Genomic DNA, 72,089 nt, shown 5'->3' with positions numbered 1-72,089 from the left:
TTAAACAATGAGTAACATGGACTAAAGAATAAGGAAAAATGGTTCACACAACGAGTCACAAGGACTACTGAACAAGGACAAATATTTCACACAACGAGTGACAAGGACTAAAGAACAAGGACAAATGGTTCACACAAGGACTAAAGAACAACGATTCACTAGGAGTAATGAACAAGGACAAATGGTTCACACATCGAGTCACAAGGATAAATGAACAAGGACAAATGGTTCATAAAACGAGTCACAAGGACTAAAGATTAAGGAGAAATGGTTTAAACAACGAGTCACATGGACTAAAGAACAAGGACAAATGGTTCACACAACGAGTCACAAGGACTAAAGATTAAGGAGAAATGGTTTAAAGAATGAGTCACATGGACTAAAGAATAAGGAAAAATGGTTCACACAACGAGTCACAAGGACTAATGAACAAGGACAAATATTTTACACAACGAGTGACAAGGACTAAAGAACAAGGACAAATGGTTCACACAAGGACTAAAGAACAACGATGCACTAGGAGTAATAAACAAGGACTAATTGTTCAATACATCAAGTCACAAGGACAAATGAACAAGGACAAATGGTTCACACAACGAGTCACAAGGACTAAAGATTTAGGACAAATGGTTTAAACAACGAGTCACTTGGACGAAAGAACAAGGAAAAATGGTTCACACAACGAGTCACAAGGACTAATGAACAAGGACAAATATTTCACGTAAGCGAGTCACAAGGACTAAACAACAAGGACAAATGGTTCACACAAGGACTAAAGAACAACGATTCACTAGGAGTAATGAACAATGACAAATGGTTCACACATCGAGTCACAAGGACAAATGAACAAGGACAAATGGTTCACACAACGAGCCACAAGGACTATAGATTAAGGACAAATGGTTTAAACAACGAGTCACATGGACTAAAGAACAAGGACAAATGGTTCACACAACGAGTTACAAGGACTAATGAACAAGGACAAATATTTCACGTAACGAGTCATAAGGACTAAAGAACTAGGACAAATGGTTCACACAACGAGTCACAAGGACTAAAGATTAAGGACAAATGGTTTAAACAACGAGTCACATGGACTAAAGAACAAGGACAAATGGTTCACACAACGAGTCACAAGGACTAAAGATTAAGGAGAAATGGTTTAAACAATGAGTCACATGGACAAAAGAATAAGGAAAAATGGTTCACACAACGAGTCACAAGGACTAATGAACCAGGACAAATATTTCACACAACGAGTGACAAGTACTAAAGAACAAGATGAAATGGTTCACACAAGGAGTCACAAGGACTAATGAACAAGGACAAATATTTCACACGAGTCACAAGGACTAAAGAACAAGGACAAATGGTTCACACAAGGACTAAAGAATAACGATTCACTTGGAGTAATGAACAAGGACAAATGGTTCACACATCGAGTCACAAGGACAAATGAACAAGGACTAATGGTTCACACAACGAGTCACAAGGACTAAAGATTAAGGACAAATGGTTTAAAAAACGAGTCACATGGACTAAAGAACAAGGACAAATGGTTCACACAACGAGTCACAAGGACTAAAGATTAAGGACAAATGGTTTAAAGAATGAGTCACATGGACTAAAGAATAAGGAAAAATGGTTCACACAACGAGTCACAAGGACTAATTAACAAGGACAAATATTTTACACAACGAGTGACAAGGACTAAAGAACAAGGACAAATGGTTCACACAAGGACTAAAGAACAACGATTCACTAGGAGTAATAAACAAGGACTAATGGTTCAATACATTGAGTCACAAGGACAAATGAACAAGGACAAATGGTTCACACAACGAGTCACAAGGACTAAAGATTAAGGACAAATGGTTTAAAAAACGAGTCACATGGACTAAAGAACAAGGACAAATGGTTCACACAACGAGTCACAAGGACTAAAGATTAAGGAGAAATGGTTTAAACAACGAGTCACATGAACTAAAGAACAAGGACAAATGGTTCACACAACGAGTCACAAGGACTAATGAACAAGGACAAATATTTCACACAACGAGTCACAAGGATTAAAGAACAAGGACAAATGGTTTACACAAGGACTAAAGAACAACGATTCACTAGGAGTAATGGAAAAGGACAAATGGTTCACACATCGAGTCACAAGGACAAATGAACAAGGACAAATGGTTCACACAACGAGTCACAAGGACTAAAGATTAAGGACAAATGGTTTAAACAACGAGTCACATGGACTAAAGAACAAGGACAAATGGTTCACACAACGAGTCCCAAGGACTAATGAACAAGGACAAATCTCTCAGACAACGAGTCACAAGGAAAAATGAACATGGACAAATGTTTCACACAACGAGTCACAAGGACAAATGGTTTTCACAACGAGTCACAAGGACTAAAGATTAAGGACAAATGGTTTAAACAACAAGTCACATGGACTAAAGAACAAGGACAAATGGTTCACACAACAAGTCAGAAGGACAAAAGATTAAGGAGAATTGGTTTAAACAATGAGTCACATGGACTAAAGAATAAGGAAAAATGGTTCACACAACGAGTCACAAGGACTACTGAACGAGGACAAATATTTCTTACAACGAGTGACAAGGACTAAAGAACAAGGACAAATGGTTCACACAAGGACTAAAGAACAACGATTCACTAGGAGTAATAAACAAGGACTAATGGTTCAATACATCGAGTCACAAGGACAAATGAACAAGGACAAATGGTTCACACAACGAGTCACAAGGACTAAAGATTTAGGACAAATGGTTTAAACAACGAGTCACTTGGACAAAAGAACAAGGAAAAATGGTTCACACAACGAGTCACAAGGACTAATGAACAAGGACAAATATTTCACAGAACGAGTCACAAGGACTAAACAACAAGGACAAATGGTTCACACAAGGACTAAAGAACAACGATTCACTAGGAGTAATGAACAATGACAAATGATTCACACATCGAGTCACAAGGACAAATGAACAAGGACAAATGGTTCACACAACGAGTCACAAGGACTAAAGATTAAGGACAAATGGTTTAAACAACGAGTCACATGGACTAAAGAACAAGGACAAATGGTTCACACAACGAGTCACAAGGACTAAAGATTAAGGAGAAATGGTTTAAACAATGAATAACATGGACTAAAGAATAATGAAAAATGGTTCACACAACGAGTCACAAGGACTACTGAACAAGGACAAATATTTCACACAACGAGTGACAAGGACTAAAGAACAAGGACAAATGGTTCACACAAGGACTAAAGAACAACGATTCACTAGGAGTAATGAACAAGGACAAATGGTTCACACATCGAGTCACAAGGATAAATGAACAAGGACAAATGGTTCATAAAACGAGTCACAAGGACTAAAGAAAAAAGGAGAAATGGTTTAAACAACGAGTCACATGGACTAAAGAACAAGGACAAATGGTTCACACAACGAGTCACAAGGACTAAAGATTAAGGAGAAATGGTTTAAAGAATGAGTCACATGGACTAAAGAATAAGGAAAAATGGTTCACACAACGAGTCACAAGGACTAATGAACAAGGACAAATATTTTACACAACGAGTGACAAGGACTAAAGAACAAGGACAAATGGTTCACACAAGGACTAAAGAATAACGATTCACTAGGAGTAATAAACAAGGACTAATGGTTCAATACATCGAGTCACAAGGACAAATGAACAAGGACAAATGGTTCACACAACGAGTCACAAGGACTAAAGATTAAGGACAAATGGTTTAAACAACGAGTCACATGGACTAAAGAACAAGGACAAATGGTTCACACAACGAGTCCCAAGGACTAATGAACAAGTACAAATCTCTCAGACAACGAGTCACAAGGAAAAATGAACATGGACAAATGTTTCACACAACGAGTCACAAGGACAAATGGTTTTCACAACGAGTCACAAGGACTAAAGATTAAGGACAAATGGTTTAAACAACAAGTCACATGGACTAAAGAACAAGGACAAATGGTTCACACAACGAGTCACAAGGACTAAAGATTAAGGAGAAATGGTTTAAAGAATGAGTCACATGGACTAAAGAATAAGGAAAAATGGTTCACACAACGAGTCACAAGGACTAATGAACAAGGACAAATATTTTACACAACGAGTGACAAGGACTAAAGAACAAGGACAAATGGTTCACACAAGGACTAAAGAACAACGATGCACTAGGAGTAATAAACAAGGACTAATTGTTCAATACATCAAGTCACAAGGACAAATGAACAAGGGCAAATGGTTCACACAACGAGTCACAAGGACTAAAGATTTAGGACAAATGGTTTAAACAACGAGTCACTTGGACGAAAGAACAAGGAAAAATGGTTCACACAACGAGTCACAAGGACTAATGAACAAGGACAAATATTTCACAGAACGAGTCACAAGGACTAAACAACAAGGACAAATGGTTCACACAAGGACTAAAGAACAACGATTCACTAGGAGTAATGAACAATGACAAATGGTTCACACATCGAGTCACAAAGACAAATGAACAAGGACAAATGGTTCACACAACGAGCCACAAGGACTATAGATTAAGGACAAATGGTTTAAACAACGAGTCACATGGACTAAAGAACAAGGACAAATGGTTCACACAACGAGTCCCAAGGACTAATGAACAAGGACAAATCTCTCAGACAACGAGTCACAAGGAAAAATGAACATGGACAAATGTTTCACACAACGAGTCACAAGGACAAATGGTTTTCACAACGAGTCACAAGGACTAAAGATTAAGGACAAATGGTTTAAACAACAAGTCACATGGACTAAAGAACAAGGACAAATGGTTCACACAACAAGTCAGAAGGACAAAAGATTAAGGAGAATTGGTTTAAACAATGAGTCACATGGACTAAAGAATAAGGAAAAATGGTTCACACAACGAGTCACAAGGACTACTGAACGAGGACAAATATTTCTTACAACGAGTGACAAGGACTAAAGAACAAGGACAAATGGTTCACACAAGGACTAAAGAACAACGATTCACTAGGAGTAATAAACAAGGACTAATGGTTCAATACATCGAGTCACAAGGACAAATGAACAAGGACAAATGGTTCACACAACGAGTCACAAGGACTAAAGATTTAGGACAAATGGTTTAAACAACGAGTCACTTGGACAAAAGAACAAGGAAAAATGGTTCACACAACGAGTCACAAGGACTAATGAACAAGGACAAATATTTCACAGAACGAGTCACAAGGACTAAACAACAAGGACAAAGGGTTCACACAAGGACTAAAGAACAACGATTCACTAGGAGTAATGAACAATGACAAATGATTCACACATCGAGTCACAAGGACAAATGAACAAGGACAAATGGTTCACACAACGAGTCACAAGGACTAAAGATTAAGGACAAATGGTTTAAACAACGAGTCACATGGACTAAAGAACAAGGACAAATGGTTCACACAACGAGTCACAAGGACTAAAGATTAAGGAGAAATGGTTTAAACAATGAATAACATGGACTAAAGAATAATGAAAAATGGTTCACACAACGAGTCACAAGGACTACTGAACAAGGACAAATATTTCACACAACGAGTGACAAGGACTAAAGAACAAGGACAAATGGTTCACACAAGGACTAAAGAACAACGATTCACTAGGAGTAATGAACAAGGACAAATGGTTCACACATCGAGTCACAAGGATAAATGAACAAGGACAAATGGTTCATAAAACGAGTCACAAGGACTAAAGAAAAAAGGAGAAATGGTTTAAACAACGAGTCACATGGACTAAAGAACAAGGACAAATGGTTCACACAACGAGTCACAAGGACTAAAGATTAAGGAGAAATGGTTTAAAGAATGAGTCACATGGACTAAAGAATAAGGAAAAATGGTTCACACAACGAGTCACAAGGACTAATGAACAAGGACAAATATTTTACACAACGAGTGACAAGGACTAAAGAACAAGGACAAATGGTTCACACAAGGACTAAAGAACAACGATTCACTAGGAGTAATAAACAAGGACTAATGGTTCAATACATCGAGTCACAAGGACAAATGAACAAGGACAAATGGTTCACACAACGAGTCACAAGGACTAAAGATTAAGGACAAATGGTTTAAACAACGAGTCACATGGACTAAAGAACAAGGACAAATGGTTCACACAACGAGTCCCAAGGACTAATGAACAAGTACAAATCTCTCAGACAACGAGTCACAAGGAAAAATGAACATGGACAAATGTTTCACACAACGAGTCACAAGGACAAATGGTTTTCACAACGAGTCACAAGGACTAAAGATTAAGGACAAATGGTTTAAACAACAAGTCACATGGACTAAAGAACAAGGACAAATGGTTCACACAACGAGTCACAAGGACTAAAGATTAAGGAGAAATGGTTTAAAGAATGAGTCACATGGACTAAAGAATAAGGAAAAATGGTTCACACAACGAGTCACAAGGAATAATGAACAAGGACAAATATTTTACACAACGAGTGACAAGGACTAAAGAACAAGGACAAATGGTTCACACAAGGACTAAAGAACAACGATGCACTAGGAGTAATAAACAAGGACTAATTGTTCAATACATCAAGTCACAAGGACAAATGAACAAGGGCAAATGGTTCACACAACGAGTCACAAGGACTAAAGATTTAGGACAAATGGTTTAAACAACGAGTCACTTGGACGAAAGAACAAGGAAAAATGGTTCACACAACGAGTCACAAGGACTAATGAACAAGGACAAATATTTCACAGAACGAGTCACAAGGACTAAACAACAAGGACAAATGGTTCACACAAGGACTAAAGAACAACGATTCACTAGGAGTAATGAACAATGACAAATGGTTCACACATCGAGTCACAAGGACAAATGAACAAGGACAAATGGTTCACACAACGAGCCACAAGGACTATAGATTAAGGACAAATGGTTTAAACAACGAGTCACATGGACTAAAGAACAAGGACAAATGGTTCACACAACGAGTTACAAGGACTAATGAACAAGGACAAATATTTCACAGAACGAGTCATAAGGACTAAAGAACTAGGACAAATGGTTCACACAACGAGTCACAAGGACTAAAGATTAAGGACAAATGGTTTAAACAACGAGTCACATGGACTAAAGAACAAGGACAAATGGTTCACACAACGAGTCACAAGGACTAAAGATTAAGGAGAAATGGTTTAAACAATGAGTCACATGGACAAAAGAATAAGGAAAAATGGTTCACACAACGAGTCACAAGGACTAATGAACCAGGACAAATATTTCACACAACGAGTGACAAGTACTAAAGAACAAGATGAAATGGTTCACACAAGGAGTCACAAGGACTAATGAACAAGGACAAATATTTCACACGAGTCACAAGGACTAAAGAACAAGGACAAATGGTTCACACAAGGACTAAAGAATAACGATTCACTTGGAGTAATGAACAAGGACAAATGGTTCACACATCGAGTCACAAGGACAAATGAACAAGGACTAATGGTTCACACAACGAGTCACAAGGACTAAAGATTAAGGACAAATGGTTTAAAAAACGAGTCACATGGACTAAAGAACAAGGACAAATGGTTCACACAACGAGTCACAAGGACTAAAGATTAAGGAGAAATGGTTTAAAGAATGAGTCACATGGACTAAAGAATAAGGAAAAATGGTTCACACAACGAGTCACAAGGACTAATTAACAAGGACAAATATTTTACACAACGAGTGACAAGGACTAAAGAACAAGGACAAATGGTTCACACAAGGACTAAAGAACAACGATTCACTAGGAGTAATAAACAAGGACTAATGGTTCAATACATTGAGTCACAAGGACAAATGAACAAGGACAAATGGTTCACACAACGAGTCACAAGGACTAAAGATTAAGGACAAATGGTTTAAAAAACGAGTCACATGGACTAAAGAACAAGGACAAATGGTTCACACAACGAGTCACAAGGCCTAAAGATTAAGGAGAAATGGTTTAAACAACGAGTCACATGAACTAAAGAACAAGGACAAATGGTTCACACAACGAGTCACAAGGACTAATGAACAAGGACAAATATTTCACACAACGAGTCACAAGGATTAAAGAACAAGGACAAATGGTTTACACAAGGACTAAAGAACAACGATTCACTAGGAGTAATGGAAAAGGACAAATGGTTCACACATCGAGTCACAAGGACAAATGAACAAGGACAAATGGTTCACACAACGAGTCTGGAATAAAACTCTAAGAACACGAAAATGGACAGAAAACAAGCTAAAAACCGTGACTCAAATGCTAAGGATCGAGTGAATTGGATATGAAATAAACCAAGCACAAAGCCAAGGTTTAAGACTAAGAGCTTGTTCAAGCACCTAGCAAAGAACTCACTCAACCCCTAGCACTAAGCATAGGAGGATCTTCTAGCACAAAGCAAAGAATTTAAGAGGAAAAACTAGGTTTTCACTTGTATTAATGTTCATTCAAATCTGAAGTTCTCAAGTGTTTAGCTTGGTTTATATAGACCAAGGCTTACAATCTTGACCCTTGATTACTAGTTACATCTAAGGGCCACAAAAATAGCAGCTAAAGACCAAAAAAACGGCAGCCAAGGACTATGACAAATCTGAAATGAAAAGGACATAAAGCAAAGAAAGTAAACTAATAGTCCAAACTTCCTTGTTTGTAGCTCAACTTCTTATTTATGATTATATGGACTGAAATGGGGCTTGAGGAACCGTGTAAGAGTCCTTGTTGCAGCCATAAAGTCCCTTGAGCTTTGTTGGTTCAAAAGAGGAAGGTTGATAGCGACATAATGCACAAAAAACTAAGCTTGTTCCAGCCATGGTCCTGATTCTTGCGCAGTTCAAAAAGCTTGGCAAACTCTATGATAGGCTCGGCTTTGGGATATAAGTTCCTACACAAAAACGTCCCAAACTCACCAAAGATTAATCCCATGCTGGAAAATGGCACGACTTCTTAGACGGAATTCATGTTAGACCTCAATCTAGTGCAAGGTCCAAAACCGGGTGAAATGTTGCTTTTCTCGGTTTGCTTTGTTTCAATCTCCCCTTCTTGAAAAGGATTTGCCCTCAAATCCTCGAGCTTATCCTCCTCAATCTCTTCATAATAAGGACTTAAATCTCCAACATTGAAAGTTCCATGGACTCCATATTCTCCGGGAAGGTTTATCTTGTATGCATTGGACCCGAACTTCTCAAGTACTTCGAATGGACCATCAGCTCTAGGCATGAGCTTATTCTTCCTTTTTTCTGGAAATCTTTCCTTCCTCAAGTGTATCCAAACAAGATCTCCGGGTTCAAAGCTTTTGGTTCCCTTAACACCCTTGGATTTGGCCTTGTGAGCCTCATTAGCCTTCTCAATTTGCTTCTTGACTTGTTCATGGACATGGAGCATTTGTTCAACCCTTTTCTTAGCATCATAATCAATGGTATTTCTTTTGATGGGTGCCAAATCAGTAGGCATCATGGGATTCACGCCATATACTACCTCAAATGGAGACTTGCCCGTGGTTGTGGAAGGGGCTCGGTTGAAGGCAAACTCGGCTTGAGCTAGTTTGAGGTCCCAATCTTTCAATGATCTTGCAACCGTGCACCTAAGGATCCTCCCCAAGGTCTTGTTGGTAACTTCCGTTTGCCCATCAGTTTGGGGGTGATGGGAGGTGCTAAACAAGAGCCTTGTTTTGAGTAGCTTCCATAAGGTTCTCCAAAAATGACTCATGAACTTGGAATCCCTATCCGAGACAATGGACTTAGGAATACCATGTATCTTGACCACTTCTTTGAAATAGAGCTCGGCCACACTAGTTGCATCTTCGGTTTTCTTGCAAGCAATGAAATGAGCCATTTTGCTGAATCTATCCACAACCACCATGATTGAATCCTTCCCTCTTTGAGTTCTTGGTAAAGCAACAATGAAATCCATGCTTATGTCTTCCCATGGCTGGTTTGGAACCGGCAAAGGAGTGTAGGGGCCTGTTTGGAAATAGGACTTTGATTGTTGACAAGGAGCACACCTCTTGATCACATCTTGGACATCCCCAAGCATCTTAGGCCAATAGAATTGCTCTTGGAGTATGTCATAGGTCTTTTGAATGCCAAAGTGCCCGGCAAGACCATTGGAGTGAACTTCCCTTATCAATAAGTTTCTATAAGGTCCCCTAGGCACACACAACTTGTTCCCAAAGAATAAGAACCCATTTTGAACCAAGTACTTGCTCTTGAGCTTGATTTGGCCAGATTGAAGAAGCTCCCATTCTCCTTTAAAATCCGGGTCTTCCACATATAATTCCTTCATGTACTCAAACCCAAGGACCCTTTGCTCCATAAAACTCAACATAATGAACCTCCTTGACAATGCATCAGCCACTATGTTATCTTTCCCCTCTATGTACTTGCTTGAGAAGTTGAAGGATTGTAAGAACTCCACCCATTTAGCATGCCGATGATTGAGCTTGTGTTGACCATTAATGTATTTGAGAGCCTCATGATCAGAATGTAGGACGAATGGTCGTGGTTTCAAGTAGTGACTCCAATGGTTTAAGGCTTGAACAATAGCATAGAACTCCTTATCATAAGTTGAGTAATTGAGCTTGGCACCACTCAATTTCTCACTAAAGTAAGCAATTGGCTTGTGCTCTTGAACAAGGACAGCCCCAATGCCAATGCCACTAGCATCACACTCAACTTCAAATAACTTATTGAAATTTGGCAAAGTAAGAATAGGAGACTCACAAAGCTTCTCTTTGATGATATTGAAGGATGATTCAGCCTTGTCTCCCCATTTGAACTCCCCTTTCTTCATACATTCGGTTATAGGAGCCATAAGTGTGCTAAAATCTTTGATGAACCTCCTATAGAATGACGCCAACCCATGGAAACTCCTTACATCCGTGATATTCTTAGGTATAGGCCATGATTTGATTGCCTTAACCTTCTCTTGATCAACCAATATGCCACGGTCAGAAATGATAAAGCCCAAGAATTGGACTTCACTTTGCATAAAAGAACACTTCTCTAGCTTGCCATACAACTTGTGTTCCCTAAGAGTTTCAAACAACACTTGCAAATGCTTGAGGTGCTCTTCCTTGGAAGGACTATAAACCAAGATATCATCAAAGTAAACAACCACAAATCTGCCCAAATAAGGTCTAAGTACCTCGGTCATGAGCCTCATGAAGGTACTTGGTGCATTAGAAAGACCAAATGGCATGACAAGCCATTCATACAACCCATGCTTTGTTTTGAATGCGGTTTTCCACTCATCTCCTTCTTTGATTCTTACTTGGTGATAGCCTTGCCTTAAATCAATCTTTGAAAACAATTGAGCTCCACTAAGCTCATCTAAGATGTCATCAAGCCTAGGTATGGGAAACCTATACTTGATGGTAATGTTGTTGATAGCTCTACTATCCGTACACATCCTCCAAGACCCATCTTTCTTTGGCACTAATAGGGCCGGGACAGCACACGGACTAAGGGACTCTCTCACAAAGCCTTTGCTTACAAGTTCTCCAATTTGTTGTTGTAATTCTTGAGTAGCTTTAGGATCACTTCTATAGGCAGCCTTGTTTGGTAATGTAGCTCCCGGAATGAAATCAATTTGATGCTCAATGCCCCTAAGAGGAGGCAAGCCACTTGGGAGCTCATTTGGGAACACATCTTCATAGGATTGGAGGAGCTCTTGGACCTCCTTAGGAAGTGAAACATTCTGCCCAAAAACCACATCTTTGGCAATAAGAGCATAGACATCTTCATCACCCTTTAACTCTTGGAGCATCTCGGCCTCATTGATCAATAATACCTCTTTTGAAGGTTCAAGCATGGATGGTGGTGTAGTATGCTTAAGGACGGGTGGAAGTGGTGTTAGAATGACCTTTCTTGAGCCAAACTTGAAGGTGTAAGTGTTGTCTCTCCCATGGTGTACCGAATCCCTATCAAACTCCCAAGGTCTCCCAAGAAGAAGATGACAAGCATCCATAGGTAGAACATCACAAAGGGCCTCATCCGAATAGTTCTTGCCAATGGAGAAGGTTACAAGGCATTGCTTATCCACCCTAACTTCTGCCCCCTTGTTAAGCCACCTTAATTTATAAGGACTAGGGTGGTCTTGTGTGGGTAAAGATAGCTTTTCAATGAGAGTACTAGAGGCTACATTGGTACAACTCCCTCCATCAATGATAAGATTGCAAACTCTTCCCTTAATGGTTCACCTAGACCTAAAGATTTGTTGTCTTTGGTCCATTTCCAAGGGTTGGGGTTGGGTATGCATCACTCTCCAAGTAACCAAGCTAAGACCCGCATCCGGCATAACCACATCATCCTCTTCATGGTCCGTTCCCTCCATTTCCTCATCACACACAAGAATCTCATCATCTCCCCAATGAACCACTTCAAAGCTACTAAGGGCTCTCTTGGTTGGGCATTCTTTGGCAAAGTGACCATAACCTTGGCATTGGTAACATTTTTTGAGAGGCATGGTCTTTTTTGTGAGGTTTCGGCTGCTTTTCCTTTGTCAAGTATGGTGGTTTTGTTTTGAGAGGGTGGTTCATTAATTTTGAAACTGGTTGGGGGTCTAAAGGTGGCGGTTTTGGTGGTTGGTTTGGTGGTTGTAGCCTTCCCTTTACCCATTTTCTCAACCCTTAAAGCCAAATTAACGGCTTCATCAAAGGACCATACTTGTTGCATTCTAACCCTATGAGCAATCTTAGTGTCTAACCCTTCAACAAATCTAGCAATTTTCTGTTCGGGCTTCTCATTGAGTTCACATTGCAAAGTAAGTTGTTCAAAGTCTCTAAGATATGACTCAAGTGGTTGTTGGTCTTGTTTAAGTTGTGTAAGCTTAATGAAAATGTCTTGAGTGTACTCTTTAGGTATAAACTTCTCATTAAGCTTCTTTTTCAGTTTTAACCAAGACTTAATAGGTTCCTTACCATCCCTTCTTCTCTGATTTTTAAGTTCTCATACCAAAGGGAGGCATAGCCTTTGAGTTTCAAGATTGCAACTTTAAAAGCTTTGCCATCAGAATAACCTTTAAACTCAAAGACTCTTTCAATGGTCCTAAACCAATCTAACAAATCCTCGGGGTTTAAACTACCATGAAAATCAGGAATTTCTACCTTTAAGTCTTTGTTGGGCTCTCCATGAAAGGTCTCGGCCATGGACTCCTCCGAATCAGAATGCTCCTCTTCCTCATGGCCACCATGAGCTCGCCCTCTCCCCATGAGGCCACGGCCTCTACCCCTGCCTCTAGGTGGTCGTCCTCCTCTTGGTGGTGGTGTTGGAATATTAGCCATGATAACATTGAGAGATTCTAGCAACAAATCACATTTTTCAGAAAGTTGAGTAACTTGTGTTTCAATTCCAGCAATCCTTTCTTCACTCATGGTTGTTTTTTGTGTTTTTAATGTAGTTAGGGTATAATGAACTCACAAAGAAAGGATTTTTGTTGTTAACCAAAGCTCTGATAACCAATTTGGAATAAAACTCTAAGAACACGAAAATGGACAGAAAACAAGCTAAAAACCGTGACTCAAATGCTAAGGATCGAGTGAATTGGATATGAAATAAACCAAGCATAAAGCCAAGGTTTAAGACTAAGAGCTTGTTCAAGCACCTAGCAAAGAACTCACTCAACCCCTAGCACTAAGCATAGGAGGATCTTCTAGCACAAAGCAAAGAATTTAAGAGGAAAAACTAGGTTTTCACTTGTATTAATGTTCATTCAAATCTGAAGTTCTCAAGTGTTTAGCTTGGTTTATATAGACCAAGGCTTACAATCTTGACCCTTGATTACTAGTTACATCTAAGGGCCACAAAAATAGCAGCTAAAGACCAAAAAAACGGCAGCCAAGGACTATGACAAATCTGAAATGAAAAGGACATAAAGCAAAGAAAGTAAACTAATAGTCCAAACTTCCTTGTTTGTAGCTCAACTTCTTATTTATGATTATATGGACTGAAATGGGGCTTGAGGAACCGTGTAAGAGTCCTTGTTGCAGCCATAAAGTCCCTTGAGCTTTGTTGGTTCAAAAGAGGAAGGTTGATAGCGACATAATGCACAAAAAACTAAGCTTGTTCCAGCCATGGTCCTGATTGCGCGCGGTTCAAAAAGCTTGGCAAACTCTATGATAGGCTCGGCTTTGGGATATAAGTTCCTACACAAAAACGTCCCAAACTCACCAAAGATTAATCCCATGCTGGAAAATGGCACGACTTCTTAGACGGAATTCATGTTAGACCTCAATCTAGTGCAAGGTCCAAAACCGGGTGAAATGTTGCTTTTCTCGGTTTGCTTTGTTTCAGAGTCACAAGGACTAAAGATTAAGGACAAATGGTTTAAACAACGAGTCACATGGACTAAAGAACAAGGACAAATGGTTCACACAACGAGTCCCAAGGACTAATGAACAAGGACAAATCTCTCAGACAACGAGTCACAAGGAAAAATGAACATGGACAAATGTTTCACACAACGAGTCACAAGGACAAATGGTTTTCACAACGAGTCACAAGGACTAAAGATTAAGGACAAATGGTTTAAACAACAAGTCACATGGACTAAAGAACAAGGACAAATGGTTCACACAACAAGTCAGAAGGACAAAAGATTAAGGAGAATTGGTTTAAACAATGAGTCACATGGACTAAAGAATAAGGAAAAATGGTTCACACAACGAGTCACAAGGACTACTGAACGAGGACAAATATTTCACACAACGAGTGACAAGGACTAAAGAACAAGGACAAATGGTTCACACAAGGACTAAAGAACAACGATTCACTAGGAGTAATAAACAAGGACTAATGGTTCAATACATCGAGTCACAAGGACAAATGAACAAGGACAAATGGTTCACACAACGAGTCACAAGGACTAAAGATTTAGGACAAATGGTTTAAACAACGAGTCACTTGGACAAAAGAACAAGGAAAAATGGTTCACACAACGAGTCACAAGGACTAATGAACAAGGACAAATATTTCACAGAACGAGTCACAAGGACTAAAGAACAAGGACAAATGGTTCACACAAGGACTAAAGAACAACGATTCACTAGGAGTAATGAACAATGACAAATGATTCACACATCGAGTCACAAGGACAAATGAACAAGGACAAATGGTTCACACAACGAGTCACAAGGACTAAAGATTAAGGACAAATGGTTTAAACAACGAGTCACATGGACTAAAGAACAAGGACAAATGGTTCACACAACGAGTCACAAGGACTAAAGATTAAGGAGAAATGGTTTAAACAATGAATAACATGGACTAAAGAATAATGAAAAATGGTTCACACAACGAGTCACAAGGACTACTGAACAAGGACAAATATTTCACACAACGAGTGACAAGGACTAAAGAACAAGGACAAATGGTTCACACAAGGACTAAAGAACAACGATTCACTAGGAGTAATGAACAAGGACAAATGGTTCACACATCGAGTCACAAGGATAAATGAACAAGGACAAATGGTTCATAAAACGAGTCACAAGGACTAAAGAAAAAAGGAGAAATGGTTTAAACAACGAGTCACATGGACTAAAGAACAAGGACAAATGGTTCACACAACGAGTCACAAGGACTAAAGATTAAGGAGAAATGGTTTAAAGAATGAGTCACATGGACTAAAGAATAAGGAAAAATGGTTCACACAACGAGTCACAAGGACTAATGAACAAGGACAAATATTTTACACAACGAGTGACAAGGACTAAAGAACAAGGACAAATGGTTCACACAAGGACTAAAGAACAACGATTCACTAGGAGTAATAAACAAGGACTAATGGTTCAATACATCGAGTCACAAGGACAAATGAATAAGGACAAATGGTTCACACAACGAGTCACAAGGACTAAAGATTAAGGACAAATGGTTTAAACAACGAGTCACATGGACTAAAGAACAAGGACAAATGGTTCACACAACGAGTCCCAAGGACTAATGAACAAGTACAAATCTCTCAGACAACGAGTCACAAGGAAAAATGAACATGGACAAATGTTTCACACAACGAGTCACAAGGACAAATGGTTTTCACAACGAGTCACAAGGACTAAAGATTAAGGACAAATGGTTTAAACAACAAGTCACATGGACTAAAGAACAAGGACAAATGGTTCACACAACGAGTCACAAGGACTAAAGATTAAGGAGAAATGGTTTAAAGAATGAGTCACATGGACTAAAGAATAAGGAAAAATGGTTCACACAACGAGTCACAAGGACTAATGAACAAGGACAAATATTTTACAACAAAGTGACAAGGACTAAAGAACAAGGACAAATGGTTCACACAAGGACTAAAGAACAACGATTCACTAGGAGTAATAAACAAGGACTAATGGTTCAATACATTGAGTCACAAGGACAAATGAACAAGGACAAATGGTTCACACAACGAGTCACAAGGACTAAAGATTAAGGACAAATGGTTTAAAAAACGAGTCACATGGACTAAAGAACAAGGACAAATGGTTCACACAACGAGTCACAAGGACTAAAGATTAAGGAGAAATGGTTTAAACAACGAGTCACATGAACTAAAGAACAAGGACAAATGGTTCACACAACGAGTCACAAGGACTAATGAACAAGGACAAATATTTCACACAACGAGTCACAAGGATTAAAGAACAAGGACAAATGGTTTACACAAGGACTAAAGAACAACGATTCACTAGGAGTAATGGAAAAGGACAAATGGTTCACACATCGAGTCACAAGGACAAATGAACAAGGACAAATGGTTCACACAACGAGTCACAAGGACTAAAGATTAAGGACAAATGGTTTAAACAACGAGTCACATGGACTAAAGAACAAGGACAAATGGTTCACACAACGAGTCCCGAGGACTAATGAACAAGGACAAATCTCTCAGACAACGAGTCACAAGGAAAAATGAACATGGGCAAATGTTTCACACAACGAGTCACAAGGACAAATGGTTTTCACAACGAGTCACAAGGACTAAAGATTAAGGACAAATGGTTTAAACAACAAGTCACATGGACTAAAGAACAAGGACAAATGGTTCACACAACAAGTCAGAAGGACAAAAGATTAAGGAGAATTGGTTTAAACAATGAGTCACATGGACTAAAGAATAAGGAAAAATGGTTCACACAACGAGTCACAAGGACTGCGAACGAGGACAAATATTTCACACAACGAGTGACAAGGACTAAAGAACAAGGACAAATGGTTCACACAAGGACTAAAGAACAACGATTCACTAGGAGTAATAAACAAGGACTAATGGTTCAATACATCGAGTCACAAGGACAAATGAACAAGGACAAATGGTTCACACAACGAGTCACAAGGACTAAAGATTTAGGACAAATGGTTTAAACAACGAGTCACTTGGACAAAAGAACAAGGAAAAATGGTTCACACAACGAGTCACAAGGACTAATGATCAAGGACAAATATTTCACAGAACGAGTCACAAGGACTAAACAACAAGGACAAATGGTTCACACAAGGACTAAAGAACAACAATTCACTAGGAGTAATGAACAATGACAAATGGTTCACACATCGAGTCACAAGGACAAATGAACAAGGACAAATGGTTCACACAACGAGTCACAAGGACTAAAGATTAAGGATAAATGGTTTAAACAACGAGTCACATGGACTAAAGAACAAGGACAAATGGTTCACACAACGAGTCACAAGGACTAAAGATTAAGGAGAAATGGTTTAAACAATGAATAACATGGACTAAAGAATAAGGAAAAATGGTTCACACAACGAGTCACAAGGACTACTGAACAAGGACAAATATTTCACACAACGAGTGACAAGGACTAAAGAACAAGGACAAATGGTTCACACAAGGACTAAAGAAAAACGATTCACTAGGAGTAATGAACAAGGACAAATGGTTCACACATCGAGTCACAAGGATAAATGAACAAGGACAAATGGTTCATAAAACGAGTCACAAGGACTAAAGAAAAAAGGAGAAATGGTTTAAACAACGAGTCACATGGACTAAAGAACAAGGACAAATGGTTCACACAACGAGTCACAAGGACTAAAGATTAAGGAGAAATGGTTTAAAGAATGAGTCACATGGACTAAAGAATAAGGAAAAATGGTTCACACAACGAGTCACAAGGACTAATGAACAAGGACAAATATTTTACACAACGAGTGACAAGGACTAAAGAACAAGGACAAATGGTTCACACAAGGACTAAAGAACAACGATTCACTAGGAGTAATAAACAAGGACTAATGGTTCAATACATCAAGTCACAAGGACAAATGAACAAGGACAAATGGTTCACACAACGAGTCACAAGGACTAAAGATTAAGGACAAATGGTTTAAACAACGAGTCACATGGACTAAAGAACAAGGACAAATGGTTCACACAACGAGTCCCAAGGACTAATGAACAAGTACAAATCTCTCAGACAACGAGTCACAAGGAAAAATGAACATGGACAAATGTTTCACACAACGAGTCACAAGGACAAATGGTTTTCACAACGAGTCACAAGGACTAAAGATTAAGGACAAATGGTTTAAACAACAAGTCACATGGACTAAAGAACAAGGACAAATGGTTCACACAACAAGTCACAAGGACAAAAGATTAAGGAGAATTGGTTTAAACAATGAGTCACATGGACTAAAGAATAAGGAAAAATGGTTCACACAACGAGTCACAAGGACTGCGAACGAGGACAAATATTTCACACAACGAGTGACAAGGAGAACAAGGACAAATGGTTCACACAAGGACTAAAGAACAACGATTCACTAGGAGTAATAAACAAGGACTAATGGTTCAATACATCGAGTCACAAGGACAAATGAACAAGGACAAATGGTTCACACAACGAGCCACAAGGACTAAAGATTTAGGACAAATGGTTTAAACAACGAGTCACTTGGACAAAAGAACAAGGAAAAATGGTTCACACAACGAGTCACAAGGACTAATGAACAAGGACAAATATTTCACAGAACGAGTCACAAAGACTAAACAACAAGGACAAATGGTTCACACAAGGACTAAAGAACAACGATTCACTAGGAGTAATGAACAATGACAAATGGTTCACACATCGAGTCACAAGGACAAATGAACAAGGACAAATGGTTCACACAACGAGTCACAAGGACTAAAGATTAAGGACAAATGGTTTAAACAACGAGTCACATGGACTAAAGAACCAGGACAAATGGTTCACACAACGAGTCAGAAGGACTAAAGATTAAGGAGAAATGGTTTAAACAATGAGTAACATGGACTAAAGAATAAGGAAAAATGGTTCACACAACGAGTCACAAGGACTACTGAACAAGGACAAATACTTCACACAACGAGTGACAAGGACTAAAGAACAAGGACAAATGGTTCACACAAGGACTAAAGAACAACGATTCACTAGGAGTAATGAACAAGGACAAATGGTTCACACATCGAGTCACAAGGATAAATGAACAAGGACAAATGGTTCATAAAACGAGTCACAAGGACTAAAGAAAAAAGGAGAAATGGTTTAAACAACGAGTCACATGGACTAAAGAACAAGGACAAATGGTTCACACAACGAGTCACAAGGACTAAAGATTAAGGAGAAATGGTTTAAAGAATGAGTCACATGGACTAAAGAATAAGGAAAAATGGTTCACACAACGAGTCACAAGGACTAATGAACAAGGACAAATATTTTACACAACGAGTGACAAGGACTAAAGAACAAGGACAAATGGTTCACACAAGGACTAAAGAACAACGATTCACTAGGAGTAATAAACAAGGACTAATGGTTCAATACATCAAGTCACAAGGACAAATGAACAAGGACAAATGGTTCACACAACGAGTCACAAGGACTAAAGATTTAGGACAAATGGTTTAAACAACGAGTCACTTGGACGAAAGAACAAGGAAAAATGGTTCACACAACGAGTCACAAGGACTAATGAACAAGGACAAATATTTCACAGAACGAGTCACAAGGACTAAACAACAAGGACAAATGGTTCACACAAGGACTAAAGAACAACGATTCACTAGGAGTAATGAACAATGACAAATGGTTCACACATCGAGTCACAAGGACAAATGAACAAGGACAAATGGTTCACACAACGAGTCACAAGGACTAAAGATTAAGGACAAATGGTTTAAACAACGAGTCACATGGACTAAAGAACAAGGACAAATGGTTCACACAACGAGTCACAAGGACTAAAGATTAAGGAGAAATGGTTTAAACAATGAGTTACATGGACTAAAGAATAAGGAAAAATGGTTCACACAACGAGTCACAAGGACTGCGAACGAGGACAAATATTTCACACAACGAGTGACAAGGACTAAAGAACAAGGACAAATGGTTCACACAAGGACTAAAGAACAACGATTCACTAGGAGTAATAAACAAGGACTAATGGTTCAATACATCGAGTCACAAGGACAAATGAACAAGGACAAATGGTTCACACAACGAGTCACAAGGACTAAAGATTTAGGACAAATGGTTTAAACAACGAGTCACTTGGACAAAAGAACAAGGAAAAATGGTTCACACAACGAGTCACAAGGACTAATGAACAAGGACAAATATTTCACAGAACGAGTCACAAGGACTAAACAACAAGGACAAATGGTTCACACAAGGACTAAAGAACAACGATTCACTAGGAGTAATGAACAATGACAAATGATTCACACATCGAGTCACAAGGACAAATGAACAAGGACAAATGGTTCACACAACGAGTCACAAGGACTAAAGATTAAGGACAAATGGTTTAAACAACGAGTCACATGGACTAAAGAACAAGGACAAATGGTTCACACAACGAGTCACAAGGACTAAAGATTAAGGAGAAATGGTTTAAACAATGAATAACATGGACTAAAGAATAATGAAAAATGGTTCACACAACGAGTCACAAGGACTACTGAACAAGGACAAATATTTCACACAACGAGTGACAAGGACTAAAGAACAAGGACAAATGGTTCACACAAGGACTAAAGAACAACGATTCACTAGGAGTAATGAACAAGGACAAATGGTTCACACATCGAGTCACAAGGATAAATGAACAAGGACAAATGGTTCATAAAACGAGTCACAAGGACTAAAGAAAAAAGGAGAAATGGTTTAAACAACGAGTCACATGGACTAAAGAACAAGGACAAATGGTTCACACAACGAGTCACAAGGACTAAAGATTAAGGAGAAATGGTTTAAAGAATGAGTCACATGGACTAAAGAATAAGGAAAAATGGTTCACACAACGAGTCACAAGGACTAATGAACAAGGACAAATATTTTACACAACGAGTGACAAGGACTAAAGAACAAGGACAAATGGTTCACACAAGGACTAAAGAACAACGATTCACTAGGAGTAATAAACAAGGACTAATGGTTCAATACATCGAGTCACAAGGACAAATGAATAAGGACAAATGGTTCACACAACGAGTCACAAGGACTAAAGATTAAGGACAAATGGTTTAAACAACGAGTCACATGGACTAAAGAACAAGGACAAATGGTTCACACAACGAGTCCCAAGGACTAATGAACAAGTACAAATCTCTCAGACAACGAGTCACAAGGAAAAATGAACATGGACAAATGTTTCACACAACGAGTCACAAGGACAAATGGTTTTCACAACGAGTCACAAGGACTAAAGATTAAGGACAAATGGTTTAAACAACAAGTCACATGGACTAAAGAACAAGGACAAATGGTTCACACAACGAGTCACAAGGACTAAAGATTAAGGAGAAATGGTTTAAAGAATGAGTCACATGGACTAAAGAATAAGGAAAAATGGTTCACACAACGAGTCACAAGGACTAATGAACAAGGACAAATATTTTACACAACGAGTGACAAGGACTAAAGAACAAGGACAAATGGTTCACACAAGGACTAAAGAACAACGATTCACTAGGAGTAATAAACAAGGACTAATGGTTCAATACATCAAGTCACAAGGACAAATGAACAAGGACAAATGGTTCACACAACGAGTCACAAGGACTAAAGATTAAGGACAAATGGTTTAAACAACGAGTCACATGGACTAAAGAACAAGGACAAATGGTTCACACAACGAGTCCCAAGGACTAATGAACAAGTACAAATCTCTCAGACAACGAGTCACAAGGAAAAATGAACATGGACAAATGTTTCACACAACGAGTCACAAGGACAAATGGTTTTCACAACGAGTCACAAGGACTAAAGATTAAGGACAAATGGTTTAAACAACAAGTCACATGGACTAAAGAACAAGGACAAATGGTTCACACAACAAGTCACAAGGACAAAAGATTAAGGAGAATTGGTTTAAACAATGAGTCACATGGACTAAAGAATAAGGAAAAATGGTTCACACAACGAGTCACAAGGACTACTGAACGAGGACAAATATTTCACACAACGAGTGACAAGGAGAACAAGGACAAATGGTTCACACAAGGACTAAAGAACAACGATTCACTAGGAGTAATTAACAAGGACTAATGGTTCAATACATCGAGTCACAAGGACAAATGAACAAGGACAAATGGTTCACACAACGAGCCACAAGGACTAAAGATTTAGGACAAATGGTTTAAACAACGAGTCACTTGGACAAAAGAACAAGGAAAAATGGTTCACACAACGAGTCACAAGGACTAATGAACAAGGACAAATATTTCACAGAACGAGTCACAAGGACTAAACAACAAGGACAAATGGTTCACACAAGGACTAAAGAACAACGATTCACTAGGAGTAATGAACAATGACAAATGGTTCACACATCGAGTCACAAGGACAAATGAACAAGGACAAATGGTTCACACAACGAGTCACAAGGACTAAAGATTAAGGACAAATGGTTTAAACAACGAGTCACATGGACTAAAGAACCAGGACAAATGGTTCACACAACGAGTCAGAAGGACTAAAGATTAAGGAGAAATGGTTTAAACAATGAGTAACATGGACTAAAGAATAAGGAAAAATGGTTCACACAACGAGTCACAAGGACTCATGAACAAGGACAAATATTTCACACAACGAGTGACAAGGACTAAAGAACAAGGACAAATGGTTCACACAAGGACTAAAGAACAACGATTCACTAGGAGTAATGAACAAGGACAAATGGTTCACACATCGAGTCACAAGGATAAATGAACAAGGACAAATGGTTCATAAAACGAGTCACAAGGACTAAAGAAAAAAGGAGAAATGGTTTAAACAACGAGTCACATGGACTAAAGAACAAGGACAAATGGTTCACACAACGAGTCACAAGGACTAAAGATTAAGGAGAAATGGTTTAAAGAATGAGTCACATGGACTAAAGAATAAGGAAAAATGGTTCACACAACGAGTCACAAGGACTAATGAACAAGGACAAATATTTTACACAACGAGTGACAAGGACTAAAGAACAAGGACAAATGGTTCACACAAGGACTAAAGAACAACGATTCACTAGGAGTAATAAACAAGGACTAATGGTTCAATACATCGAGTCACAAGGACAAATGAACAAGGACAAATGGTTCACACAACGAGTCACAAGGACTAAAGATTTAGGACAAATGGTTTAAACAACGAGTCACTTGGACAAAAGAACAAGGAAAAATGGTTCACACAACGAGTCACAAGGACTAATGAACAAGGACAAATATTTCACAGAACGAGTCACAAGGACTAAACAACAAGGACAAATGGTTCACACAAGGACTAAAGAACAACGATTCACTAGGAGTAATGAACAATGACAAATGATTCACACATCGAGTCACAAGGACAAATGAACAAGGACAAATGGTTCACACAACGAGTCACAAGGACTAAAGATTAAGGACAAATGGTTTAAACAACGAGTCACATGGACTAAAGAACAAGGACAAATGGTTCACACAACGAGTCACAAGGACTAAAGATTAAGGAGAAATGGTTTAAACAATGAATAACATGGACTAAAGAATAATGAAAAATGGTTCACACAACGAGTCACAAGGACTACTGAACAAGGACAAATATTTCACACAACGAGTGACAAGGACTAAAGAACAAGGAAAAATGGTTCACACAAGGACTAAAGAACAACGATTCACTAGGAGTAATGAACAAGGACAAATGGTTCACACATCGAGTCACAAGGATAAATGAACAAGGACAAATGGTTCATAAAACGAGTCACAAGGACTAAAGAAAAAAGGAGAAATGGTTTAAACAACGAGTCACATGGACTAAAGAACAAGGACAAATGGTTCACACAACGAGTCACAAGGACTAAAGATTAAGGAGAAATGGTTTAAAGAATGAGTCACATGGACTAAAGAATAAGGAAAAATGGTTCACACAACGAGTCACAAGGACTAATGAACAAGGACAAATATTTTACACAACGAGTGACAAGGACTAAAGAACAAGGACAAATGGTTCACACAAGGACTAAAGAACAACGATTCACTAGGAGTAATAAACAAGGACTAATGGTTCAATACATCGAGTCACAAGGACAAATGAATAAGGACAAATGGTTCACACAACGAGTCACAAGGACTAAAGATTAAGGACAAATGGTTTAAACAACGAGTCACATGGACTAAAGAACAAGGACAAATGGTTCACAAAACGAGTCCCAAGGACTAATGAACAAGTACAAATCTCTCAGACAACGAGTCACAAGGAAAAATGAACATGGACAAATGTTTCACACAACGAGTCACAAGGACAAATGGTTTTCACAACGAGTCACAAGGACTAAAGATTAAGGACAAATGGTTTAAACAACAAGTCACATGGACTAAAGAACAAGGACAAATGGTTCACACAACGAGTCACAAGGACTAAAGATTAAGGAGAAATGGTTTAAAGAATGAGTCACATGGACTAAAGAATAAGGAAAAATGGTTCACACAACGAGTCACAAGGACTAATGAACAAGGACAAATATTTTACACAACGAGTGACAAGGACTAAAGAACAAGGACAAATGGTTCACACAAGGACTAAAGAACAACGATTCACTAGGAGTAATAAACAAGGACTAATGGTTCAATACATTGAGTCACAAGGACAAATGAACAAGGACAAATGGTTCACACAACGAGTCACAAGGACTAAAGATTAAGGACAAATGGTTTAAAAAACGAGTCACATGGACTAAAGAACAAGGACAAATGGTTCACACAACGAGTCACAAGGACTAAAGATTAAGGAGAAATGGTTTAAACAACGAGTCACATGAACTAAAGAACAAGGACAAATGGTTCACACAACGAGTCACAAGGACTAATGAACAAGGACAAATATTTCACACAACGAGTCACAAGGATTAAAGAACAAGGACAAATGGTTTACACAAGGACTAAAGAACAACGATTCACTAGGAGTAATGGAAAAGAACAAATGGTTCACACATCGAGTCACAAGGACAAATGAACAAGGACAAATGGTTCACACAACGAGTCACAAGGACTAAAGATTAAGGACAAATGGTTTAAACAACGAGTCACATGGACTAAAGAACAAGGACAAATGGTTCACACAACGAGTCCCAAGGACTAATGAACAAGGACAAATCTCTCAGACAACGAGTCACAAGGAAAAATGAACATGGACAAATGTTTCACACAACGAGTCACAAGGACAAATGGTTTTCACAACGAGTCACAAGGACTAAAGATTAAGGACAAATGGTTTAAACAACAAGTCACATGGACTAAAGAACAAGGACAAATGGTTCACACAACAAGTCAGAAGGACAAAAGATTAAGGAGAATTGGTTTAAACAATGAGTCACATGGACTAAAGAATAAGGAAAAATGGTTCACACAACGAGTCACAAGGACTACTGAACGAGGACAAATATTTCACACAACGAGTGACAAGGACTAAAGAACAAGGACAAATGGTTCACACAAGGACTAAAGAACAACGATTCACTAGGAGTAATAAACAAGGACTAATGGTTCAATACATCGAGTCACAAGGACAAATGAACAAGGACAAATGGTTCACACAACGAGTCACAAGGACTAAAGATTTAGGACAAATGGTTTAAACAACGAGTCACTTGGACAAAAGAACAAGGAAAAATGGTTCACACAACGAGTCACAAGGACTAATGATCAAGGACAAATATTTCGTAACGAGTCACAAGGACTAAACAACAAGGACAAATGGTTCACACAAGGACTAAAGAACAACGATTCACTAGGAGTAATGAACAATGACAAATGGTTCACACATCGAGTCACAAGGACAAATGAACAAGGACAAATGGTTCACACAACGAGTCACAAGGACTAAAGATTAAGGACAAATGGTTTAAACAACGAGTCACATGGACTAAAGAACAAGGACAAATGGTTCACACAACGAGTCACAAGGACTAAAGATTAAGGAGAAATGGTTTAAACAATGAATAACATGGACTAAAGAATAAGGAAAAATGGTTCACACAACGAGTCACAAGGACTACTGAACAAGGACAAATATTTCACACAACGAGTGACAAGGACTAAAGAACAAGGACAAATGGTTCACACAAGGACTAAAGAACAACGATTCACTAGGAGTAATGAACAAGGACAAATGGTTCACACATCGAGTCACAAGGATAAATGAACAAGGACAAATGGTTCATAAAACGAGTCACAAGGACTAAAGAAAAAAGGAGAAATGGTTTAAACAACGAGTCACATGGACTAAAGAACAAGGACAAATGGTTCACACAACGAGTCACAAGGACTAAAGATTAAGGAGAAATGGTTTAAAGAATGAGTCACATGGACTAAAGAATAAGGAAAAATGGTTCACACAACGAGTCACAAGGACTAATGAACAAGGACAAATATTTTACACAACGAGTGACAAGGACTAAAGAACAAGGACAAATGGTTCACACAAGGACTAAAGAACAACGATTCACTAGGAGTAATAAACAAGGACTAATGGTTCAATACATCAAGTCACAAGGACAAATGAACAAGGACAAATGGTTCACACAACGAGTCACAAGGACTAAAGATTAAGGACAAATGGTTTAAACAACGAGTCACATGGACTAAAGAACAAGGACAAATGGTTCACACAACGAGTCCCAAGGACTAATGAACAAGTACAAATCTCTCAGACAACGAGTCACAAGGAAAAATGAACATGGACAAATGTTTCACACAACGAGTCACAAGGACAAATGGTTTTCACAACGAGTCACAAGGACTAAAGATTAAGGACAAATGGTTTAAAAACAAGTCACATGGACTAAAGAACAAGGACAAATGGTTCACACAACAAGTCACAAGGACAAAAGATTAAGGAGAATTGGTTTAAACAATGAGTCACATGGACTAAAGAATAAGGAAAAATGGTTCACACAACGAGTCACAAGGACTACTGAACGAGGACAAATATTTCACACAACGAGTGACAAGGAGAACAAGGACAAATGGTTCACACAAGGACTAAAGAACAACGATTCACTAGGAGTAATAAACAAGGACTAATGGTTCAATACATCGAGTCACAAGGACAAATGAACAAGGACAAATGGTTCACACAACGAGCCACAAGGACTAAAGATTTAGGACAAATGGTTTAAACAACGAGTCACTTGGACAAAAGAACAAGGAAAAATGGTTCACACAACGAGTCACAAGGACTAATGAACAAGGACAAATATTTCACAGAACGAGTCACAAGGACTAAACAACAAGGACAAATGGTTCACACAAGGACTAAAGAACAACGATTCACTAGGAGTAATGAACAATGACAAATGGTTCACACATCGAGTCACAAGGACAAATGAACAAGGACAAATGGTTCACACAACGAGTCACAAGGACTAAAGATTAAGGACAAATGGTTTAAACAACGAGTCACATGGACTAAAGAACCAGGACAAATGGTTCACACAACGAGTCAGAAGGACTAAAGATTAAGGAGAAATGGTTTAAACAATGAGTAACATGGACTAAAGAATAAGGAAAAATGGTTCACACAACGAGTCACAAGGACTACTGAACAAGGACAAATACTTCACACAACGAGTGACAAGGACTAAAGAACAAGGACAAATGGTTCACACAAGGACTAAAGAACAACGATTCACTAGGAGTAATGAACAAGGACAAATGGTTCACACATCGAGTCACAAGGATAAATGAACAAGGACAAATGGTTCATAAAACGAGTCACAAGTACTAAAGAAAAAAGGAGAAATGGTTTAAACAACGAGTCACATGGACTAAAGAACAAGGACAAATGGTTCACACAACGAGTCACAAGGACTAAAGATTAAGGAGAAATGGTTTAAAGAATGAGTCACATGGACTAAAGAATAAGGAAAAATGGTTCACACAACGAGTCACAAGGACTAATGAACAAGGACAAATATTTTACACAACGAGTGACAAGGACTAAAGAACAAGGACAAATGGTTCACACAAGGACTAAAGAACAACGATTCACTAGGAGTAATAAACAAGGACTAATGGTTCAATACATCAAGTCACAAGGACAAATGAACAAGGACAAATGGTTCACACAACGAGTCACAAGGACTAAAGATTTAGGACAAATGGTTTAAACAACGAGTCACTTGGACGAAAGAACAAGGAAAAATGGTTCACACAACGAGTCACAAGGACTAATGAACAAGGACAAATATTTTCACGAACGAGTCACAAGGACTAAACAACAAGGACAAATGGTTCACACAAGGACTAAAGAACAACGATTCACTAGGAGTAATGAACAATGACAAATGGTTCACACATCGAGTCACAAGGACAAATGAACAAGGACAAATGGTTCACACAACGAGTCACAAGGACTAAAGATTAAGGACAAATGGTTTAAACAACGAGTCACATGGACTAAAGAACAAGGACAAATGGTTCACACAACGAGTCACAAGGACTAAAGATTAAGGAGAAATGGTTTAAACAATGAGTTACATGGACTAAAGAATAAGGAAAAATGGTTCACACAACGAGTCACAAGGACTACTGAACAAGGACAAATATTTCACACAACGAGTGACAAGGACTAAAGAACAAGGACAAATGGTTCACACAAGGACTAAAGAACAACGATTCACTAGGAGTAATGAACAAGGACTAATGGTTCAATACATCGAGTCACAAGGACAAATGAACAAGGACAAAAGGTTCACACAACGAGTCACAAGGACTAAAGATTTAGGACAAATGGTTTAAACAACGAGTCACTTGGACGAAAGAACAAAGAAAAATGGTTCACACAACGAGTCACAAGGACTAATGAAAAAGGACAAATATTTCACACAACGAGTCACAAGGACTAAAGAACAAGGACAAATGGTTCACACAAGGACTAAAGAACAACGATTCACTAGGAGTAATGAACAAGGACAAATGGTTCACACATCGAGTCACAAGGACAAATGAACAAGGACAAATGGTTTACACAACGAGTCACAAGGACTAAAGATTTAGGACAAATGGTTTAAACAACGAGTCACTTGGACAAAAGAACAAGGAAAAATGGTTCACACAACGAGTCACAAGGACTAATGAACAAGGACAAATATTTCACAGTACGAGTCACAAGGACTAAAGAACAAGGACAAATGGTTCACACAAGGACTAAAGAACAACGATTCACTAGGAGTAATGAACAATGAGAAATGGTTCACACATCGAGTCACAAGGACAAATGAACAAGGACAAATGGTTCACACAACGAGTCACAAGGACTAAAGATTAAGGACAAATGGTTTAAACAACGAGTCACATGGACTAAAGAACAAGGACAAATGGTTCACACAACGAGTCACAAGGACTAATGAACAAGGACAAATATTTCACAGAACGAGTCACAAGGACTAAACAACAAGGACAAATGGTTCACACAAGGACTAAAGAACAACGATTCACTAGGAGTAATGAACAATGACAAATGGTTCACACATCGAGTCACAAGGACAAATGAACAAGGACAAATAGTTCACACAACGAGTCACAAGGACTAAAGATTAAGGACAAATGGTTTAAACAACGAGTCACATGGACTAAAGAACAAGGACAAATGGTTCACACAACGAGTCACAAGGACTAAAGATTAAGGAGAAATGGTTTAAACAATGAGTAACAGGGACTAAAGAATAAGGAAAAATGGTTCACACAACGAGTCACAAGGACTAACGAACAAGGACAAATATTTCACACAACGAGTGACAAGGACTAAAGAACAAGGACAAATGGTTCACACATCGAGTCACAAGGATAAATGAACAAGGACAAATGGTTCATAAAACGAGTCACAAGGACTAAAGATTAAGGAGAAATGGCTTAAACAACGAGTCACATGGACTAAAGAACAAGGACAAATGGTTCACACAACGAGTCACAAGGACTAAAGATTAAGGAGAAATGGTTTAAAGAATGAGTCACATGGACTAAAGAATAAGGAAAAATGGTTCACACAACGAGTCACAAGGACTAATGAACAAGGACAAATATTTTACACAACGAGTGACAAGGACTAAAGAACAAGGACAAATGGTTCACACAAGGACTAAAGAACAACGATTCACTAGGAGTAATAAACAAGGACTAATGGTTCAATACATCAAGTCACAAGGACAAATGAACAAGGACAAATGGTTCACACAACGAGTCACAAGGACTAAAGATTTAGGACAAATGGTTTAAACAACGAGTCACTTGGACGAAAGAACAAGGAAAAATGGTTCACACAACGAGTCACAAGGACTAATGAACAAGGACAAATATTTCACAGAACGAGTCACAAGGACTAAACAACAAGGACAAATGGTTCACACAAGGACTAAAGAACAACGATTCACTAGGAGTAATGAACAATGACAAATGGTTCACACATCGAGTCACAAGGACAAATGAACAAGGACAAATGGTTCACACAACGAGTCACAAGGACTAAAGATTAAGGACAAATGGTTTAAACAACGAGTCACATGGACTAAAGAACAAGGACAAATGGTTCACACAACGAGTCACAAGGACTAAAGATTAAGGAGAAATGGTTTAAACAATGAGTTACATGGACTAAAGAATAAGGAAAAATGGTTCACACAACGAGTCACAAGGACTACTGAACAAGGACAAATATTTCACACAACGAGTGACAAGGACTAAAGAACAAGGACAAATGGTTCACACAAGGACTAAAGAACAACGATTCACTAGGAGTAATGAACAAGGACTAATGGTTCAATACATCGAGTCACAAGGACAAATGAACAAGGACAAAAGGTTCACACAACGAGTCACAAGGACTAAAGATTTAGGACAAATGGTTTAAACAACGAGTCACTTGGACGAAAGAACAAGGAAAAATGGTTCACACAACGAGTCACAAGGACTAATGAAAAAGGACAAATATTTCACACAACGAGTCACAAGGACTAAAGAACAAGGACAAATGGTTCACACAAGGACTAAAGAACAACGATTCACTAGGAGTAATGAACAAGGACAAATGGTTCACACATCGAGTCACAAGGACAAATGAACAAGGACAAATGGTTCACACAACGAGTCACAAGGACTAAAGATTTAGGACAAATGGTTTAAACAACGAGTCACTTGGACAAAAGAACAAGGAAAAATGGTTCACACAACGAGTCACAAGGACTAATGAACAAGGACAAATATTTCACAGAACGAGTCACAAGGACTAAACAACAAGGACAAATGGTTCACACAAGGGCTAAAGAACAACGATTCACTAGGAGTAATGAACAATGACAAATGGTTCACACATCGAGTCACAAGGACAAATGAACAAGGACAAATGGTTCACACAACGAGTCACAAGGACTAAAGATTAAGGACAAATGGTTTAAACAACGAGTCACATGGACTAAAGAACAAGGACAAATGGTTCACACAACGAGTCACAAGGACTAATGAACAAGGACAAATATTTCACAGAACGAGTCACAAGGACTAAACAACAAGGACAAATGGTTCACACAAGGACTAAAGAACAACGATTCACTAGGAGTAATGAACAATGACAAATGGTTCACACATCGAGTCACAAGGACAAATGAACAAGGACAAATAGTTCACACAACGAGTCACAAGGACTAAAGATTAAGGACAAATGGTTTAAACAACGAGTCACATGGACTAAAGAACAAGGACAAATGGTTCACACAACGAGTCACAAGGACTAAAGATTAAGGAGAAATGGTTTAAACAATGAGTAACATGGACTAAAGAATAAGGAAAAATGGTTCACACAACGAGTCACAAGGACTACTGAACAAGGACAAATATTTCACACAACGAGTGACAAGGACTAAAGAACAAGGACAAATGGTTCACACATCGAGTCACAAGGATAAATGAACAAGGACAAATGGTTCATAAAACGAGTCACAAGGACTAAAGATTAAGGAGAAATGGTTTAAACAACGAGTCACATGGACTAAAGAACAAGGACAAATGGTTCACACAACGAGTCACAAGGACTAAAGATTAAGGAGAAATGGTTTAAAGAATGAGTCACATGGACTAAAGAATAAGGAAAAATGGTTCACACAACGAGTCACAAGGACTAATGAACAAGGACAAATATTTTACACAACGAGTGACAAGGACTAAAGAACAAGGACAAATGGTTCACACAAGGACTAAAGAACAACGATTCACTAGGAGTAATAAACAAGGACTAATGGTTCAATACATCAAGTCACAAGGACAAATGAACAAGGACTAATGGTTCACACAACGAGTCACAAGGACTAAAGATTTAGGACAAATGGTTTAAACAACGAGTCACTTGGACGAAAGAACAAGGAAAAATGGTTCACACAACGAGTCACAAGGACTAATGAACAAGGACAAATATTTCACAGAACGAGTCACAAGGACTAAACAACAAGGACAAATGGTTCACACAAGGACTAAAGAACAACGATTCACTAGGAGTAATGAACAATGACAAATGGTTCACACATCGAGTCACAAGGACAAATGAACAAGGACAAATGGTTCACACAACGAGTCACAAGGACTAAAGATTAAGGACAAATGGTTTAAACAACGAGTCACATGGACTAAAGAACAAGGACAAATGGTTCACACAACGAGTCACAAGGACTAAAGATTAAGGAGAAATGGTTTAAACAACAAGTCACATGGACTAAAGAACAAGGACAAATGGTTCACACAACGAGTCACAAGGACTAAAGATTAAGGAGAAATGGTTTAAAGAATGAGTCACATGGACTAAAGAATAAGGAAAAATGGTTCACACAACGAGTCACAAGGACTAATGAACAAGGACAAATATTTTACACAACGAGTGACAAGGACTAAAGAACAAGGACAAATGGTTCACACAAGGACTAAAGAACAACGATTCACTAGGAGTAATAAACAAGGACTAATGGTTCAATACATTGAGTCACAAGGACAAATGAACAAGGACAAATGGTTCACACAACGAGTCACAAGGACTAAAGATTAAGGACAAATGGTTTAAAAAACGAGTCACATGGACTAAAGAACAAGGACAAATGGTTCACACAACGAGTCACAAGGACTAAAGATTAAGGAGAAATGGTTTAAACAACGAGTCACATGAACTAAAGAACAAGGACAAATGGTTCACACAACGAGTCACAAGGACTAATGAACAAGGACAAATATTTCACACAACGAGTCACAAGGATTAAAGAACAAGGACAAATGGTTTACACAAGGACTAAAGAACAACGATTCACTAGGAGTAATGGAAAAGGACAAATGGTTCACACATCGAGTCACAAGGACAAATGAACAAGGACAAATGGTTCACACAACGAGTCACAAGGACTAAAGATTAAGGACAAATGGTTTAAACAACGAGTCACATGGACTAAAGAACAAGGACAAATGGTTCACACAACGAGTCCCAAGGACTAATGAACAAGGACAAATCTCTCAAACAACGAGTCACAAGGAAAAATGAACATGGACAAATGTTTCACACAACGAGTCACAAGGACAAATGGTTTTCACAACGAGTCACAAGGACTAAAGATTAAGGACAAATGGTTTAAACAACAAGTCACATGGACTAAAGAACAAGGACAAATGGTTCACACAACAAGTCAGAAGGACAAAAGATTAAGGAGAATTGGTTTAAACAATGAGTCACATGGACTAAAGAATAAGGAAAACTGGTTCACACAACGAGTCACAAGGACTACTGAACGAGGACAAATATTTCACACAACGAGTGACAAGGACTAAAGAACAAGGACAAATGGTTCACACAAGGACTAAAGAACAACGATTCACTAGGAGTAATAAACAAGGACTAATGGTTCAATACATCGAGTCACAAGGACAAATGAACAAGGACAAATGGTTCACACAACGAGTCACAAGGACTAAAGATTTAGGACAAATGGTTTAAACAACGAGTCACTTGGACAAAAGAACAAGGAAAAATGGTTCACACAACGAGTCACAAGGACTAATGATCAAGGACAAATATTTCACAGAACGAGTCACAAGGACTAAACAACAAGGACAAATGGTTCACACAAGGACTAAAGAACAACGATTCACTAGGAGTAATGAACAATGACAAATGGTTCACACATCGAGTCACAAGGACAAATGAACAAGGACAAATGGTTCACACAACGAGTCACAAGGACTAAAGATTAAGGACAAATGGTTTAAACAACGAGTCACATGGACTAAAGAACAAGGACAAATGGTTCACACAACGAGTCACAAGGACTAAAGATTAAGGAGAAATGGTTTAAACAATGAATAACATGGACTAAAGAATAAGGAAAAATGGTTCACACAACGAGTCACAAGGACTACTGAACAAGGACAAATATTTCACACAACGAGTGACAAGGACTAAAGAACAAGGACAAATGGTTCACACAAGGACTAAAGAACAACGATTCACTAGGAGTAATGAACAAGGACAAATGGTTCACACATCGAGTCACAAGGATAAATGAACAAGGACAAATGGTTCATAAAACGAGTCACAAGGACTAAAGAAAAAAGGAGAAATGGTTTAAACAACGAGTCACATGGACTAAAGAACAAGGACAAATGGTTCACACATCGAGTCACAAGGACTAAAGATTAAGGAGAAATGGTTTAAAGAATGAGTCACATGGACTAAAGAATAAGGAAAAATGGTTCACACAACGAGTCACAAGGACTAATGAACAAGGACAAATATTTTACACAACGAGTGACAAGGACTAAAGAACAAGGACAAATGGTTCACACAAGGACTAAAGAACAACGATTCACTAGGAGTAATAAACAAGGACTAATGGTTCAATACATCAAGTCACAAGGACAAATGAACAAGGACAAATGGTTCACACAACGAGTCACAAGGACTAAAGATTAAGGACAAATGGTTTAAACAACGAGTCACATGGACTAAAGAACAAGGACAAATGGTTCACACAACGATTCCCAAGGACTAATGAACAAGTACAAATCTCTCAGACAACGAGTCACAAGGAAAAATGAACATGGACAAATGTTTCACACAACGAGTCACAAGGACAAATGGTTTTCACAACGAGTCACAAGGACTAAAGATTAAGGACAAATGGTTTAAACAACAAGTCACATGGACTAAAGAACAAGGACAAATGGTCCACACAACCGATCCACAAGGACAAAAGATTAAGGAGAATTGGTTTAAACAATGAGTCACATGGACTAAAGAATAAGGAAAAATGGTTCACACAACGAGTCACAAGGACTACTGAACGAGGACAAATATTTCACACAACGAGTGACAAGGAGAACAAGGACAAATGGTTCACACAAGGACTAAAGAACAACGATTCACTAGGAGTAATAAACAAGGACTAATGGTTCAATACATCGAGTCACAAGGACAAATGAACAAGGACAAATGGTTCACACAACGAGCCACAAGGACTAAAGATTTAGGACAAATGGTTTAAACAACGAGTCACTTGGACAAAAGAACAAGGAAAAATGGTTCACACAACGAGTCACAAGGACTAATGAACAAGGACAAATATTTCACAGAACGAGTCACAAGGACTAAACAACAAGGACAAATGGTTCACACAAGGACTAAAGAACAACGATTCACTAGGAGTAATGAACAATGACAAATGGTTCACACATCGAGTCACAAGGACAAATGAACAAGGACAAATGGTTCACACAACGAGTCACAAGGACTAAAGATTAAGGACAAATGGTTTAAACAACGAGTCACATGGACTAAAGAACCAGGACAAATGGTTCACACAACGAGTCAGAAGGACTAAAGATTAAGGAGAAATGGTTTAAACAATGAGTAACATGGACTAAAGAATAAGGAAAAATGGTTCACACAACGAGTCACAAGGACTACTGAACAAGGACAAATACTTCACACAACGAGTGACAAGGACTAAAGAACAAGGACAAATGGTTCACACAAGGACTAAAGAACAACGATTCACTAGGAGTAATGAACAAGGACAAATGGTTCACACATCGAGTCACAAGGATAAATGAACAAGGACAAATGGTTCATAAAACGAGTCACAAGGACTAAAGAAAAAAGGAGAAATGGTTTAAACAACGAGTCACATGGACTAAAGAACAAGGACAAATGGTTCACACAACGAGTCACAAGGACTAAAGATTAAGGAGAAATGGTTTAAAGAATGAGTCACATGGACTAAAGAATAAGGAAAAATGGTTCACACAACGAGTCACAAGGACTAATGAACAAGGACAAATATTTTACACAACGAGTGACAAGGACTAAAGAACAAGGACAAATGGTTCACACAAGGACTAAAGAACAACGATTCACTAGGAGTAATAAACAAGGACTAATGGTTCAATACATCAAGTCACAAGGACAAATGAACAAGGACAAATGGTTCACACAACGAGTCACAAGGACTAAAGATTTAGGACAAATGGTTTAAACAACAAGTCACTTGGACGAAAGAACAAGGAAAAATGGTTCACACAACGAGTCACAAGGACTAATGAACAAGGACAAATATTTCACAGAACGAGTCACAAGGACTAAACAACAAGGACAAATGGTTCACACAAGGACTAAAGAACAACGATTCACTAGGAGTAATGAACAATGACAAATGGTTCACACATCGAGTCACAAGGACAAATGGTTCACACAACGAGTCACAAGGACTAAAGATTAAGGACAAATGGTTTAAACAACGAGTCACATGGACTAAAGAACAAGGACAAATGGTTCACACAACGAGTCACAAGGACTAAAGATTAAGGAGAAATGGTTTAAACAATGAGTTACATGGACTAAAGAATAAGGAAAAATGGTTCACACAACGAGTCACAAGGACTACTGAACAAGGACAAATATTTCACACAACGAGTGACAAGGACTAAAGAACAAGGACAAATGGTTCACACAAGGACTAAAGAACAACGATTCACTAGGAGTAATGAACAAGGACTAATGGTTCAATACATCGAGTCACAAGGACAAATGAACAAGGACAAAAGGTTCACACAACGAGTCACAAGGACTAAAGATTTAGGACAAATGGTTTAAACAACGAGTCACTTGGACGAAAGAACAAGGAAAAATGGTTCACACAACGAGTCACAAGGACTAATGAAAAAGGACAAATATTTCACACAACGAGTCACAAGGACTAAAGAACAAGGACAAATGGTTCACACAAGGACTAAAGAACAACGATTCACTAGGAGTAATGAACAAGGACAAATGGTTCACACATCGAGTCACAAGGACAAATGAACAAGGACAAATGGTTCACACAACGAGTCACAAGGACTAAAGATTTAGGACAAATGGTTTAAACAACGAGTCACTTGGACAAAAGAACAAGGAAAAATGGTTCACACAACGAGTCACAAGGACTAATGAACAAGGACAAATATTTCACAGAACGAGTCACAAGGACTAAACAACAAGGACAAATGGTTCACACAAGGACTAAAGAACAACGATTCACTAGGAGTAATGAACAATGACAAATGGTTCACACATCGAGTCACAAGGACAAATGAACAAGGACAAATGGTTCACACAACGAGTCACAAGGACTAAAGATTAAGGACAAATGGTTTAAACAACGAGTCACATGGACTAAAGAACAAGGACAAATGGTTCACACAACGAGTCACAAGGACTAAAGATTAAGGAGAAATGGTTTAAACAATGAGTAACATGGACTAAAGAATAAGGAAAAATGGTTCACACAACGAGTCACAAGGACTACTGAACAAGGACAAATATTTCACACAACGAGTGACAAGGACTAAAGAACAAGGACAAATGGTTCACACAAGGACTAAAGAACAACGATTCACTAGGAGTAATGAACAAGGACAAATGGTTCACACATCGAGTCACAAGGATAAATGAACAAGGACAAATGGTTCATAAAACGAGTCACAAGGACTAAAGAAAAAAGGAGAAATGGTTTAAACAACGAGTCACAAGGACTAAAGAACAAGGACAAATGGTTCATAAAACGAGTCACAAGGACTAAAGATTAAGGAGAAATGGTTTAAACAACGAGTCACATGAACTAAAGAACAAGGACAAATGGTTCACACAACGAGTCACAAGGACTAATGAACAAGGACAAATATTTCACACAACGAGTCACAAGGACTAAAGAACAAGGACAAATGGTTCACACAAGGACTAAAGAACAACGATTCACTAGGAGTAATGGAAAAGGACAAATGGTTCACACATCGAGTCACAAGGACAAATGAACAAGGACAAATGGTTCACACAACGAGTCACAAGGACTAAAGATTAAGGACAAATGGTTTAAAAAACGAGTCACATGGACTAAAGAACAAGGACAAATGGTTCACTCAACGAGTCACAAGGACTAATGAACAAGGACAAATCTCTCAGACAACGAGTCACAAGGAAAAATGAACATGGACAAATGTTTCACACAACGAGTCACAAGGACAAATGGTTTTCACAACGAGTCACAAGGACTAAAGATTAAGGACAAATGGTTTAAACAACAAGTCACATGGACTAAACAACAAGGACAAATGGTTCACACAACAAGTCAGAAGGACAAAAGATTAAGGAGAATTGGTTTAAACAATGAGTCACATGGACTAAAGAATAAGGAAAAATGGTTCACACAACGAGTCACAAGGACTACTGAACGAGGACAAATATTTCACACAACGAGTGACAAAGACTAAAGAACAAGGACAAATGGTTCACACAAGGACTAAAGAACAACGATTCACTAGGAGTAATAAACAAGGACTAATGGTTCAATACATCGAGTCACAAGGACAAATGAACAAGGACAAATGGTTCACACAACGAGTCACAAGGACTAAAGATTTAGGACAAATGGTTTAAACAACGAGTCACTTGGACGAAAGAACAAGGAAAAATGGTTCACACAACGAGTCACAAGGACTAATGAACAAGGACAAATATTTCACAGAACGAGTCACAAGGACTAAACAACAAGGACAAATGGTTCACACAAGGACTAAAGAACAACGATTCACTAGGAGTAATGAACAATGACAAATGGTTCACACATCGAGTCACAAGGACAAATGAACAAGGACAAATGGTTCATAAAACGAGTCATAAGGACTAAAGATTAAGGAGAAATGGTTTAAACAACGAGTCACATGAACTAAAGAACAAGGACAAATGGTTCACACAACGAGTCACAAGGACTAATGAACAAGGACAAATATTTCACAGAACGAGTCACAAGGACTAAACAACAAGGACAAATGGTTCACACAAGGACTAAAGAACAACGATTCACTAGGAGTAATGAACAATGACAAATGGTTCACACATCGAGTCACAAGGACAAATGAACAAGGACAAATAGTTCACACAACGAGTCACAAGGACTAAAGATTAAGGACAAATGGTTTAAACAACGAGTCACATGGACTAAAGAACAAGGACAAATGGTTCACACAACGAGTCACAAGGACTAAAGATTAAGGAGAAATGGTTTAAACAATGAGTAACATGGACTAAAGAATAAGGAAAAATGGTTCACACAACGAGTCACAAGGACTACTGAACAAGGACAAATATTTCACACAACGAGTGACAAGGACTAAAGAACAAGGACAAATGGTTCACACATCGAGTCACAAGGATAAATGAACAAGGACAAATGGTTCATAAAACGAGTCACAAGGACTAAAGATTAAGGAGAAATGGTTTAAACAACGAGTCACATGGACTAAAGAACAAGGACAAATGGTTCACACAACGAGTCACAAGGACTAAAGATTAAGGAGAAATGGTTTAAAGAATGAGTCACATGGACTAAAGAATAAGGAAAAATGGTTCACACAACGAGTCACAAGGACTAATGAACAAGGACAAATATTTTACACAACGAGTGACAAGGACTAAAGAACAAGGACAAATGGTTCACACAAGGACTAAAGAACAACGATTCACTAGGAGTAATAAACAAGGACTAATGGTTCAATACATCAAGTCACAAGGACAAATGAACAAGGACTAATGGTTCACACAACGAGTCACAAGGACTAAAGATTTAGGATAAATGGTTTAAACAACGAGTCACTTAGACGAAAGAACAAGGAAAAATGGTTCACACAACGAGTCACAAGGACTAATGAACAAGGACAAATATTTCACAGAACGAGTCACAAGGACTAAACAACAAGGACAAATGGTTCACACAAGGACTAAAGAACAACGATTCACTAGGAGTAATGAACAATGACAAATGGTTCACACATCGAGTCACAAGGACAAATGAACAAGGACAAATGGTTCACACAACGAGTCACAAGGACTAAAGATTAAGGACAAATGGTTTAAACAACGAGTCACATGGACTAAAGAACAAGGACAAATGGTTCACACAACGAGTCACAAGGACTAAAGATTAAGGAGAAATGGTTTAAACAATGAGTAACATGGACTAAAGAATAAGGAAAAATGGTTCACACAACGAGTCACAAGGACTACTGAACAAGGACAAATATTTCACACAACGAGTGACAAGGACTAAAGAACAAGGACAAATGGTTCACACAAGGACTAAAGAACAACGATTCACTAGGAGTAATGAACAAGGACAAATGGTTCACACATCGAGTCATAAGGATAAATGAACAAGGACAAATGGTTCATAAAACGAGTCATAAGGACTAAAGATTAAGGAGAAATGGTTTAAACAACGAGTCACATGAACTAAAGAATAAGGAAAAATGGTTCACACAACGAGTCACAAGGACTAATGAACAAGGACAAATATTTCACACAACGAGTGACAAGGACTAAAGAACAAGGACAAATGGTTCACACAAGGACTAAAGAACAACGATTCACTAGGAGTAATGAACAAGGACAAATGGTTCACACATCGAGTCATAAGGATAAATGAACAAGGACAAATGGTTCATAAAACGAGTCATAAGGACTAAAGATTAAGGAGAAATGGTTTAAACAACGAGTCACATGAACTAAAGAACAAGGACAAATGGTTCACACAACGAGTCACAAGGACTAATGAACAAGGACAAATATTTCACACAACGAGTCACAAGGACTAAAGAACAAGGACAAATGGTTCACACAAGGACTAAAGAACAACGATTCACTAGGAGTAATGGAAAAGGACAAATGGTTCACACATCGAGTCACAAGGACATATGAACAAGGACAAATGGTTCACACAACGAGTCACAAGGACTAAAGATTAAGGACAAATGGTTTAAACAACGAGTCACATGGACTAAAGAACAAGGACAAATGGTTCACACAACGAGTCACAAGGACTAATGAACAAGGACAAATCTCTCAGACAACGAGTCACAAGGAAAAATGAACATGGACAAATGTTTCACACAACGAGTCACAAGGACAAATGGTTTTTCAACGAGTCACAAGGACTAAAGATTAAGGACAAATGGTTTAAACAACAAGTCACATGGACTAAACAACAAGGACAAATGGTTCACACAACAAGTCAGAAGGACAAAAGATTAAGGAGAATTGGTTTAAACAATGAGTCACATGGACTAAAGAATAAGGAAAAATGGTTCACACAACGAGTCAAAAGGACTACTGAACGAGGACAAATATTTCACACAACGAGTGACAAGGACTAAAGAACAAGGACAAATGGTTCACACAAGGACTAAAGAACAACGATTCACTAGGAGTAATAAACAAGGACTAATGGTTCAATACATCGAGTCACAAGGACAAATGAACAAGGACAAATGGTTCACACAACGAGTCACAAGGACTAAAGATTTAGGACAAATGGTTTAAACAACGAGTCACTTGGACGAAAGAACAAGGAAAAATGGTTCACACAACGAGTCACAAGGACTAATGAACAAGGACAAATATTTCACGTAAGCGAGTCACAAGGACTAAACAACAAGGACAAATGGTTCACACAAGGACTAAAGAACAACGATTCACTAGGAGTAATGAACAATGACAAATGGTTCACACATCGAGTCACAAGGACAAATGAACAAGGACAAATAGTTCACACAACGAGTCACAAGGACTAAAGATTAAGGACAAATGGTTTAAAAAACGAGTCACATGGACTAAAGAACAAGGACAAATGGTTCACACAACGAGTCACAAGGACTAAAGATTAAGGAGAAATGGTTTAAACAATGAGTCACATGGATTAAAGAATAAGGAAAAATGGTTCACACAACGAGTCACAAGGACTAATGAACAAGGACAAATATTTCACACAACGAGTGACAAGGACTAAAGAACAAGGACAAATGGTTCACACAAGGACTAAAGAACAACGATTCACTAGGAGTAATGAACAAGGACAAATGGTTCACACATCGAGTCATAAGGATAAATGAACAAGGACAAATGGTTCATAAAACGAGTCATAAGGACTAAAGATTAAGGAGAAATGGTTTAAACAACGAGTCACATGAACTAAAGAACAAGGACAAATGGTTCACACAACGAGTCACAAGGACTAATGAACAAGGACAAATATTTCACACAACGAGTCACAAGGACTAAAGAACAAGGACAAATGGTTCACACAAGGACTAAAGAACAACGATTCACTAGGAGTAATGGAAAAGGACAAATGGTTCACACATCGAGTCACAAGGACAAATGAACAAGGACAAATGGTTCACACAACGAGTCACAAGGACTAAAGATTAAGGACAAATGGTTTAAACAACGAGTCACATGGACTAAAGAACAAGGACAAATGGTTCACACAACGAGTCACAAGGACTAATGAACAAGGACAAATCTCTCAGACAACGAGTCACAAGGAAAAATGAACATGGACAAATGTTTCACACAACGAGTCACAAGGACAAATGGTTTTCAAAACGAGTCACAAGGACTAAAGATTAAGGACAAATGGTTTAAACAACAAGTCACATGGACTAAACAACAAGGACAAATGGTTCACACAACAAGTCAGAAGGACAAAAGATTAAGGAGAATTGGTTTAAACAATGAGACACATGGACTAAAGAATAAGGAAAAATGGTTCACACAACGAGTCACAAGGACTACTGAACGAGGACAAATATTTCACACAACGAGTGACAAGGACTAAAGAACAAGGACAAATGGTTCACACAAGGACTAAAGAACAACGATTCACTAGGAGTAATAAACAAGGACTAATGGTTCAATACATCGAGTCACAAGGACAAATGAACAAGGACAAATGGTTCACACAACGAGTCACAAGGACTAAAGATTTAGGACAAATGGTTTAAACAACGAGTCACTTGGACGAAAGAACAAGGAAAAATGGTTCACACAACGAGTCACAAGGACTAATGAACAAGGACAAATATTTTTCACGAACGAGTCACAAGGACTAAACAACAAGGACAAATGGTTCACACAAGGACTAAAGAACAACGATTCACTAGGAGTAATGAACAATGACAAATGGTTCACACATCGAGTCACAAGGACAAATGAACAAGGACAAATAGTTCACACAACGAGTCACAAGGACTAAAGATTAAGGACAAATGGTTTAAACAACGAGTCACATGGACTAAAGAACAAGGACAAATGGTTCACACAACGAGTCACAAGGACTAAAGATTAAGGTGAAATGGTTTAAACAATGAGTAACATGGACTAAAGAATAAGGAAAAATGGTTCACACAACGAGTCACAAGGACTACTGAACAAGGACAAATATTTCACACAACGAGTGACAAGGACTAAAGAACAAGGACAAATGGTTCACACAAGGACTAAAGAACAACGATTCACTAGGAGTAATGAACAAGGACAAATGGTTCACACATCGAGTCACAAGGATAAATGAACAAGGACAAATGGTTCATAAAACGAGTCACAAGGACTAAAGATTAAGGAGAAATGGTTTAAACAACGAGTCACATGGACTAAAGAACAAGGACAAATGGTTCACACAACGAGTCACAAGGACTAAAGATTAAGGAGAAATGGTTTAAAGAATGAGTCACATGGACTAAAGAATAAGGAAAAATGGTTCACACAACGAGTCACAAGGACTAATGAACAAGGACAAATATTTTACACAACGAGTGACAAGGACTAAAGAACAAGGACAAATGGTTCACACAAGGACTAAAGAACAACGATTCACTAGGAGTAATAAACAAGGACTAATGGTTCAATACATCAAGTCACAAGGACAAATGAACAAGGACTAATGGTTCACACAACGAGTCACAAGGACTAAAGATTTAGGACAAATGGTTTAAACAACGAGTCACTTGGACGAAAGAACAAGGAAAAATGGTTCACACAACGAGTCACAAGGACTAATGAACAAGGACAAATATTTCACAGAACGAGTCACAAGGACTAAACAACAAGGACAAATGGTTCACACAAGGACTAAAGAACAACGATTCACTAGGAGTAATGAACAATGACAAATGGTTCACACATCGAGTCACAAGGACAAATGAACAAGGACAAATGGTTCACACAACGAGTCACAAGGACTAAAGATTAAGGACAAATGGTTTAAACAACGAGTCACATGGACTAAAGAACAAGGACAAATGGTTCACACAACGAGTCACAAGGACTAATGAACAAGGACAAATATTTTACACAACGAGTGACAAGGACTAAAGAACAAGGACAAATGGTTCACACAAGGACTAAAGAACAACGATTCACTAGGAGTAATAAACAAGGACTAATGGTTCAATACATCAAGTCACAAGGACAAATGAACAAGGACTAATGGTTCACACAACGAGTCACAAGGACTAAAGATTAAGGAGAAATGGTTTAAACAACGAGTCACATGAACTAAAGAACAAGGACAAATGGTTCACACAACGAGTCACAAGGACTAATGAACAAGGACAAATATTTCACACAACGAGTCACAAGGACTAAAGAACAAGGACAAATGGTTCACACAAGGACTAAAGAACAACGATTCACTAGGAGTAATGGAAAAGGACAAATGGTTCACACATCGAGTCACAAGGACAAATGAACAAGGACAAATGGTTCACACAACGAGTCACAAGGACTAAAGATTAAGGACAAATGGTTTAAAAAACGAGTCACATGGACTAAAGAACAAGGACAAATGGTTCACTCAACGAGTCACAAGGACTAATGAACAAGGACAAATCTCTCAGACAACGAGTCACAAGGAAAAATGAACATGGACAAATGTTTCACACAACGAGTCACAAGGACAAATGGTTTTTCAACGAGTCACAAGGACTAAAGATTAAGGACAAATGGTTTAAACAACAAGTCACATGGACTAAACAACAAGGACAAATGGTTCACACAACAAGTCAGAAGGACAAAAGATTAAGGAGAATTGGTTTAAACAATGAGTCACATGGACTAAAGAATAAGGAAAAATGGTTCACACAACGAGTCACAAGGACTACTGAACGAGGACAAATATTTCACACAACGAGTGACAAAGACTAAAGAACAAGGACAAATGGTTCACACAAGGACTAAAGAACAACGATTCACTAGGAGTAATAAACAAGGACTAATGGTTCAATACATCGAGTCACAAGGACAAATGAACAAGGACAAATGGTTCACACAACGAGTCACAAGGACTAAAGATTTAGGACAAATGGTTTAAACAACGAGTCACTTGGACGAAAGAACAAGGAAAAATGGTTCACACAACGAGTCACAAGGACTAATGAACAAGGACAAATATTTCACAGAACGAGTCACAAGGACTAAACAACAAGGACAAATGGTTCACACAAGGACTAAAGAACAACGATTCACTAGGAGTAATGAACAATGACAAATGGTTCACACATCGAGTCACAAGGACAAATGAACAAGGACAAATGGTTCATAAAACGAGTCATAAGGACTAAAGATTAAGGAGAAATGGTTTAAACAACGAGTCACATGAACTAAAGAACAAGGACAAATGGTTCACACAACGAGTCACAAGGACTAATGAACAAGGACAAATATTTCACGTAACGAGTCACAAGGACTAAACAACAAGGACAAATGGTTCACACAAGGACTAAAGAACAACGATTCACTAGGAGTAATGAACAATGACAAATGGTTCACACATCGAGTCACAAGGACAAATGAACAAGGACAAATAGTTCACACAACGAGTCACAAGGACTAAAGATTAAGGACAAATGGTTTAAACAACGAGTCACATGGACTAAAGAACAAGGACAAATGGTTCACACAACGAGTCACAAGAACTAAAGATTAAGGAGAAATGGTTTAAACAATGAGTAACATGGACTAAAGAATAAGGAAAAATGGTTCACACAACGAGTCACAAGGACTACTGAACAAGGACAAATATTTCACACAACGAGTGACAAGGACTAAAGAACAAGGACAAATGGTTCACACATCGAGTCACAAGGATAAATGAACAAGGACAAATGGTTCATAAAACGAGTCACAAGGACTAAAGATTAAGGAGAAATGGTTTAAACAACGAGTCACATGGACTAAAGAACAAGGACAAATGGTTCACACAACGAGTCACAAGGACTAAAGATTAAGGAGAAATGGTTTAAAGAATGAGTCACATGGACTAAAGAATAAGGAAAAATGGTTCACACAACGAGTCACAAGGACTAATGAACAAGGACAAATATTTTACACAACGAGTGACAAGGACTAAAGAACAAGGACAAATGGTTCACACAAGGACTAAAGAACAACGATTCACTAGGAGTAATAAACAAGGACTAATGGTTCAATACATCAAGTCACAAGGACAAATGAACAAGGACTAATGGTTCACACAACGAGTCACAAGGACTAAAGATTTAGGATAAATGGTTTAAACAACGAGTCACTTAGACGAAAGAACAAGGAAAAATGGTTCACACAACGAGTCACAAGGACTAATGAACAAGGACAAATATTTCACAGAACGAGTCACAAGGACTAAACAACAAGGACAAATGGTTCACACAAGGACTAAAGAACAACGATTCACTAGGAGTAATGAACAATGACAAATGGTTCACACATCGAGTCACAAGGACAAATGAACAAGGACAAATGGTTCACACAACGAGTCACAAGGACTAAAGATTAAGGACAAATGGTTTAAACAACGAGTCACATGGACTAAAGAACAAGGACAAATGGTTCACACAACAAGTCACAAGGACTAAAGATTAAGGAGAAATGGTTTAAACAATGAGTAACATGGACTAAAGAATAAGGAAAAATGGTTCACACAACGAGTCACAAGGACTACTGAACAAGGACAAATATTTCACACAACGAGTGACAAGGACTAAAGAACAAGGACAAATGGTTCACACAAGGACTAAAGAACAACGATTCACTAGGAGTAATGAACAAGGACAAATGGTTCACACATCGAGTCATAAGGATAAATGAACAAGGACAAATGGTTCATAAAACGAGTCATAAGGACTAAAGATTAAGGAGAAATGGTTTAAACAACGAGTCACATGAACTAAAGAATAAGGAAAAATGGTTCACACAACGAGTCACAAGGACTAATGAACAAGGACAAATATTTCACACAACGAGTGACAAGGACTAAAGAACAAGGACAAATGGTTCACACAAGGACTAAAGAACAACGATTCACTAGGAGTAATGAACAAGGACAAATGGTTCACACATCGAGTCATAAGGATAAATGAACAAGGACAAATGGTTCATAAAACGAGTCATAAGGACTAAAGATTAAGGAGAAATGGTTTAAACAACGAGTCACATGAACTAAAGAACAAGGACAAATGGTTCACACAACGAGTCACAAGGACTAATGAACAAGGACAAATATTTCACACAACGAGTCACAAGGACTAAAGAACAAGGACAAATGGTTCACACAAGGACTAAAGAACAACGATTCACTAGGAGTAATGGAAAAGGACAAATGGTTCACACATCGAGTCACAAGGACATATGAACAAGGACAAATGGTTCACACAACGAGTCACAAGGACTAAAGATTAAGGACAAATGGTTTAAACAACGAGTCACATGGACTAAAGAACAAGGACAAATGGTTCACACAACGAGTCACAAGGACTAATGAACAAGGATGATGTAAAACAGTATGGAAAAACGAGATTGAACAGATCGTTGAACTGTTCGGTTGAGTTTGTTATTTCTGAGATTGTGTATGTCGTGGTAATTGGTAAATTTGCAGCGGAAATTGTGTTGTTTGGACTGATTATTTCGTGATTATGAATGTAACTGGATAGTATGGTGAATTCCTAGTCCTAACCTCGCAAGGTGTCAAACGCAGATTCACGCAATCAACCTCGCAAGGAAGATCTAAAGATTAAGCTCGCAAACCTAATCAGAGTAATGCTCACAAATGTAAACAATTTTATTGCTGGAAAATTCGATGATGCTTCTCTGATCATACACGGCCTAATATACTCCTAAACGAGGTCACAATTCGACCCAAACCCTAACTTGGAAATTAAGCTATCTTTCCCTTTCCTAAACTAACTAGGAAAGTAATTAAAATACTAAAAACTAGAATACAATCAGATTTAGGGTATTCTAATTTGACTAGGATTAGGAAAATCTAGCTTTCCTAACTTTATTAGAAATAGTAATTAACTAACTTATTATTCCTACACGATTTAGGAAACCGTGTATCCTAATTATCCTAGGAGCCGTGATATGCAGCCCAGAGCCGTGTTATGCGGCTCCCATGCCTTCCCATTTTAGCATCAACACATTACTCGATCCAAGCTCAAATCCTTTTACTAGTTGAGTTACATTTCGACTAATAAGAAGTTCATTTGCTTGTTCCGAACATGCTCCTGCATCATTCTCTCCTTCTTTTTGAGAATTTGCCCTCAAATCCTCGTCTTCTAGATACGGTGATAGGTCGCCTACATTAAATGTCGCGCTCACCCCACCATATTCACTCGGCAACTCCAGCTTGTATGCATTAGAACCATAACATTCGAGGATCTTGAATGGACCATCTGCTCGTGGCATCAACTTATTCTTCCTTTTGGATGGAAATCGTTCCTTCCTCAAATGTAACCACACAAGATCACCCTCCTTGAAAACAGGCTGCTTTCGATGTTTATTAGCCTTCTCTTTGTATTTAGCATTTGCCTTCTCAATTTGAGCTCGAACTTGTTCACATACTCGGAGAAATGCAGCTTGTCTTTCTTTGGCTTCAAAACTTAACACATCTTTCTTTGGAATGGGCACTAAATCGATTGGCAGGTATGGATTCACGCCATAGACAATCTCGAATGGAGCTCGTCATGTCGTCATTGATGGTGTACGATTATAAGCGAATTCAGCATGCGCCAATTTGATATCCCAATCCTTTGTGCTTTTACTAACCAATCCTCGCAATAGACTCCCTAGAGTACGGTTGGTTACCTCGGTCTGACCATCTGTTTGTGGATGGTGTGATGTACTGAAAAGAAGCTTAGTCCCCATCAAACGCCATAACGTTTTCCAGAAGTAACTAAGAAACTTCACATCTCGATCTGAAACAATAGTAAGAGGTATTCCATGTAATCGAACGATCTCTCTATAGTACAAATCAGCCACTTTAGTTGCATCATCAGTCTTGTGACACGGAATAAAATGCGCCATCTTCGAGAATCGATCAACTACCACCATAATCGAGTCCTTACCCCTTTGAGTTCTCGGCAAACCAAGGATAAAATCCATGCTTACCTCATTCCATGGCTGCAGTGCAGGCAGAGAGGTGTATACAAGCCCTTGGTGAACGTGCTCTTAGCCTTTTGACATACCACACATTTCGCCACGATCTCTTGCACGTCCTTATTCATTCTCGGCCAATAGAAATGTTCACTTAGGATGTCACTCGTCTTGTTAACTCCAAAGTGTCCAGCAATAGCCCCGCCATGAGCTTCTCGTACCAACAACTCCCTAATCGACCCATTCGGAATGCATAGCCGATTACCTTTGAAAAGATAGCCATCCTGAACAGTATACAAACCTGTTGGATCAATGATTTCTTTTGAAAATTCTGGATCAGACTTGTACAGTTCCTTGATATGTTCGAAACCAAGAATCCTTGCATCCAACTCAATCAACAATGAATGCCTTCGTGATAATGCATCAGCCACGACATTAGAACTTCCCGTCTTGTACCTTGAAGAAAACGTGAATGATTGCAAGAATTCTACCCATTTGGCATGTCTTTGATTTAACTTTTGCTGTCCATGGATGTGTTTAAGAGCCTCGTGATCAGAATGTAAAATAAACGGCAGGGACGCAGATAATGACTCCAATGGTCCAATGCTCTCACGATTGCATAAAACTCCTTGTCATAAGTTGAATAGTTCAACCTTGCACCGTTTAATTTCTCGCTGAAATATGCAATAGGTCTCTTTTCTTGTAATAACACGGCACCAATCCCAACACCACTTGCATCACACTCGACTTCAAACAATTTATTAAAATCAGGTAGTGCTAAAACAGGTCCGGAGCATAGCTTGCGTTTTACCTCTTCAAACGCCTTTTGGGCGCTGTTAGTCCACACGAACTCTCCCTTCTTGGTTAGCTCTGTAATTGGAGCCACAATCGAGCTAAAACCCTGGATGAACCGTCTATAAAATGATGCTAAACCATGAAAGCTTCGCACCTCTGTAGTTGATTTCGGAACTGGCCAGGCTTGAATAGCATCGACCTTGGATGGGTCCATACTTACTCCGTCTTTTCCCACAATATAACCAAGAAAGACAACACTTGAGACCATAAAAGTACATTTTTCCAACTTACCATAAAGCTTCTGATCTCGCAACACTTCAAACACAGCTCGCAAATGTCGTTTGTGCGACTCTTCATCTTTGCTATAAATCAGGATGTCGTCAAGATAGACCACCACAAATTTGTTAAGGAACGGCCTTAACACTTCATTCATCAACCTCATAAACGAACTAGGAGCATTGCACAACCCAAACGGCATCACAAGCCATTCATATAATCCTTGCTTCGTTTTAAACGCGGTCTTCCACTCATCCCCTTCTCGAATCCTCATTTGATGGTAGCCACTCCTCAAATCCAGTTTAGAAAAGACACACGAACCAGAAAGTTCGTCAAGCATATCATCAAGTCTTGGCATAGGAAAGCGATATTTGATTGTAATGTTATTCACCGCTCTACTATCAATGCACATTCTCCAAGTCCCTTCCTTCTTTGGCACTAATAACGCAGGCACCGCACAAGGACTTAAACTCTCTTGAACATATCCTCTATCTATCAATTCTTGGACTTGTCTCTGCAACTCCTTTGCTTCCTCTGGATTACAACGATAGGCCGGCTTATTAGGCAATGCCGCCCCTGGAATCAGATCTATTTGGTGTTCAATACCACGTAAAGGAGGTAACCCATCCGGTAACTCATCCGGAAACACATCCCGGAACTCTTCTAATAGCTCCTGTACCCCACGGTCATCACACACACCAACGGACCCCAATTCACGAACCAGCAGCACATAAGTTCGTTCTCCACGAGCTAAAGCCTCTTCAACCTCCCGAGCCTCCATAAACATACTCCCCTTCTTTGTTTTAGACTCTTTAATCTTATTAGGTGACATAGGTTTCAGATTATATCTCACATTACCCTTCATCACGCTATACACATTGGCTCTCCCGTCATGTTCAACCTTTCTATCGAATTGCCAAGGCCTACCCAACAGAATGTGGCATGCATTCATAGGAATTATATCGCACCACACCTCATCAGTATAGGGTCCTAAACTCAACGAAACTAAGGCCTGTTTCTTAACTTGAATCCCATTCTCCCCATTCAGCCAATGTAATTTATATGGTTTAACTCGATCTTTAGTTTGCAATTTTAGTTCATCAACAAGGTCCCTTGCTACTACATTAGCACACGACCCACTATCAATAATAAGATTGCAAATTTTACGGTTTACCTTGCACCGAGTATGGAAGATTTGCTCCCGTTGTTCATTCTCGGTGAACCCGTTTCCATATGCAAATTACGCAAAGACTAAACACTCCTCGTCACTCAACGGATCCAAATCATAGACTAATCCTTCACCATCAGTTTCAACATTCCCTTGGACTGTTTCTTCCTCTGGCGTGACAAATACGGGGATCAAATCACATAATTCTTGAGCTGTTAGGGCTCGTTTCTGAGGACATTCGTTTGCTATATGTCCATAGCCTTGACACTTGAAGCAACGTCTCAAAGAACTCCCCTTTGGCTCGGCAACACCCTTTCCTTTGTCCTTGGGTTCTTCTTTCGGGATTTCTTTAGCCTTGCTAGGAGCTGGCCTGGAATATGAATTCGTTCCCGAACTTTGTCCCTTGGAGTAAGCATGAGGTTTTTGTGCCTTATCATGTTTCTCGAACTTCCATGCTAATCGACACACATCATTAAAACCTTCATAATTCTGGATCTCGACTCTTTTAGCAATTGCGGGTGTTAGGCCCTTGATGAATCTCGCCACCCTTAGCTCTTCTTTCTCCTCAAGATCGCATACAATCGACATCTTCTCGAATTCTTTGATGTATTCAGTCACCGTCATGCTTCCTTGCTCTAAAGATTGGAGCTTTAAGTAGTTATCTTGTTCATAATCCCTTGGCGCAGAATCGTCTCATCAAGTGCTTCTTTAATTTGATCCAAGATTCGATCTTGTCCTTGCCTTCCTTTCTCCTTTGTTTTTTCAGATTTTCGTACCATAAAGATGCATACTTTGTAAGCTTCAAGATTGCAACTTTAAATTGCTTCTTGTCATCGTATTCTTTATACTCGAAAACCCTTTCAGCTTGTCTTACCCAATCCAGAAATTTTTCCGGATCCATCTCGCCATCAAAGTCAGGAATATCGAGTTTTAAACCTCGATCATCATCGTTCTTATTTTTTGACTTCCTCTTTGGCTGCTCGTCCTCTTCTTCAGATTCGGATGGAGTGTCCGATTCTTTTTTCTTCTCTTTAGCCTTCAACATGCTTGCTATATTTTTTAACACATAAGCCATCTGAGCCATCTCCAACTTCAGCTCGTTATGACCATCTTCCCATGTTTTCGGACCTTCTTCACCGTCTTTAACCATGATTAGCGACGTCCCAAGACAGATCTATTAAGGAATAAATCTGAACTTAGCTCTGGTAACCAATTTGATGTAAAACAGTATGGAAAAACGAGATTGAACAGATCGTTGAACTGTTCGGTTGAGTTTGTTATTTCTGAGATTGTGTATGTCGTGGTAATTGGTAAATTTGCAGCGGAAATTGTGTTGTTTGGACTGATTATTTCGTGATTATGAATGTAACTGGATAGTATGGTGAATTCCTAGTCCTAACCTCGCAAGGTGTCAAACGCAGATTCACGCAATCAACCTCGCAAGGAAGATCTAAAGATTAAGCTCGCAAACCTAATCAGAGTAATGCTCACAAATGTAAACAATTTTATTGCTGGAAAATTCGATGATGCTTCTCTGATCATACACGGCCTAATATACTCCTAAACGAGGTCACAATTCGACCCAAACCCTAACTTGGAAATTAAGCTATCTTTCCCTTTCCTAAACTAACTAGGAAAGTAATTAAAATACTAAAAACTAGAATACAATCAGATTTAGGGTATTCTAATTTGACTAGGATTAGGAAAATCTAGCTTTCCTAACTTTATTAGAAATAGTAATTAACTAACTTATTATTCCTACACGATTTAGGAAACCGTGTATCCTAATTATCCTAGGAGCCGTGATATGCAGCCCAGAGCCGTGTTATGCGGCTCCCATGCCTTCCCATTTTAGCATCAACACATTACTCGATCCAAGCTCAAATCCTTTTACTAGTTGAGTTACATTTCGACTAATAAGAAGTTCATTTGCTTGTTCCGAACATGCTCCTGCATCAAAGGACAAATCTCTCAGACAACGAGTCACAAGGAAAAATGAACATGGACAAATGTTTCACACAACGAGTCACAAGGACAAATGGTTTTCACAACGAGTCACAAGGACTAAAGATTAAGGACAAATGGTTTAAACAACAAGTCACATGGACTAAACAACAAGGACAAATGGTTCACACAACAAGTCAGAAGGACAAAAGATTAAGGAGAATTGGTTTAAACAATGAGTCACATGGACTAAAGAATAAGGAAAAATGGTTCACACAACGAGTCAAAAGGACTACTGAACGAGGACAAATATTTCACACAACGAGTGACAAGGACTAAAGAACAAGGACAAATGGTTCACACAAGGAGTAGAGAACAACGATTCACTAGGAGTAATAAACAAGGACTAATGGTTCAATACATCGAGTCACAAGGACAAATGAACAAGGACAAATGGTTCACACAACGAGTCACAAGGACTAAAGATTTAGGACAAATGGTTTAAACAACGAGTCACTTGGACGAAAGAACAAGGAAAAATGGTTCACACAACGAGTCACAAGGACTAATGAACAAGGACAAATATTTCACAGAACGAGTCACAAGGACTAAACAACAAGGACAAATGGTTCACACAAGGACTAAAGAACAACGATTCACTAGGAGTAATGAACAATGACAAATGGTTCACACATCGAGTCACAAGGACAAATGAACAAGGACAAATAGTTCACACAACGAGTCACAAGGACTAAAGATTAAGGACAAATGGTTTAAAAAACGAGTCACATGGACTAAAGAACAAGGACAAATGGTTCACACAACGAGTCACAAGGACTAAAGATTAAGGAGAAATGGTTTAAACAATGAGTCACATGGACTAAAGAATAAGGAAAAATGGTTCACACAACGAGTCACAAGGACTAATGAACAAGGACAAATATTTCACACAACGAGTGACAAGGACTAAAGAACAAGGACAAATGGTTCACACAAGGACTAAAGAACAACGATTCACTAGGAGTAATGAACAAGGACAAATGGTTCACACATCGAGTCATAAGGATAAATGAACAAGGACAAATGGTTCATAAAACGAGTCATAAGGACTAAAGATTAAGGAGAAATGGTTTAAACAACGAGTCACATGAACTAAAGAACAAGGACAAATGGTTCACACAACGAGTCACAAGGACTAATGAACAAGGACAAATATTTCACACAACGAGTCACAAGGACTAAAGAACAAGGACAAATGGTTCACACAAGGACTAAAGAACAACGATTCACTAGGAGTAATGGAAAAGGACAAATGGTTCACACATCGAGTCACAAGGACAAATGAACAAGGACAAATGGTTCACACAACGAGTCACAAGGACTAAAGATTAAGGACAAATGGTTTAAACAACGAGTCACATGGACTAAAGAACAAGGACAAATGGTTCACACAACGAGTCACAAGGACTAATGAACAAGGACAAATCTCTCAGACAACGAGTCACAAGGAAAAATGAACATGGACAAATGTTTCACACAACGAGTCACAAGGACAAATGGTTTTCACAACGAGTCACAAGGACTAAAGATTAAGGACAAATGGTTTAAACAACAAGTCACATGGACTAAACAACAAGGACAAATGGTTCACACAACAAGTCAGAAGGACAAAAGATTAAGGAGAATTGGTTTAAACAATGAGACACATGGACTAAAGAATAAGGAAAAATGGTTCACACAACGAGTCACAAGGACTACTGAACGAGGACAAATATTTCACACAACGAGTGACAAGGACTAAAGAACAAGGACAAATGGTTCACACAAGGACTAAAGAACAACGATTCACTAGGAGTAATAAACAAGGACTAATGGTTCAATACATCGAGTCACAAGGACAAATGAACAAGGACAAATGGTTCACACAACGAGTCACAAGGACTAAAGATTTAGGACAAATGGTTTAAACAACGAGTCACTTGGACGAAAGAACAAGGAAAAATGGTTCACACAACGAGTCACAAGGACTAATGAACAAGGACAAATATTTCACAGAACGAGTCACAAGGACTAAACAACAAGGACAAATGGTTCACACAAGGACTAAAGAACAACGATTCACTAGGAGTAATGAACAATGACAAATGGTTCACACATCGAGTCACAAGGATAAATGAACAAGGACAAATAGTTCACACAACGAGTCACAAGGACTAAAGATTAAGGACAAATGGTTTAAACAACGAGTCACATGGACTAAAGAACAAGGACAAATGGTTCACACAACGAGTCACAAGGACTAAAGATTAAGGTGAAATGGTTTAAACAATGAGTAACATGGACTAAAGAATAAGGAAAAATGGTTCACACAACGAGTCACAAGGACTACTGAACAAGGACAAATATTTCACACAACGAGTGACAAGGACTAAAGAACAAGGACAAATGGTTCACACAAGGACTAAAGAACAACGATTCACTAGGAGTAATGAACAAGGACAAATGGTTCACACATCGAGTCACAAGGATAAATGAACAAGGACAAATGGTTCATAAAACGAGTCACAAGGACTAAAGATTAAGGAGAAATGGTTTAAACAACGAGTCACATGGACTAAAGAACAAGGACAAATGGTTCACACAACGAGTCACAAGGACTAAAGATTAAGGAGAAATGGTTTAAAGAATGAGTCACATGGACTAAAGAATAAGGAAAAATGGTTCACACAACGAGTCACAAGGACTAATGAACAAGGACAAATATTTTACACAACGAGTGACAAGGACTAAAGAACAAGGACAAATGGTTCACACAAGGACTAAAGAACAACGATTCACTAGGAGTAATAAACAAGGACTAATGGTTCAATACATCAAGTCACAAGGACAAATGAACAAGGACTAATGGTTCACACAACGAGTCACAAGGACTAAAGATTTAGGACAAATGGTTTAAACAACGAGTCACTTGGACGAAAGAACAAGGAAAAATGGTTCACACAACGAGTCACAAGGACTAATGAACAAGGACAAATATTTCACAGAACGAGTCACAAGGACTAAACAACAAGGACAAATGGTTCACACAAGGACTAAAGAACAACGATTCACTAGGAGTAATGAACAATGACAAATGGTTCACACATCGAGTCACAAGGACAAATGAACAAGGACAAATGGTTCACACAACGAGTCACAAGGACTAAAGATTAAGGACAAATGGTTTAAACAACGAGTCACATGGACTAAAGAACAAGGACAAATGGTTCACACAACGAGTCACAAGGACTAAAGATTAAGGAGAAATGGTTTAAACAATGAGTAACATGGACTAAAGAATAAGGAAAAATGGTTCACACAACGAGTCACAAGGACTACTGAACAAGGACAAATATTTCACACAACGAGTGACAAGGACTAAAGAACAAGGACAAATGGTTCACACAAGGACTAAAGAACAACGATTCACTAGGAGTAATGAACAAGGACTAATGGTTCAATACATCGAGTCACAAGGACAAATGAACAAGGACAAAAGGTTCACACAACGAGTCACAAGGACTAAAGATTTAGGACAAATGGTTTAAACAACGAGTCACTTGGACGAAAGAACAAGGAAAAATGGTTCACACAACGAGTCACAAGGACTAATGAACAAGGACAAATATTTCACACAACGAGTCACAAGGACTAAAGAACAAGGACAAATGGTTCACACAAGGACTAAAGAACAACGATTCACTAGGAGTAATGAACAAGGACAAATGGTTCACACATCGAGTCACAAGGATAAATGAACAAGGACAAATGGTTCACAAAACGAGTCACAAGGACTAAATATTAAGGAGAAATGGTTTAAACAATGAGTCACATGGACTAAAGAAGAAGGACAAATGGTTCACACAACGAGTCAGAAGGACTAATGAACAAGGACAAATATTTCACAGAACGAGTCATAAGGACTAAAGAACTAGGACAAATGGTTCACATAAAGTCACAAGGACTAAAGATTAAGGACAAATGGTTTAAACAATGAGTCACATGGACTAAAGAACCAGGACAAATGGTTCACACAACGAGTCACAAGGACTAAAGATTAAGGAGAAATGGTTTAAACAATGAGTCACATGGACTAAAGAATAAGGAAAAATGGTTCACACAACGAGTCACAAGGACTAATGAACAAGGACAAATATTTCACACAACGAGTGACAAGTACTAAAGAACAAGGACAAATGGTTCACACAAGGAGTCACAAGGACTAACGAACAAGGACAAATATTTCACACAACGAGTCACAAGGACTATAGAACAAGGACAAATGGTTCACACAAGGACTAAAGAATAACGATTCACTTGGAGTAATGAACAAGGACAAATGGTTCACACATCAAGTCACAAGGACAAATGAACAAGGACTAATGGTTCACACAACGAGTCACAAGGACTAAAGATTAAGGACAAATGGTTTAAAAAACGAGTCACATGGACTAAAGAACAAGGATAAATGGTTCACACAACGAGTCACAAGGACTAAAGATTAAGGAGAAATGGTTTAAACAATGAGTCACATGGACTAAAGAATAAGGAAAAATGGTTCACACAACGAGTCACAGAGACTAATGAACAAGGACAAATATTTCACACAACGAGTGACAAGGACTAAAGAACAAGGACAAATGGTTCACACAAGGACTAAAGAACAACGATTCACTAGGAGTAATGAACAAGGACAAATGGTTCACACATCGAGTCATAAGGATAAATGAACAAGGACAAATGGTTCATAAAACGAGTCATAAGGACTAAAGATTAAGGAGAAATGGTTTAAACAACGAGTCACATGAACTAAAGAACAAGGACAAATGGTTCACACAACGAGTCACAAGGACTAATGAACAAGGACAAATCTCTCAGACAACGAGTCACAAGGAAAAATGAACATGGACAAATGTTTCACACAACGAGTCACAAGGACAAATGGTTTTCACAACGAGTCACAAGGACTAAAGATTAAGTACAAATGGTTTAAACAACAAGTCACATGGACTAAAGAACAAGGACAATGGTTCACACAACAAGTCAGAAGGACAAAAGATTAAGGAGAATTGGTTTAAACAATGAGTCACATGGACTAAAGAATAAGGAAAAATGGTTCACACAACGAGTCACAAGGACTACTGAACGAGGACAAATATTTCACACAACGAGTGACAAGGACTAAAGAACAAGGACAAATGGTTCACACAAGGACTAAAGAACAACGATTCACTAGGAGTAATAAACAAGGACTAATGGTTCAATACATCGAGTCACAAGGACAAATGAACATGGACAAATGGTTCACACAACGAGTCACAAGGACTAAAGATTTAGGACAAATGGTTTAAACAACGAGTCACTTGGACGAAAGAATAAGGAAAAATGGTTCACACAACGAGTCACAAGGACTAATGAACAAGGACAAATATTTCACAGAACGAGTCACAAGGACTTAACAACAAGGACAAATGGTTCACACAAGGACTAAAGAACAACGATTCACTAGGAGTAATGAACAATGACAAATGGTTCACACATCGAGTCACAAGGACAAATGAACAAGGACAAATGGTTCACACAACGAGTCACAAGGACTAAAGATTAAGGACAAATGGTTTAAACAACGAGTCACATGGACTAAAGAACAAGGACAAATGGTTCACACAACGAGTCACAAGGACTAAAGATTAAGGAGAAATGGTTTAAACAATGAGTAACATGGACTAAAGAATAAGGAAAAATGGTTCACACAACGAGTCACAAGGACTACTGAACAAGGACAAATATTTCACACAACGAGTGACAAGGACTAAAGAACAAGGACAAATGGTTCACACAAGGACTAAAGAACAACGATTCACTAGGAGTAATGAACAAGGACAAATGGTTCACACATCGAGTCACAAGGATAAATGAACAAGGACAAATGGTTCATAAAACGAGTCACAAGGACTAAAGATTAAGGAGAAATGGTTTAAACAACGAGTCACATGGACTAAATGTTGGAATATGTATCCTCCGACAATAATGCGATCACGACTGTTGATCATGATGATCACATGTTTAAGTCTCATTAAAATGAATACAATTGGGAAGTAATATTGTTACTGTCAACTGGTCAACATATATCGGTAATGATTGGCTGACTAGAGTTTGACATTACTGTCGTGTGATGGTGGTGATCAGTTGACCCCCTAGGTCATACCTAAAGGGCAACACTCTTAATTGATTATTTAATTAATCGTATAATGTTACGAGTTAATTAAATTACTTGAAAATTGACGGACGATTTTGGAAGTAAAATTTACGTATCATATTGAAATGTGATTTAATAAGATACGGTCTGAGTAATTGAATTGTATCATTACTCGGATGAAATAATTGTTTAATGTAACAATTAAATTGAATGAATTGTTATAAATACAATCAGTTGTGATTTATAAATTGGTAAAATATTTTGGCACAAGTAATTATGATATTACTAAGTCGATTTTGTATGTGACGTATTTTTATTAATACGTTGATTTTTAATATGTTAAAAATACATAACAAATATATGTGACATGTGACATGTAACATATTGACAATTGACAAAATTAATATGGAATCCATATTAGCTAAAGGTGCCGAAAATAGGAGGGGCTTTTAAGCTAATTAATTGTTTAATTAGTAGCTAAACACAATGATTGTTTTGCTTTAGTAGCCATGCAAGCCTATGGTGCATTGTGAAGACAAACCATTTCATGCATTGGCTCACCCAAAAGCCCCCCCCTACCACCCGGTTTTTGATGTGAAAAACCATCATTGGTTTTTCATTTTATTTTACCTATTACTCTAAAATGTGTTAGAAATTAATTCATTCTACTTATCATCCAAAAATATAGTTTTAGAGAGAATTAAAATCCTCCCTTTTATCTCTCTAAAAACCGAAATAGTATAAGAGTTTATAAATATTTTGGTTCCATTTTTTTTACCTTGATTAATATTATAACTAGTATTTGTAATATTAATTTAATTAAGAGGAGCCTTGGGTATAATACATAGGGAGAGATCTTACACTTAGATCTTTGTTCTTCCATTGGAATAGCTCAAGAACAAGAAGAGAAAGGTGATCTCTCTTGTGCCCTAATAGCCGAAATTTACCATGTAAGGACATGATTTCTCCTCTATTTATTTTATTGTTTGCATAAGATCCGTAATTAATTTTATGACAAATTATTTAGACATATAAGAGGATGTTATATGTATATAGATCTACATTTCCTTCACTAAAGAACAAGGACAAATGGTTCACACAACGAGTCACAAGGACTAAAGATTAAGGAGAAATGGTTTAAAGAATGAGTCACATGGACTAAAGAATAAGGAAAAATGGTTCACACAACGAGTCACAAGGACTAATGAACAAGGACAAATATTTTACACAACGAGTGACAAGGACTAAAGAACAAGGACAAATGGTTCACACAAGGACTAAAGAACAACGATTCACTAGGAGTAATAAACAAGGACTAATGGTTCAATACATCGAGTCACAAGGACAAATGAACATGGACAAATGGTTCACACAACGAGTCACAAGGACTAAAGATTTAGGACAAATGGTTTAAACAACGAGTCACTTGGACGAAAGAATAAGGAAAAATGGTTCACACAACGAGTCACAAGGACTAATGAACAAGGACAAATATTTCACAGAACGAGTCACAAGGACTTAACAACAAGGACAAATGGTTCACACAAGGACTAAAGAACAACGATTCACTAGGAGTAATGAACAATGACAAATGGTTCACACATCGAGTCACAAGGACAAATGAACAAGGACAAATGGTTCACACAACGAGTCACAAGGACTAAAGATTAAGGACAAATGGTTTAAACAACGAGTCACATGGACTAAAGAACAAGGACAAATGGTTCACACAACGAGTCACAAGGACTAAAGATTAAGGAGAAATGGTTTAAACAATGAGTAACATGGACTAAAGAATAAGGAAAAATGGTTCACACAACGAGTCACAAGGAAGCATTTCTTGAGGCCTACGGTTTTTCTTTGAGAACTTTCGGGTGCTTTTCCTTTGTCAAAATAGGCTGTTTTCGGTTGTGAATTTGAGAGGTCTTTGGGTTTTGACTCGGTTGGTGTATGGGGTTTCGAGTAATGGCCTGTTTTGGTCGGGTATTTTTGTGGGTTAGCCCTTCCCTTTCCCGCTTTCTCAACTCTCAAAGCCAAGTTAACGGCCTCATCAAAGGACCACACATGTTGTAATCGGACTCTTTGGGCAACTTTGTCATCTAGACCCTCAACAAATCTAGCAATTTTTTGTTCCGGTTTCTCATTCATTTCACATTGCAAAGTGAGTTGCTCAAAATCTCTAATGTAGGACTCAAGTGGTTGTTGATCTTGTTTAAGTTGAGTGAGTTTAATGAACAAGTCTTGAGTGTATTCTTTAGGTACAAATTTCTCATTAAGCTTCTTCTTCAACTTTAACCAAGACTTAATGGGTTCCTTACCATCTCTTTTTCTCTGATTTTTTAAGTTCTCATACCAAAGTGAAGCATATCCTTTAAGTTTTAAGATGGCAACTTTAAAACACTTAGCATCCGAGTATGACTTAAACTCAAAGACTCTTTCAATAGTTCTAAGCCAATCTATCAAATCTTCGGGATTTAAACTACCATGAAAGTCTGGAATTTCTACCTTTAAGTCTTTAGGATGCTCCTCATGATAAGCTTCAACCCAAGAATCCTCCGAATCCGAGTGCAAGTCGTCCTCCATGTCCTCATGCCCTCGGCCCCTTGCTCCAAACCCACGGCCACGCCCTCTTCCACGGTGTGGTGGTGGTCGTCCTCCATGCCTTGGTGGTGTTGGAACATTGGTCATCAAGGTTGTTATGGATTCTAAGATCAAATTCACATTTGTTGTTAATCGGTCTACTTTGTTTTCAAGACCGAGTATTCTCTCTTCACTCATTGGGCTGTTTTTGTGTTTTTGAATGTAGTTAGGAAAATGAACTCACAAGACTAACCAAAGCTCTGATAACCAAGTTGGAATGAAACTTCTAACTCGATAATTTAAGTAGAAAACTAAGGAAAGGAGCCTAAGTTTGCATGAAACAAACTTCAGAATAGGCGTGTCCCTAGGGACGGTTTTGGGTGATATGACTAACCCCGAACACAAAGCAATAGGATTAGACTCGATAGTTTAAAAGCACACAAGCAAGTAAACTATCAAACTCCAAGCACAAAGCAAAGGAGCTCTTCAAGCACAAAGCAAAGAAGAGATTTTAATGAAGAAAACTCATGTTTCTTACTTGGTTTTTATCTTAAGCAAATCTGAATATTACACTTGGGAACTTGGCTTATTTATAGCCCAAGTCCTTCTAATCTTAACCATCCAAATTACATCCAATGGCTATCATTAAACTACTTAGAAAACAATAAAAGTTGCTGAAAAATCTATCCTAGGCAGCCAAGAGCATCAACCAAGCAAGAACAATCCAAATGGTCTTCTCAAGGTCTTACAATGAAAGGGACATAAGAGCTATCCTAGGAACACACAATTGGAGGCTTCCTTAGTCCATTTTCGGCTGGTATAAGCCCTTGAGAGCAGCCCCCAAAGCTCTTACACAATTGTAAGAATGATAGTGACACTTTGGATCTTCCTTGAAAGCGACATTTGAGCTAACTCTTCAAAATAAAGAAAACAGCCTCCTAGGACTGGTTTGGACGGTTTGAGCAGCTGAAAAACGTCCTAGGATGGTCTTCATGTGATTACTAAAAAGATGGGACCGATTGGAAGCAAACTAAGCTCGTTTGTTGAAAACCGATAAACCCGTCACCCGGTTTTGTCTTGTGATTTCATCTTAGCTCGGATCCTTATTTAAATAAAAGTCCCTAGGCAAAAAGTCTCAATATTCATTATAGAATTGAGACGTGACAAAGATTACCATGCCTTCTTAGACGGAATTTGAGTTAGACCTCAAATTGGACGAAGGTCCCAATCCGCGGCCTAGCTCGGTCTCCTCTCCCGTTTCAAGTAGGCATCTCAGGACTCCCTTCTTTGCTCACTTCTTTGGATAGTAACACCCAGACAGGTTGTTCCTGCTTCATTTCTTTGATCATGGCTGCTTCAGAAAGAAATAGCACACCATTGCCCTCCTCTGGCATACTTGGACCTCCATAGTTTCTCTGGTTGGGTGGTAATGGGGTCAGGGTGACCTTCTTGCCTTCATGTTTGAAACTATAGATGTTATCCTTCCCATGGTGAGTGGTGTTCCTGTCATACTCCCATGGTCTTCCTAAGAGTAGGTGGCAGGCATCCATTGGAACAATATCACACAGGACTTCATCTCTATACACCTTCCCAATAGAAAATGGAACCAAGCATTGTTTGTCCACCCTTACTTCTGCTCCCTTGTTCAACCATCTCAACTTGTAAGGGTTTGGGTGTTCTTGAGTTGTCAGGTTGAGTTTACTAACCATGGCATTTGATGCCACATTTGTACAACTTCCCCCATCTATGATTAGGTTACAAACCCCCTCCCGGACTGTGCATCCGGTTCGAATATCGGGATCTTTGATCGCTTCCGAGAGGTGAGTGTTGGGAATGCATGACCCTCCACAAGACTAAGCCGTGACTGTATCGGGGGGCCACAAGCGCATCTTGTTGGTTCTCCTTCGTCTCCACTTCCTCCATTATCGGGTCTCATCTTCCTCATCGAACCAAACCTTCCCTTTCCCATTGTTCTACTTCCATTCTTTGTCAAGGTTCTCTTAGAAGGACAGTCCTTCCTAAAATGGCCATACCCCGGCACTTTGGAAGCACTTAATTTTTCCATCATCACGGTGTGTGTTGGTTCTAGGATTCACATGACTCTTCCCCTTGTCTAGTGTTGGTTGGGTTGCAAGTTTTGGGATTTCTCCAATCCTAACCCCAGAAAAAGGTTTGAAAGTGGGTCTGGTAAGGGGTTTGGAAGCAAATGACCTTGGCTTTTCCCATGTTTTCAATCCTCAATGCCAGGTTGATTGCCTCATCAAAGGACCAAACTTGTTGCATCCTAACTCTCATAGCAATCTTAGGATCTAAACCCTCAACAAACCTAGCAATTTTCGCTCGGGCTTTTCAGTGATCTCACATTGCGGGGTGAGTTGTTCAAAGCTCCTAAGATAAGACTCAACAGATTGTTGGTCTTGTTTCAGTTGGGTTAATTTGATAAACATATCCTGTGTGTAATCTTTAGCTATAAACTTATCCTTCAATTTCTTTTTAAGCTTTAGCCAAGATTTAATGGGTTCCTTACCTTCTCTCATTCTCTGGCTTTTCAGGGTTTCATACCAAAGTGAGGCATAACCTTTGAATTTAAGGATAGAAACTTTGAAAGCTTTTCTGTCAGTATATCCCTTAAATTCAAAGACTCTCTCAACAGTTCTAATCCAGTCTAACAAATCTTCAGGGTTTAAACTACCATGGAAATCAGGAATTTCTACCTTTATATCTTTGTCTCTTTCCATGTAGATGCCCTCTGCCATAGACTCATCAGTATCTGACATGTCTTCTCCCTGCTCCTGGTGGTATGGTTGTCCTCTTCCTGCTCCAACAAAGCCTCTACCCCTGCCTCTGCCTCTGTAGGGTGGCCTCCTTGGATCATGGTTAGGAACTCCTTCTGCAAGAGTGTTGACAATATTTACCAGTTCATTGATTCTTCCTGCTATCTGATCCACCCTGGTCTCAATACCAGTAAATCTCTCTTCACTCATGGGTTATTTTTTGTAGTTTTGTTGTAGTTAGGGTAAAAATGAACTTACTTTCCTTCCCAAGACTAACACAAGATGGAATCGTGTTAAAACCTTGCTCTGATATACCAATTTGCAGTGTAATGTCCAAGGGTTTAGACAAAAACAACAAACAAACCAGCAGAAATAAGACAAGTTCTCAGGAATGCAATAAACTTGTGCTAATTAATAAAATTATGACTTGACCTCCTAAAATCATGAAATTTGGTAGTAAATTATTTTGATATGAGAACTAACTCTGAGTAAATTTCTAGGATTTGTAGAGGACTCAAAGTATTTTAAATACTCAATTAAACTGACTGACAGACACAAATGGACAGTGAATGAGGTAGTTCTGGTATTTGACTGAAAGGAGGTAACTTTGGATATAATTATCAACTGTAAAACCCACAGAATTCTCACAGGGAATTAAGCTAACAATTTGAGGTGTTAGAGTTAAGAGATTCCACAGATTAACACAGGAAAGACTCAACTAAAACAAACAGCAAAGCTAAACTAACCACAGTCTTAGCACAGGAAAGTTTATACTCTACTAACAGGTACTTAATCAATAACCACAGTCTAAGCACAGGTTATTATCAAGCCTGACTCTAATCTACAGACTAAGCACAAGATTAAGAGGTTCAAATTTGAGAGAAATCTCAGGTTTCATTCATAATTCATTGTGTTACAAATCGAGCTAAGGTCCTTATATAGGCCTTTTTAGGTTACAAACTTGAAAAGAAACTACATCCAAGGGTCAGGATCCTTTCTCACATGCTGGTATAAGTCCAAGTACAATATTACAACGGTTTAAAAGCTCTTAATTGTAAACTGGAATGAAAACAAAAGAGAAATGCGGTGTGATGACAGAGTTGTGGTCCTTTCTTCGCATTCTGGCTTTTCTGTTGAATGTAGGCACTTGAGGACGAAATGATTGAGTCCTTGGCATTAAAATTGGCTCTAGGTTGTATCTGATATATGGGAAGACAAGCCAAAAGTTCTTTGAGTGCTTTTTCCTCATGGTTTAGCCAGAAATGGAAAGTTTGCTTTTGTTGTTTGTCATTTCTTTGCAGATTCATTCTGTCACTTAGTTTTCTAGGACTTGCATTGTGATTCTTCCTTGGACCCCTAGGACTTTTTTCGAGCCTAATTAAGTGGCCAACCAGCTGGCCATGGTGGCAGCTGGTGGTTGGGCTTGTACTTATACTTATTAGCCACTAAACCGAGCTCACTTGACTGGTTTCGAGATGGGTGTGGTGTTGCTTTGGTTTGTTGGGTGAAGTGAGGTGCCCTGGTCGGTGGCTCCTGCCGCAACCTCCCTGGTTGAACAAGGCTTGTCCTCAAGCCTGGTGACTCCTCCCCTCGCATCATCATAATATGGACTTAGGTCACCTACATTAAAAGTGCCATGTACCTCATACTCTCCTGGTAGATCCACTTTGTAGGCATTTGGACCAATCCTCTCAACAATTTCAAAGGGGCCATCAGCTCTTGGCATTAACTTGTTCTTTCTTCTTGCTGGAAACCTCTCTTTTCTTAAATGAACCCAAACCAAATCCCCTGGAACAAATTCCTTTCTTTTCTGAGGCACCTTGGACTGTTTCATGTACTTCTCATTGGTCTTCTCAATTTCCCTTTTCACAGTTTCATGGAGTTTCAGTAGTTGTTCTGCCCTGGCCTTAGCATCATGATTTATCTCATTTCTTGGTACAGATGACAAGTCTACAGGCATTAGGGGATTAATCCCATAGACAACCTCAAAAGGACTATGACCGAAGAGTGATTGATGGTGATCCGTTGAAGGCAAATTCTGCTTTGCTAACTTGATGTCCCAATCTTTTAGACTCTTGCTTACAAGACATCTCAGAATCCTACCCAAAGTTTTGTTGGTGACCTCAGTTTGGCCATCTGTTTGGGGGTGGTGAGAAATCTTGAACAACGATTTTGTCTTGAGCAGCTTCCATAGAGTCTTCCAAAAGTAACTCATGAACTTTGTATCTCTATCTGAAACAATTGTCTTTGGAACTCCATGAAGCCTCACAATTTCTTTTAGGTACAGCTCAAAGAACACTGGCAAGCATCTTCTGTTTTCTTGCAAGCTATAAAATGGGCCATCTTATGAACGTCAACAACAACAATGATTGAATCCTTTCTCTCTCTGTGTCCTTGGTAATGCAACAATAAAATCCATGCTCACATCCTCCCATGGCTTGCTTGGCACTGGTAATGGAATATATGGGCCAGTTTGGAAGGAACTCTTAGCCATTTGACATGCTGCACATCTCTTGAGAACATTTTGGACATCCCCCATCATTTTTGGCCAATGAAACTGTTCTCGTAGTATGTCCAAGTGTTTTTCGAACACCAAAATGCCCTCCCAAGCCTCCTGAATGGACTTCCCTGATTAGGAGGTCCCTGTAGGAACCCCTTGGAACACAGAGCTTGTTCCCTTGGAATAGAAACCCATCTTGCAGCAAGTATTTGTTCCCTGGAACCCTATGCCCTTCAAACTGTGTGATCCACTCCTCAGAGAAGTCAGGGTCTTCCTTGTACATCTCTTTCATGAACTCAAACCCAAGGATCCTGGTTCCCATAGCTGATAGTAAGGAGTGCCTCCTTGATAGTGCATCTGCCACTACATTTTGTTTCCCTTCCTTGTACTTGCTGGAAAAAGTGAATGACTGCAAGTACTCCACCCACTTAGCATGCCTGTGACTCAATTTGTGTTGACCATTTATATACTTCAAAGCTTCATGATCAGAGTGTAACACAAATGGTTTTGGCTTCAAGTAATGACTCCAATGCATGACTGCCCTGATAATTGCATAAAATTCTTTGTCATAGGTAGAATACTTTAACTTAGCTCCATTCAACTTCCTTGTACTAAAGAACAAGGACAAATGGTTCACACAAGGACTAAAAAACAACGATTCACTAGGAGTAATGGAAAAGGACAAATGGTTCACACATCGAGTCACAAGGACAAATGAACAAGGACAAATGGTTCACACAACGAGTCACAAGGACTAAAGATTAAGGACAAATGGTTTAAAAAACGAGTCACATGGACTAAAGAACAAGGATAAATGGTTCACACAACGAGTCACAAGGACTAAAGATTAAGGAGAAATGGTTTAAACAATGAGTCACATGGATTAAAGAATAAGGAAAAATGGTTCACACAACGAGTCACAAGGACTAATGAACAAGGACAAATATTTCACACAACGAGTGACAAGGAGTAAAGAACAAGGACAAATGGTTCACACAAGGACTAATGAACAACGATTCACTAGGAGTAATGAACAAGGACAAATGGTTCACACATCGAGTCATAAGGATAAATGAACAAGGACAAATGGTTCATAAAACGAGTCATAAGGACTAAAGATTAAGGAGAAATGGTTTAAACAACGAGTCACATGAACTAAAGAACAAGGACAAATGGTTCACACAACGAGTCACAAGGACTAATGAACAAGGACAAATATTTCACACAACGAGTCACAAGGACTAAAGAACAAGGACAAATGGTTCACACAAGGACTAAAGAACAACGATTCACTAGGAGTAATGGAAAAGGACAAATGGTTCACACATCGAGTCACAAGGACAAATGAACAAGGACAAATGGTTCACACAACGAGTCACAAGGACTAAAGATTAAGGACAAACGGTTTAAACAACGAGTCACATGGACTAAAGAACAAGGACAAATGGTTCACACAACGAGGCACAAGGACTAATGAACAAGGACAAATCTCTCAGACAACGAGTCACAAGGAAAAATGAACATGGACAAATGTTTCACACAACGAGTCACAAGGACAAATGGTTTTCACAACGAGTCACAAGGACTAAAGATTAAGGACAAATGGTTTAAACAACAAGTCACATGGACTAAAGAACAAGGACAAATGGTTCACACAACAAGTCAGAAGGACAAAAGATTAAGGAGAATTGGTTTAAACAATGAGTCACATGGACTAAAGAATAAGGAAAAATGGTTCACACAACGAGTCACAAGGACTACTGAACGAGGACAAATATTTCACACAACGAGTGACAAGGACTAAAGAACAAGGACAAATGGTTCACACAAGGACTAAAGAACAACGATTCACTAGGAGTAATAAACAAGGACTAATGGTTCAATACATCGAGTCACAAGGACAAATGAACAAGGACAAATGGTTCACACAACGAGCCACAAGGACTAAAGATTTAGGACAAATGGTTTAAACAACGAGTCACTTGGACGAAAGAACAAGGAAAAATGGTTCACACAACGAGTCACAAGGACTAATGAACAAGGACAAATATTTCACAGAACGAGTCACAAGGACTAAACAACAAGGACAAATGGTTCACACAGGGACTAAAGAACAACGATTCACTAGGAGTAATGAACAATGATAAATGGTTCACACATCGAGTCACAAGGACAAATGAACAAGGACAAATGGTTCACACAACGAGTCACAAGGACTAAAGATTAAGGATAAATAGTTTAAACAATGAGTCACATGGACCAAAGAACAAGGACAAATGGTTCACACAACGAGTCACAAGGACTAAAGATTAAGGAGAAATGGTTTAAACAATGAGTAACATGGACTAAAGAATAAGGAAAAATGGTTCACACAACGAGTCACAAGGACTACTGAACAAGGACAAATATTTCACACAACGAGTGACAAGGACTAAAGAACAAGGAAAAATGGTTCACACAAGGACTAAAGAACAACGATTCACTAGGAGTAATGAACAAGGACTAATGGTTCAATACATCGAGTCACAAGGACAAATGAACAAGGACAAAAGGTTCACACAACGAGTCACAAGGACTAAAGATTTAGGACAAATGGTTTAAACAACGAGTCACTTGGACGAAAGAACAAGGAAAAATGGTTCACACAACGAGTCACAAGGACTAATGAACAAGGACAAATATTTCACACAACGAGTCAGAAGGACTAAAGAACAAGGACAAATGGTTCACACAAGGACTAAAGAACAACGATTCACTAGGAGTAATGAATAAGGACAAATGGTTCACACATCGAGTCACAAGGATAAATGAACAAGGACAAATGGTTCACAAAACGAGTCACAAGGACTAAATATTAAGGAGAAATGGTTTAAACAATGAGTCACATGGACTAAAGAACAAGGACAAATGGTTCACACAACGAGTCACAAGGACTAATGAACAAGGACAAATATTTCACAGAACGAGTCATAAGGACTAAAGAACTAGGACAAATGGTTCACATAACGAGTCACAAGGACTAAAGATTAAGGACAAATGGTTTAAACAACGAGTCACATGGACTAAAGAACCAGGACAAATGGTTCACACAACGAGTCACAAGGACTAAAGATTAAGGAGAAATGGTTTAAACAATGAGTCACATGGACTAAAGAATAAGGAAAAATGGTTCACACAACGAGTCACAAGGACTAATGAACAAGGACAAATATTTCACACAACGAGTGACAAGTACTAAAGAACAAGGACATATGGTTCACACAAGGAGTCACAAGGACTAATGAACAAGGACAAATATTTCACACAACGAGTCACAAGGACTATAGAACAAGGACAAATGGTTCACACAAGAACTAAAGAATAACGATTCACTTGGAGTAATGAACAAGGACAAATGGTTCACACATCGAGTCACAAGGACAAATGAACAAGGACTAATGGTTCACACAACGAGTCACAA

Source organism: Silene latifolia, chromosome 1 (assembly GCF_048544455.1).
Source record: "Silene latifolia isolate original U9 population chromosome 1, ASM4854445v1, whole genome shotgun sequence".
Lineage (NCBI taxonomy): Eukaryota > Viridiplantae > Streptophyta > Magnoliopsida > Caryophyllales > Caryophyllaceae > Silene > Silene latifolia.
The sequence above is the reverse complement of the archived record's forward strand: the minus strand, read 5'-3'. Positions refer to the sequence as shown.